This window comes from Tenrec ecaudatus, chromosome 13, assembly GCF_050624435.1.
Source record: "Tenrec ecaudatus isolate mTenEca1 chromosome 13, mTenEca1.hap1, whole genome shotgun sequence".
Taxonomy (NCBI): domain Eukaryota; kingdom Metazoa; phylum Chordata; class Mammalia; order Afrosoricida; family Tenrecidae; genus Tenrec; species Tenrec ecaudatus.
This window is the reverse complement of record NC_134542.1, coordinates 37653066-37725154: the sequence shown is the minus strand read 5'-3', so window position 1 is coordinate 37725154 and position 72089 is coordinate 37653066. Positions and strand designations below refer to the sequence as shown.

The 72089-nt window shown below is 44.4% G+C and overlaps 1 protein-coding gene and 2 pseudogenes across 3 annotated transcripts; all 3 read left to right on the top strand.

Moving 5' to 3' along the window:
* The first annotated feature begins 23497 nt into the window (after positions 1–23497).
* CASP10 (caspase 10) lies at positions 23498–65095 on the top strand. Of its 3 annotated transcripts, XM_075530003.1 has the most exons (11): positions 23498–23752; positions 24278–24377; positions 25788–26140; positions 29401–29494; positions 41035–41167; positions 49362–49456; positions 51312–51348; positions 53017–53108; positions 56519–56627; positions 57436–57943; positions 60747–65095. In XM_075530003.1, the coding sequence occupies exons 3-11, from the start codon at positions 25845–25847 to the stop codon at positions 60901–60903; spliced, it is 1521 nt and encodes a 506-aa protein (XP_075386118.1). In that variant the 5' UTR covers positions 23498–23752; positions 24278–24377; positions 25788–25844; the 3' UTR covers positions 60904–65095. The 3 variants fall into 3 exon arrangements, with proteins under 3 accessions (XP_075386118.1, XP_075386117.1, XP_075386119.1); XM_075530002.1 differs by lacking the exon at positions 23498–23752 and having other exon boundaries at positions 24204–24377; XM_075530004.1 differs by lacking the exons at positions 23498–23752; positions 24278–24377 and adding an exon at positions 25479–25530.
* Positions 46730–47817, top strand: LOC142424715 (mitochondrial import receptor subunit TOM70 pseudogene; annotated as a pseudogene).
* Positions 47857–48519, top strand: LOC142424640 (mitochondrial import receptor subunit TOM70 pseudogene; annotated as a pseudogene).
* Positions 65096–72089: the final 6994 nt, after the last annotated feature.

Here is a 72089-nt window from a genome sequence, read left to right as displayed (position 1 = left end):
CCAAAGGGGCTAACATGGTTAAAATTTGTGACTGGGCCCATGGACAAAAGGCGAGGTGACCAAGGCACACCCTAGTGGGGCCAAGTGAGGGAGGCCACATTACGTTGACCAGACCCCCCACTGGATGAAGATAAAATGTTGAGCCTCTGAATTGGTGCTTATTGGTGCTGACTTTAAGGATGGCCTGTGATGATTTGCCTTTGCTTATGGATGCAGGCTCACCAGGTTCCAATTGGAATGAAGATTCTTCACATCAAGGAACATCCTTATCTCCTCAGAGCACTAGGTTGATATAAGTGAACAGTATAAAAATTGGATACTCAAAATTGGGGGGATAAAGGTATAAGATAACTGGCTTACAAACTTTCATAGATGAAAATATAAAGTATTTTTGCTTGCTCACTTATAAAATATGTTTAAATAAAGCTGGTATGTTTCCAACTGTACATATTGTAGTTTCATCTTGCTAGAACTATTTTCCTCGTTTTGAAAATTGCATGTGGCTAAAAAGTTGTGTAAAGGTGTCGAGTTAATCCGACACCAACCCCTTCATTGGTCTAAGGACACTTGCAGGCAAAGATTCTTCATCATCATATTCTTATGTCCTTACAAACCTGACAGATTGCCCAGCACCAACGCCACAAATTCCTGAGGCAGGCACTGCCCCAGCCACCAGCATGCAGCCTCCTTGTGCACCTATTCCAACCCGCAGGTCCACGTCCACTGGTGTGGCAGTAACAATCTGTCAACTTGCAAAGGGGTGGAGTCTCGCCTGTCAATCAGGTCAAAGCCAATAATGCCTCTGTGTGAGCATGGCCTTCTCCTGAGGATTCTGGGCACTCCCGTCTTCCTCCATGGAGGTGGGACACACACACTCTGCTGACAAGCCACGCGGAGCTATGCTGATGTAGCCAGAGGCACGGATTTGGAGGAGAAACGTGGTTGTCTTGCACTTTTGGCCTTACCATCTGCTTGTCTACTTCGCTGTTTAACAACTAGGTATTGCAGGTTCTGCAGCCCACGGGTATCCCTGTACTCATCACCCAGAGTCATGGCTCGAAAGGCCTTTCCAGTATAATTAATGCATACATTCACAGATTAAAAGCCACCATTTTAAAATGTCAGAACAAATTTAAGTCCTTAGCTGAAGTAGCCTTACAGAATAATTTGGTTTTCCTTACACAAGATAAACTATGTCCTTCCCTTAAAGAAAAATGTTTTTATGCAAACAAAACTGGGATGTCATCCAAAGTGGTATAGGGGCTGTTAAACGTATGATATTAAAAACTCAATATACAGCCCCAACTCCAGAAGAAGTTGGTGATGAATCAATGCTTTGATTCCCAAAGAAAAACATCAGGGGATGAGCCAGACCAGCACCAGCCACTGCAAGGCCAGCTGCCTCCTGCCCCGCCCATCTCAGAAAGTCCCACTAGTGGACTGGTTTTAGAATGCACCCTTATGCTCATTAACTAGTATGTTATAATCAATGCTGCACTCTATCACGCTCACAAGTCTAAAAAATAATAAAGTCACTTTTGCTTTCAGCTTCTATCCACACTTGCTTAAGTCCTAAACAAATGACAAGTGAGTTTTTGCCTTTTAAAATGGACTGAAGTGTCCGCTCAGGAATGCAATCAAAGAATCACTTTTAGATTCTAGAGGTCCAGTTATAGCCAAATGAAGACTTCTAAGTTATCAAGACAGTATAGTGGCTGTCATTGATTTGAACCTGCAACACATAGAAGTTGAAAGAACAGGGTACTATCCCCTTGAATACCCTCCAAAAAGATTGAACTCCCCCCCAAAAAAGATTGAACTCCCATTTATAATTTCTTATTTTTGCATTATATATTTTTTTCTTTCAGTATATCCAGAATTATTTTCTCTCCCTTAATCTCATACATAAAGGCACTGAAGAAAACAACAGCATTTGTATAATATCCTCTAATACACAATTCTATGTTTAAAAATTCCCCAATTGTCCCCACAAGTCATTTAGAAATTGCTTTTCCCTAATTGGGCTTCAAGCACGGTTCATCCATCTCCTGTAGATTCTTTGCATCTGTAACAGTCACCCTCCAACGAGGTACACTTTCCATGACCCTGACTTTCAAAGTGCTTAGGTCAGTTAAGTTGGAGAATATGCCATATTCTAGATTTAACAAACATTTATGAAACTTACGGTACTATACAACAGAGTAAGTAACCTTTGGATAATATCAATGATAATACTGTTGTTGGGTGTCCCTGAGTTGGTTTCAGCTCATAGCAATCCTATGTACAACAGAAAGAAACACTGCCCGCTCGCCCAGGGGCTATGTTTGAACCCATTATTGCAACCACTGTCTCTGTCTCACGAGAGAAAGATGGGGCTTCCTAATCCCATAAAGAGTTACAGTCTTAGAAACCCACAGGGGCAGTTCTACCTTGTCCTATAGGGTCAATATGAATTGGCATCAACTCAATGGAAGTGAGGTGTTTTTTTTTTGTTTTGGTATAAATCTATCTGGTTGAGGATCTTATTTCCTGACCCTCTGAATTATAATACAAACCAAACCAAACCAAACCAAGTTCACTGCCATTGAGTTTTCCTCCTCTTAAGCTTTCTAGCTTTTTGACTTGTTCATAGAAAATGCCTTTTTTCTTTTTCTTTTTTATTGGGGGCTCGCCCCCCCCCCCTCACCGGGTCAGTGAAAAAACGATCAGAGTAGTATTATTTCACCAGCGGCCCGTATGACCGGCGGAACCCCGCCCGCCCCCCTCGCGGGGAAACGGACGGACGCCGGGGGGCCTCCCACTTATTCTACACCTCTCATGTCTCTTCACCATGCCAGACTAGAGTCAAGCTCAACAGGGTCTTCTTTCCCCGCTGATTCCGCCAAGCCCGTTCCCTTGGCTGTGATTTCGCTGGATAGTAGGTAGGGACAGTGGGAATCTCATTCATCCATTCATGCGCGTCACTAATTAGATGACGAGGCATTTGGCTACCTTAAGAAAGAGTCATAGTTACTCCCGCCGTTTACCCGTGCTTCATTGAATTTCTTCACTTTGCCATTCAGAGCACTGGGCAGAAATCACATCGCGTCAACACCCGCCGCGGGCCTTCACGGAAAATGCCTTTTTTCAACAACACAAACACCAGCTATACACATGGACTTCTCCAGATGGAATACACAGAATACAAATTGATCTGTGGGAATAAATGATGGAGAAACTCAACACGAGCAACTAAAACCCCAGGCCAGGGGCTGACTATGGAACAGAGCACCAATTGCTCATACGTAAGTTCATGTTGAAGCCGAAGAAAAAATTAAAAGAAGTCTATGAGAGCCATAATATGACCTTGAGTCTATCCCACCCAAATTTTGAGAACCTCTCAAGAACATATTTTCTGCACTGAACACCAATGACATCAAGAACATCTTTCATGAAGAAAACAAGTCATTAAAAAGGAAAGAAAGAAAAGATCAAAGTGGATATCATAAGAGACTCTGAAATTTGCTCGTAATAATTATAGGAAAGCTAAAGCAAAAGGAAGAAAGGATGAAATCAAAGAGCCGAATAGAAAGTTTCAGAGGACAGCTCGAGAAGACAAAGCCAAATAAAATGAAATGTGCGAAGACCTAGAGTTAAAAAAACAAAACAAAACAAAACCAAATAACGCACTTAGCATATATTAAGCTGCAAGAACTCAAGAAAAAAGTCAAGCCTTAAGTTGCAATACTGAAAGATTCTATGGGCAAAATAGTGAATGAAGCAGGGGGTATCAAAAGAAGATGGAAAGAACACATAGAGTCACTGTACCAAAAATAAGTCAGCACCCCACCATTTCCGGAGGTAGCATATGAGCAAGAATCCATGGTGCTGAAGGAGGAAGATCAAGCTGTACTGAAAACATTAGCCAAAGGCAAGGCTCCAGGAATTGATGTCATACAAAAGAAATGTTTCAATAAGTTGAAAGCACTCACTTGTCTATGCAAGGAAAACTGAAAGACAGCTACTTGGCCAAATGACTGGAAGAGATCTACATGTGCACCCATTCCAAAGAAAAGCAACCCCCCAGAAGCTCAAATTAGAGAACAATATCATTCATCTTACATGCAAGTAGAGTTTTGCTGAAAATGACCCCACAATGGTTGCAGCTGTACATTGAGAGGGGCTTCCAGAGGCTCAGACCAGATTCAGAAGAGGATGTAGAACAAGGGATATCCTTGCTGACGTCAAATGAACCTTGAGTGAAAGAAGAGATTACCAGAAAGATGTCTACTTGTGATTTATTTACGATACCAAGACATTCAACTCTGTGGATCATAATAAACTATGAATAACTTGGAGAAGAATCCAAGATATTCCAGAACATTTCATTGCGCTCATGCGGAACTTGTACATGGATCAGAGGCAGTTGTGCTTATACAACACGGGGACACTGCCTGGTGTAAAATCAGGAAAGGTGTGTGTCAGGGTTGTATCCTTTCACCACACTTATTCACTCTTAGGCTGAGCAAATCATCAGAGAAGTTGGATTATGAAGAAGAATGTGGTGTCAGGATTGGAGGAAGGCTTATTTCACAACTTTCAATGTTCAGATGATACAACCCTGTTTGCTGAAATTGAGGAATTGAGGCAGTTACTGATGAGGATAAAGATTGCAGCCTTCGGTAGAAATTTTGACTCACCGTAAAGAAGACCAAAATCATCACACTGCGTCAATAGGTAATGGCAAAAAAAATGGAGACAAGGTTGAAGTTGTCATGGACTCTGTCCTGCCGAGATCCACACTCAATGCTCATGACAGCAGAAGTCAAGAGATCAAAAGAGGCATTCCTTTGGGTAACTGCTGCAAAAGTAATAAGAATCAAGGGTGTTACTTTGAGGATTAAGGGCTGCCTGACCCAAACCGTGGTATTTCCTCAAATGCATGTGAAACTTAGACATTGCATAAAGAGGACAGATGAAGAATCAATGCATTTGAATCGTGGCACTAGAAAAAAATATTGAAAGTACATGGACTGCTAACAGGACAAACTGATGTGTCTTGGAAGAAGTACAGCGAAAGTGCTCTTAGCGACAGAGATGGCTAGACTTGGTCTTACATACTGTGGACATATGGTCAGAAGAGACCAGTCCCTTGAGGAGGACATTATGTTTGGTGAAGTAGAGGGGCAGCAAAGGAGGGGGAGGCCCTCAAGGAGATGATCATGCCTTGGCTGCAGCAATCGGCTCCGGCATAGGCACCCTTGTGAGGAGGGTGCGGACGGAGCAGGGTTTTGTTCTGTTGTGCACATGGTTGCTATGTGTTGGAATCGGCTTGATGGCACCTACGATGACAGCAACACAGACAACTTATGCCTTTGCATGTTGGACTTTGAATAAGGAAGACCAGAGGGAGAGTCAATGCATTTGAATTGTGGTGATCTAACTTCAAGCCTCAAGCCTGCATTCTAAATCTGCTTTTCTACTCGTGTGTCCAGTTTCAGCCAGTGGTGTCCCAGAACATCACTTTTGCCCTGGTCAACCCTCTCCTGGGTTTCTGTATACAATTACTTTCCAGGCCCCGCAGTTCCTGATTTAGATCTACAGCTTCCATTTGTCTCCATCATCACACTTGCTCTGCTTTCATTTCCTCTCCATTGAACTATGATAGTGACCTTCACCCCAGCCTCCTTTTTCACACACCAGGCAACCAGAAGAATCTCCCTAAACATAGGTTTGCCATCTCCCTTCTTAGAAAACTCCCGAACTCTCCAATGCAAACACAAGTAATTGCATCTCAACCCCAAATTAAAAATATTTCTCCATCTGTGTCGTTTGTATCTTCTTCCATGATTGCTTCCTAAAGCACTATTCACTAATCGCTGTTCCTAATGAAATAGCTCACTGTGCTTAACTCTGAGGCTTTGACCTTGGTCAATCTTTTTTTTAAACTTCTGTGACCTGCACCCCGCCTCCTAGGCGTCACATCTCCAGAATGTAAGCACAGGTCAAAGGCTGCCGCCTTTCATCCTCAGTGAAGCCAGTTGTCTCAACTGGAAGTATCACCTCCCTTCTTGAATTGAATGATCATTTCATATGACTTTCCACCGCCCCTTTACACTTTGCATCTCATGCCATAATGTTTGATGAGCAGGCGGGAGGTGAGGGCAAGATTCACACCACTGCTGTTTTTATGGCTCCCCAAGGCCTCGCACAACAAGCATCCTTTAAGTGAGAATTCATAGCAATCCCTCTGTGTTACAGAGCGGAATTGCTCCCTAGCGTGTTCTTGGCTGTAATCTTTATAGACATCGATCACTAGGCTTGTCTTGGGTGGCACTTCTGGGTGGGTTCCGATTACCAATGATTTGTGCCTCTCAGATCCCCATGAACTGGAATGGACTTGCTAGCAACAAGTTTGTTTGTTTGTTTGCTTGGGTGTGTGTTGACAGATTTAATAATTTAAGAATTTATCAGCTCAAAAATTTTAACTTATCAAAATTTCTAATATATTTGTGATCCTACTTTAGCAGTTTACTGAAATAATTTAAGCTACTGTTGATCATTTAGGTAATACAATGATCATTTTTATCTTCATAAATGATTTCTCACACAAGATTGTGACATATCCTAGATCTCCCTTTATTTTCTATCTTCTTTACTATATATATATATGTTTTTTACTGTGGTAAATACAGGGGTGAATCAAAAAGTATTGCTGCCAGGATTCCAGTCCATATGTGCACTGGTTCATCCCACACAAAATGTATTTAAAACATGTCTCTGCTATCAGTGGATGACTGCAGACAAACCCTCTCAGTCATACATGTGTCTTAGTCTGGTTACGGTTCCAAAAACAGGTCCAATCAAAAGACTGGCTTCTCAAATTGGTGAAGAAAACTGATGGTGCCCGGCTATCAGAAGATAGAACATCTAAGGTCTTAAAGGCTTGAAGTTAAACAAGCGGCCATCTAGCAGCAACAAGCTCACATGGAAGAAGCACACCAGCCTGTGTGATCACAAGGTGTCAACAGGATCAGGTAACAGGCACCAGAAGACCCCAAACAAACAAACAAATGGGGAAAAAACCCCAAACCATATTCTTTAGAATGAGGGGGGTCAGAGTAGAGACCCAAAGCCCATCTGTAGACAATGGGACATGCCCTCACAGAAGGGTCACAAGGAAGAAATGAGTCAACCAGGGCGAAGTATAGCACCGATGAAACAAACAGTACTCCTCTGGTTCCTTGAGGCTTCCCACCCCCCACTATCATGACCCCATTTCTGCCTTTCACTTCACGCTAGACCAGAGCATGTGCACAGGTACAGGTAAGAGATAAGAGCTCACGACACACGGAATCCAGGAACAAGAACGGGAGTAGCGAGATCAGAAGAGTAGGGGGAATGTGGGAGAGGAGGAGAGGAGGAGGGCACCAATTGCAATGATTGACACATAACCCACCCCCTCCCAGGGGGACGAACAGCAGAAACCATGGGGGAAGAGGGACAGTGGTTGGTGTGAGATATGCAAATAATAATTTATCAAGGGGTCACAAGGTAGGGGGGATGGAAAAAAGAGGAGCTGATACTAAGGGTTCAATAGAAAGTAAATGTTTAGAAAATAATGATGGCAACATATGTACAAATATGTTTGATACAATTGGTGTATGGATTGTTATAAGAGCTGTAAGAGGCCCCAATAAAATGATCTTTGAAAAAAAAAACCCAAAAAAATAGTGGCTTCTGAAGGAATCTGCCAGGACTTTAAATTCCAGGCGGAGAGGTCGGCTCAGAAGGTTAATGGAGACTGCTTTTTTTAATTTCAAAGGGAATAATCTTGATAGACTGCCTTGAAGGACATGGGATGATCACAGGGACTTATTTAAAGTTTTTTTAAAAGACTGAGAACTGCATTGGTGAAAAAATGACCAGGAAAGTTGTGCTGAAGAATCCCTTCCCCCTTACAACAGTGTACCTGCTCAGGTTTTGAGTGTGGCAAGCCTGAGCTATGTCTACGAGGGGTTTGCTGAGAAGTCTTACCCCATCTCCCCTACAACCCTGATCCTGCCCCTGAAGAGTCCTTTTTGTTCCCTAGAACTTAAAGAACATTGTAGGAATGTGATCGGAGTCTCCCGAGGATGCCAAAGCTGCCGTTTGGATGTGGTATAAATCAAAGAGTGAGAACTGGTTAGGGGAAGGGTTAGAGAGAGAAATGTTGTCTTCAAAAGTTTATAGACCTAGGTGGAAGATATGCCCCCAAAAATCTTCACACTTTGATATATTTGTTTAATAGGAGTCTATGATTTGTAGCAAGTGTAAATCGGTAACAACCACTTAACTCTTCATTGTTTTGGTATAATTTACATATCATAAAATTCACTCTTTTGACGGGTGCTCGTCAGTGGCTCCGGGAGCCCTGGTGGAGTGGTGGTTACACACCGGGCTGCTACTGCATGTTCAGCAGCTTAAAACCACGAGCCCCTCTGAGGGAGAAACACGGGGCTTTCCACTTCCTTCACCGAACTGCAACCGAGTCAGTCTCAGAAACGCAGAGGGGCAAGGCTAGCCTGCTGTACAGGGGGCACCACGAGTGGGAATGGGCGTGATGGTTGTGAGCTTGGTTTTCTGGGTCTATTCAGCGCTCTTAGCCTAATCATAAATGTAAGAATTTGTTTCTAGACTTTCAATTCTATGCACTTCATCTACCTGCTTGTTTTATGTTACAGCGTGCTTCCTTGACCAATGCACTTTCATCGGGAAGCTTTTTGTTCGAGCTAGTCTGTTTTCTTACATTTTTATGTGACTCTGCAGAGGATAAGGGTCTTATAGAAATGTACATGCATGTCAATTTCTGGAAAAGGGCTGCTGGAATTTTGCTCAGAATTTCATGAATATACAGATAAATTTGGGGAGGGCTTAGGTGCCATCTGACCCATAACAACCCTATGCAGCACAACACACTGCACAGTCCTGCCCTCACATTGCTTCTGCGCCTGAACCTTGCAGCAGCCACCATGCCAGCCCAGCTCTTGGTAAGGGCCTTCCTCGTTTTCACTGCCCTCTGCTTTAGTAAGCACGGCGTCCTTGTCCAGGGACGGGCCTCTCCTGACCATACGCCCAAAGATCATAAGACAGAGTCTCTCCATCCTTGCCTCTAAACAAGAGCCCACCGGCTGTACTTTAAGACAAACCCACGTGTCCTTTTGGCAGTCCATGGTACGTTCAACATTCTTCTCCAGCACCACAATTCAAATGCATCGATTCTTCTACAGTCTTCGTTATTCAGTGTTCAACTTTCACACGCATGTGATGCAACTGAAAACACAATGGATTGACTAAGTAAGTGCACCTTAATCCTAAAAGTAACACCCTCGTTTTTCAATACTCTGAAGAGATCTGTGCATCAGATTGAACGACTGCAACTCATCTTCGGATCTCTTGGCTGCTGCTTCCTTCCGGGGGCATTAGTTGTAGATCCAAGCAAAACAAGATCCTTGACAACTTCAGTTTTCTCTCCGTTTATCATGATGTTACCTCTTGGTCCAGTTGCGAGGATTTGGGTTTCCTTTAGATTGAGTTGTGATCCCTACTGAAGGCTATAATCCTTTATCTTCTCCAGCAAAGGCTTCAAGTCCTCCTCTCCTCACTTTCAGTAAGCAAATTGAAGGTTATTAACAAGCCTTCCTCCAATCCTGATGCCACATTCTTTTTCTCTGATGATTTGCTCAACATACAGATTGAACAGGTATGGTGGGAGGATGCCACCCTGATACATACCTTTCCTGATTTGGGGATTTAGGCCTTTTAATTGAACTCATTTTCTTGCATACATTGAGAGCAGTGATATTTCTTGTTACTTAACTTGCTGTAGACATTTACAGATGCAAATAGGCCTCCCAGAAGAATGAACACAACTGTCTTGGAAAAAATACAGCTAGATACTTCTGAGAGCTGAGGATGGCAAGAGTCGGTCTCCTTTAACTTTGGGCGTGTTCTCACTTGGCAGGGATCCACTCCGGAAGCAGGACGCGCCCTTGGGTGCAGTAGAGGACCAGTGAAAAAGAGGAAGAGTCTCAAGGAGATGGGTCCACACAATGGCTCCACAGCAGGTCCAAATACTGGAGTGACTGTGAGGGCGGTGTGGTGCAGGATCGGGTGTATTTTGTTCTGTTGCACACAGTGTCACCATGAGTCTAAATGAACCTGACGGCACTCTCAACAACTCGTTTAAAATAGTACCTTCTAGAAAAACTGTTAGTCACAGACTACAACAGATTATCGCCCTTCTTTTTGTCTCAGGGGAAAAAAACCCCAATTTTCAAATAAAAACCGCTTTTGGATTTATCTTTATTTTAAAAGAAGCATTAAAATGATTCTACTCAAATTTAAGGACATCCTTCTCTTTTTCTAGCCAAACTAATGTTAATTTGGGAAATACCGCCATCTTGTGGAATTTTGATGTTTTGCCACAAAGAAGAACCGAACCCTTTGTTCCAAACTCAGATGGGTAAGAAAATGGGCTAGAAGAGCTCTGGGACTCATCCTTTGGGAAAGCTTGGATTTAAAGTTCAGCGTGCTAATTCTGCTACCGCGAATCAAACTTGACATTTGCTAATTCTGCTTCCGGGAATTAACCCTAAAGACATAATTATGAATATGTGCAAAGATATATCTGAAAGACTATCCAGTGCAATGTTGTTCTCACTAATAAAAAATGGATACAAGTTAAAAATCCAATAATTGGAAATTGGTTAAATAAATTATGGTACATACATGGAAGGAGATATTATGTAGCATCTAGATATGTTTTCGAAGATTCCTTAGTGAAAAACTATATATGTGTCACTAAGTACGAAAAGCATATTGCACAGTATAAGCAAATTAAATATATTTAGACATGGAAAAAGTAAAAAGGTAAAAATGTTAACAGTAGTTCTAGAATTGTAAAGAACCGTGTGTTTCTCAATTTTAAAATTTGTTACATTTACTATTGGAAGACCCCACCTCCACCCCCTGCTTCCGTAATGAGTAAAGAGTGATGGTAAAGTAGACCAGAATATCCACTGCCATCGAGTCAGTCCTAGCAACCGTCCCATAGCAGTGCTACTAAGGTTTCTGAGACTTTGGGGGCAGATGGTCTCATCTTCCTCCTACAGAGTGGCTGTGGGTTTGAACTGATGACCTGGATGCCACCAAGCCATATCTTGTGTAGTGATTATAGTCATAGAACCAAATAGGTCATATACTTCTTATCTAATAACTATAGTAGAAGCCTTGGAGCATAGCGTGTTGGGCTGCTGACGGCAAAGGCAGCAGTTCAAAACCACCAGCCTCGCCATGGGAGAAAGAGGAGGCTTTCTATTCTCACGAAGATTTACAATCTCAGAAATCCACAGGGGCATTCTGTCCTACAGTTCACTTGAGTCAGAAATGACTCCATGGCAGTGAGATTTTTTGGTAGTTAGAATTTCCTGTCGGTTTAATATTTTGAGATCTTCTCTGGAACCCTTACCAGGAGAAACATTTCCCTTCACGGTCTGTCTTCACTCCGAGCCTGCATATCCAGCTCAGGTTCATTTAGCAGGCAGTCTGAAGTGTGTGGGTAAAGGAATGGAAAGTGGAGTTGGGAGCCACTTGGAAATTGCCGGGGTGTCAGAAGAACTGGCTTGCTTAGGGCAGGGAGGGTGTTTCACAGCACGGAGCCCTCATCACTTATGTGGGCTATTTACTTCATGAGTCTTCCTTCTGGAGAGTCCCCAGGTCAGACGGCGGAGCACTTGGACCAGAGCATGGGAACCAAGGACAACCAGCCTCCCCCCTCCACCTTGTCACCAGCAGGAAACTGAAGAGCAACAGGTGGCTCTTTCCTTGCATCCTCAGGGCTGCAGAGAGACCCTCCCTGCCACTTGTACCCAGGCTACGAAGGCTTTGACGGGCCCTTCTGATAGACTCATAGGGCAGTCATCTAGCAGGGAAAAGGTGGTAAACTAGAGGGTACCCCCAAAACCAGGAATCTCCCCCCCAAAGTTATGTACCATATATACTCGAGTATAAGCCGAGGCACCAAATTTTACCACAAAAAACTGGGGGGCTTTTTCAGCATTAAAAATGTGCTGATGCCCTCCCCCCCGAAAAATTTACTGCAGAGGAGAGCACTGAAGCTGCAGCTCTGGGAGATGGACATGTCTGATCAGAGCACACGGGAGCAAATGAAGGCGGAGGAAGAGAGAGGGAGCACATCCTGGCCCACCAAGCCCTCAGGATGATGTCCCTGCTCAGAGCAGCCAATGCACAGAGAGGACCATATGGCCGGCTCCACTATGAGACACGACATCCCTCACTAACCCGTAGCTCTACAGGGGACAGCATTGGAGACACAGTGTGGGAATTTTGCCTGATTTGATCCCATCATACGGAGGCAAAACACTAAGGACATGCAATAGAACAGCAAGGGGAGCAGAGCAATGAAGTCCTCAGGGAATAAAAAAAATAGACTTTGGGGCCAGAGTGTGGCACCCCATCAGACTCCACTGGAAAACACTCCTAGGGGTCAACAAACAGACCTTGAACTATTTATATGCTTTTCTTTATTTTTTGTCATTGGTTTTTATTGTTGTTTTCTTTTGTTGCTTTGTTTTGCTCTGTCTTGTTTTTGTGCATATTATTATCTCTGCAGGTCTATCTAGATAAAATAGGCTGGATGAACAATCTGGAGGAGAAAACAACAGGACCGATGGTTGGGGGGTAGGGGGGAGCATGGAAGAGAGGGAGGTAGGGGAAAGGAAGTGGGTGTTTATAAACCCAGGGACAAGGGAACAACAAGTGATCCAAAATCGGTGGTGAGGAGGGTCTAGTAGGCCTGGTAGGGCATGATCAAGGGCAATGTAACCGAGAGGAATTACTGAAACCCAAATGAAGGCTGAGCATGATAGTGGGACAAGAGGAAAGTAAAAGGAAATAGAGGAAAGAACTAGTAGGCAAAGGGCATTTATAGAGGTCTTAATATAGGCATATACATATGTAAATATATTTATATATAAGGATGGGGAAATAGATCTATGTGCATATATTTATAGGTTTAGTATTAAGGTCACAGATGGACATCGGGTCTCCACTCAAGTACTCCCGCAATGCAAAAATAGTTTGTTCTATTAAACTGGCATTCCATGATGGTGACGTTCGCAACACAATCGCTGAAGACAAAGTGGGAGCATAAGCAAATGTGGTGAAGAAAGTTGATGGAGCCTGGCTATCAAAAGATATAGCATCTGGGGACTTAAAGGCTTGAAGGTAAACAAGCGGCCATCTAGCTGAGAAGCAACAAAGCCCACATGGAAGAAGCACACCAGCTTGTGTGCTCATGAGGTGTTATGGGATCAGGTTAGCCATCAAAGAACAAAAAAATCATATCATTGTGAATGAGGGGGAGTGTGGAGTGGGGACCCAAAGCCCATCTGTAGAGAAGTGGACATCCCCTTACAGAAGGGAGACGAGCCAGTCAGGGCACAGTATAGCACCGATGAAACATACAACCTCCCTCCAGTTCTTTAATGCTCTTCCCCCCACCCCCAACACACACTATCATGATCCCAATTCTACCTTACAAATCTGGCTAGACCAGAGGAAGTACACTGCTACAGATCAGAGCTGGAAACACAGGGAATCTAGGACAGATTATCCCTTCAGGACCAGTGATGAGAGTGGCAATACTGGGAGGGTGGAGGGAAGATGGGGTAGAAAAGAGGAACCAGTCCAAAGGATCTACATATAACCCCCTCTCTGGGGGACAGACAATAGTAAAGTGGGTGAAGGGAGACATCAGACAGTGTAAGACATGAAAAATAATAATTTGTGAATTATCAAGTGTTCGTGAGGGAATGGGGTGGGGAGGGTGGGGGAAAATGAGGAGCTGATACCAAGGGCTCAAATAGAAAGCAAATGTTTTGAGAATGATGATGGCAACAAATGTACAAATGTGTTTGACACAGTGTATGTATGTATATATTGTGATGAGTTTCATGAGTCCCCAATAAAATGATTTTAAAACAAAACAAAACAAAAATGTGCTGAAAAACTTGGCTTATGCACTAGTATATACAGGATTTAATATTTTTTTAACAAAACAACCTTACCACCTTCAAAGGATTACCCCCAATAAAATGATTAAAAAAATTTTTTAAGAAAAAGACTTCCCATTTCATTTAATACATTTTCAAATCTGTGATTACGTTCTTGGAAACATTTTTCACACTCCTCTGTTTGGGTGGCTCCTCCCTCACTTTTTTCTACACCTCTTCTATCATCAAATCACTGTCCTTTCATATCCCTCTTCATTTGTGGAAACAAAAAGGAATTACATGTAGAAGGTCAGGTGAATAAGGTGCATGGGGCAAGAGAGGCCTGCTGTATTTTGCCAAAAACTGGCACACTGGGATGGCTGCATGAGCAGGTACATTCTTGTGGGGGCAAAACCAGTCCCCTGTCTGCCACAGATCCGGCCTCTTTTGTCACACACTGTTATGGTATGTTTTCAGAACCTCTAAACGGAAAGCTTGATTAAGAGTCTGACCTGAACAAACACAGGGACAAGGAAACAACATGGGACCCAAAATGGTAGTGAGGGGGGAGTGGCAGGCCTGGTGGGGAATGATCAAGGGTAAGGTTGCGTAGAGAAGAGGTACAGCTATAGCCCAGGTGGGGACGGAGCCTGGTAGTAGGGCAGGAGGAAAGTCAAGGGAGATGGAGGGAAGAGCTAGGAGTCAAGGGGCATTTATGGAGGTCTAGACAAAGACATGTACATGCAAATATATATATGAGGATGGGGAAATAGATCTATGTGTCTATATTTATAGGTTTAGTATTAAGGTGGCGGAAGGACCTTGGGCCTCTACTCAAGCACTCCCTCAATGCATGAATACTTTCTTTTATTAAATTGGCACTGTACGATGCTCACCCTCCCGACACAACTGCTGAAGCCAAAGCGGGTGAACAAGTAAATGTGATGAAGAAAGCTGCTGGTGCCCGGCTATCAAAAGAGATAGTGACTGGGGTCTTAAAGGCTTGAAGATAAACAAGCGGCCATCTAGCTCAGAAGCAACAAGGCCCACATGGAAGAACACACCAGCCTGTGTGATCGCGTGGTCCCGAAGGGATCAGTTACCAGGCATCAAAGAACAAAAAATCATATTATTGGCTGCACACCTCCATGATACGATCGCCAAAGACAAATGGGTACATAAGCAAATGTGGAGAAGAAAGCTGATGGTGCCCCGCTGTCGAAAGAGATAGTGTCTGGGGTCTTGAAGGCTTGAAGGTGAACAAGTGGCCATCTAGCTCAGAAGCAATAAAGCCCACATGGACAAAGCACACCAGCCTGTGCGATCATGAGGTGCCAAAGGGACCAGGCATAAGGCATCATGCAAAAAAAGAATGTGTGTGTGTATATATGTATATAGTGAATGAAGGGGGAAGTACAGAGTGGAGACCCAAGGCCCATTTGTCGGCCACTGGAGATCCCCTCACAGAGGGGTTTAGGAGAGGAGATGGGTCAGCCAGGGTACGGTGTAGTACCGATGAAGAACACAGCTTTCCCCCAGATCCTGGATGCTCTCTCCCACCAACTTCCATAATCCGAATTCTACCTTGCAGGACTGGATGGGCCAGAGGTTGTACACTGGTGCATGTGGGGGGTGGAGGCACAGGGAATCCAGGGTGGACGATACGTTCAGGACCAGGGGTGGGAGGGGCGATGCTGGGAGAGTGGAGGGTGAGTGGGTTGGAAAGGGGGAACTGATTGCAGGGATCCGCATGTGACCTCCTCCCTGGGAGATGGACGGCAGGGAAAGGGGGGGAGGGGAGACTCCAGATAGGGCAAGATATGACAAAATAATCTATAAATTATCAAGGGCTCATGAGGGAGGAGGAAGCGGGGAGGGAGGGAAAAAAAAGATGACCTGATGCAGAGGGCTTAAGTGGAAAGCAAATGCTTTGAGAGTGATTAGGGAAAGGGATGTGTGGATGTGCTTTATACAATTGATTTATGTATATGTATGGATTGTGATAAGAGTTGTATGAGCCCCTAATAAAATGTAAAAAAAAAAAAAAAAGAGTGTGACCTGGTGGAATGAACTGCAACTGCATGTGAGTTGACATTTTCATCCATTCAGGAAGTTGACTGATGTCCAGCACAAGGTATGTCATCATTCAACATTTCACCAGTTTTGAAATGAGAAAACCACTCCTACACTTGAGTGTTTCCCATAGCGCTGTCCTTGTAAGCTGTGTTCAACATCACAACAGTTTCGGTGGCATTTTTCCCAAGCAGGAAACCAAACACAGAGTTGCACGTTGTTCTCTTAAATCAGCCATCACAAAAACGAGGTTCCAGCAAAACTGCTTTTACAAAAAGTTCACTGTGACCAGAGAGAACCTTCCCAGTCTATGCCACTGGGTGCAAGAACTCACAGCAAGTTGCTTGATGACCCCTAGTGGGAAATAATGCATACTACAAGAGTTCCCTCTAGGGGAGGTTTTATTTTTTTTGGGGGGGGGGGTACCCCCCACGTAAGCAGTATTTCGTCTTTCTAGTCCTGTCAGCTCACCATCACCATGACCCTCAGTGTTGTCTTCCAAATGTTCCAAATGTGAGGAACCAACATCTACCTTGTGCCACGTCCCCACTGTAACTTGCCCCAAGCATCGTCTTAGTACCAGGTGTTCCAGAACAGAGTTTAGACTTGTCTCCCAGTGCCTTTATTCTCCTCCTTTTCCTTCAAAGCCTAGCTCCAATGTATGTACCTCCTCCTCCAAGAAGCCTTCCCAGGCACCCTGTGTAGATTCATCCAGTGCTCTGGATTCTGTGGCACTTAGGTGGAAGCCCTTGCCCCACCCCATGCCCCGCCCAAGCGCTGCAGACATTTTATTCAGCTACCTCATGCTATGGGCAGCAGAAGCTCTGGGCTGGAGCAAGAGCAGGAGGTATGGAGTTGGGCAGACCTGGGTTTGGGTGGTGAATTCCCACCTCTTCCTAACTTGGTCAGGGTGGCAGAATATTTGCATTCTCTGACGCTTGTTTCCTCATTGATAGAACGTAGATAGCAATACTGACCTTACAGAGTTGTATGAGCATTAACCAGAGAACAAGGGCTTACAAAGTGGAGGTCGTCAGTAAATATTGTCAACAGAAAATAATGTTTTTTTTTCATTTTGCCTTCCCATTGTGCTCAGCTCAGTGCTTGATAGAAATGAGAATCCTGATAGCAAGGGCTCAAGTAGAAAGAAAATATTTTGAGAATGATGATGGCAACAAAAGTATAAATATGCTTGACACAATGGATGGAAGTATAGAGTGTGATAAGAGTTTTACAAGCCCCCAATAAAATTTTTAAAAATATATAAAACTAAGGATTCATGGGGGTGGTAAAATGAGTGAGAGAGGGAATAATGAGGAGCTGATATCAAAGGGCTCAAGAAGAAAGATTATTTTTTTAAATTATTGATGCCAACATTTGTACATGTTTGCTTGATAATAATGGATGTATGAATTGTTATATGTAAGAGCCCCAATAAAATGATTTATTATTAAAAAAAAGAAATGAGGATGCACTTTCTACCAGGGTCAGTCAGTTGCCTCCCTAGGTGGTCCAAGGAATGAAATATAAATAAATATAATCATAAACATAAGTATAAATTGCAAGTTAATATAAGACCAAGGCTGAGTTTCTTTTTCTTTAAAAAAAATCATTTTATTGGGGGCTTGAACAACTTATCACCATCCATCCATCCATTGTGTCAAGCACATTTGTACATTTGTTGCCATCATCATTCTCAAAACACTTTCTTTCCACTTGAGCCTTTGGTATCCGCTCTTTTTTCCCCTTCCTTCCCCATCCTCCCTCCCACTCTCATCCTTGATAATTTATAAAGTTTTTTTTCATGTCTTACACTATCCAATGTCTCCCTTCACCTACTTTTCTGTTGTCCGTCCCCCAGGGAGTTGGTTATAGGTAGATCATTATGATAGGTTCCCCCTTTCTCCCTATTTTTCCCTTCTCCTCCTGGTATTGCTACTCTCATTATTGGTCCTAAGGTGTTTATCTGTCCTGGATTCCCTATATTTCCAGCTCTTATCTGTACCAGTGTACATCCTCTGGTCTAGCTGGATTTGTAAGGTAGAATTGGGATCATAATAGTGGGGGAAGGAAGCATTAGAGAACTAGAGGAAAGTTGTAAGTTTCATCAGTGCTATACTGCACTCTGACTGGCTCGTCTCCCTTCCGTAGGGGGGTGTTCAGCCTGTTTGTTAATAAATCTCGAGTTTCCCCCCTAAAGTAAAACATCTGAGATTCTGTACTTCCTTCCAGAGCTCTGCGCACTTGCATTAGCTTGATTATAGAGTAGACACCTGGAGCATGGGCTCAGAGGCCAAACTTTCTTACTTGAATCTTCGCTCTGTCACTAGGTAGCTGTGTCACTTGTAGCTGTGTGGCTTTGGACAAATGACTTAACCTCTCTGTGCCCCAGCTTCCACATTTTAAAGTAGGGATCATCGTAGTGGTAAGCCTTATAATAAGATTGTTGGAACAATTAAATAAGTAATGGGATGTGGTATAAGTATTATTATCAACAGAAGGCAATCCTTCCTGTTGAAGTGAACACTTGGGGAGGGCAGACTGCATGCACTTAGCTTGCTTTATTCTTTTCTTCTTCTTCAGCAAACCAATTTTGTTTACACAATACATATTTTGCCATTAGGTAAATAAAATTGTTTTACAAAGAAAATTAGTAAACAAAAGCACCCGACTGAACTGCACTCCGCATCATAGCAAAAACAGACAAGCACTGTCTTGCTATTTGAAAATGGTTTTCCCTGGAAAATTTTGCCTTACGTGACTTAACTACAACCTTATAAATCTCCACAGAAAATTAAAAACACCTATGAATAAATTGTAAATGCACTTTTTAACTTCTCCACACGAAGAGCGTTTATATTTTCACATAGGTAAACTTCAAACCCATCATTTTTGAATGTTGTAGCTAAATAGTGTACTTTAATAAGAATCCATAAAAACAAAAATAACTTAAGTATACATTATCACAAGGCTTGGATTTGTAGGCAAATTTTAAATAGTTATTCTTTAATTGTAAAAAACCTTAAAGATGCTTGCACGCAGTGCTATGTAGTGTAAACCTAAGTGGGCAATAATGCCAACTTAGAGGAGTGTTTATAGTTTGTAGCAATCTACATTCATTGATTTTTTATTTTAGAATAAGTATGTAGCAGTACAGATTTAAAATAAGCGAGCACAGCATTCTTGCAATAGTCAACATGTTCATAAAGTGTTGAGATGTTTCCATGGTGTAATTATCCCCACAGTCAGATGTTTTATTTTAGTTTTTCAGGCTTCTCTAATTTTTAATAATTCACATCAGACAGACCCAGCACAAATTAGGTAGGACAAAATGAGTCATCTTTTTATACCTTTGAAATTCCACGAAACATTCTGAAACAAAAAACTATACTTAAAAAAATCTCTTAATTCAGATGACAAGCATTAAATAAATTGTACACTAGAAGAACAAAAAACCTGTAACTACTCAGTGTATTTCACTGGAAAATATCAGATGGCAAAATATCAATTTAAAAGCAATAACCTCATCTCAGCCAACAAGGGTTATTTTTGTTAGAGTAAATCTAGCCTATTATTGTCTCACCAAGATTTGTCATTTCGTATACGAATCAGATGTGTGGCTTTATGCAGTAAAAAGCCATTTTCAAAGCAGCATTCTGTCATGTGAATACAATACACCGTATTCTTCTTGAGCCTAACTGAGGCAACTTCAGTTCTACCCTGGGGAATTTACATTCCAAAAACACGACACCAAATACAAATCTAAAAATTGCAGCTGTGTAAACTGAGACACGGTGGAGTGACTTTACATATGAAAGGAACAGCTGCATGAAAGGCACTTCAGGAAAATCCTCATCATCAACTAACATTTTTTGAAATTCAGTAATGCCAGTGTTCCAAAAGCACACAGGTAATGGGAACCGCTCATGTCGAATCATTTCAGAAATGTGGTAATAATTTACATTCAAGTGACTAATGTAAGTCTTTATGCCTTTTTGCTTTCAAGAATTTCATCTATACATATAAAAAGACCAAAGAAAAAGAGATTTGCATTGTATGACAGGGCGGTGAGATGTATTTTTAAAATACATATATACTAAGTATACACATGTATTTTAAATATACACATATTAAGTATGTGATCTTTGTGGAAAGTGATATAACATTCACTTAAGCAATCCCATTGGATCGGTGGGGCATACAAGCTAATGAAGTAAGACTCATAACATAGAAGACATACGCTCTCTCACGTTCCCTGTAGCACTGTTCTCAATGGCAAGGAGTCGGAAGCAGCCCAAATGCCCATGAGTAGAAGAATGGATGAAGAAACTTTGGTAATGCACCCAGTGGAATATTATGCATCGCTATAAAGACAATGATCAAATCACAAAACACCCAAAGGCATGGATGGGCCTGGAGAACATTGTGCTGAGTAAAATTAGTCAATTTAAAAAGTCAAATATTGTATGAGACTACTTCTATAAGGATAAAAACTAAGACAAAGACTTACGTATCAAAGAGAGCAGACTTGGGAGGTTCCCGAAGGAGGCATGGCAAGGGCAGAAAGATTAAGCAAAGGATTAGAAGGTATGAACTGGGGTGAAAGGGAAGATGGTGGTCGGTAAGAGAAAGAGAAATCAGGGGAGGAAGGAGTGGGATAGAACATGGAGTGAGGCCGATGAGTGGTTTGAACTGCTGAATGCAGACTTGATGGTCTGAGAAGTAAATCCCTTCACTTAATTCACAACAGCAATTCATTTAAAATAACCATCTATCATAAGGACCAAATCTCATACACCAGGTTCCCAATATGAGCTAGTGATATCAACACTATAAATAATCAACGCAATGCGAATCCACACATACACAAAGGAAGACTAGCACCCTAGTGAATAAGCATATTAACAAATGGGTCATCTGCATGACTTTGTTCTAGGATTTAGGTTCCTTGCAGGGTTCTGACTGGGCTATTTGGATTCTAGGACCTTGAAAGTAACATCCACCTACCAACAAAATTCAGAACTGCAAATTCAAATTCTTATGATTTGAGATTTTTTAAAAAGCAAACATCTTTTGCTGTCCATTTGTAAGAATTCAGTGTCTAGGTATAGAATTAAAAAACCTAGATGGACTAATAAGTTGCCCATTGGACAACAGAATGTGTCCCCTCAACTTCTCCCGCCCCCCAACTTCTCTTGGTATTTTCTAGCAGATCGGAATCACATTAGAAACTGATTACATCTTGTTCTAGGGAGGAGAGAAAAATTACAGCCAAAGAAAATATATGAGTGCCTATTTCTCACAAAGCATGTCATTCAAGGCTCTATCTGCCCTTCGAGGAACGCTTGCTCTGCTCAGGCACTTACACTTCTTGGCCACCCACTGAACAATTCTTCCATTAAAGTTGTTTCATGAGATGATGTCGTGTTCTAGTGTAGATGAGCCTTTCCTAAGGAACTTTAGCTGGTGTTCAGTAGCAAGAATCCTTCCTCTACATTGGTTTAGCATTTACTGTTGTTATTCAAATGTTTCTTTTTTTTTAACATTTTATTAGGGGCTCATACAACTCTTATCTCAACCCATACATATACATACATCAATTGTATAACGCACATCCGTACATTATTTGCCCTAATCATTTTCAAAGCATTTGCTATCCATTTAAGCCCTTTGCATCGGGTTCTCTTTTTTCCCCCCTCCCTCCCCTCTCCCCCTTCCCTCATGAACCCTTGATAATTTATAAATTGTTATTTTGTCATATCTTGCCCTATCGAAGTCTCCCTCCCCCCCTTCTCTTCCGTCCATCTCCCAGGGAGGAGGTCACATATGGATCCTTGTAATCAGTTACCCCTTTCCAACCCACTCACCCTCCACTCTCCCAGCATCGCCCCTCACACCCCATTCACATGTTTCTTATGAGTGCCAATTAGTTTTCATGTTTTGTTCAAGCACGAAATGAGTAGCTTTAAGGGACCATAAAACAGCGGTTCTAGACTACACTATAGTATAGTTTCTCCCCTTTACAAAGTATTCTTCATGAAATCTTAAATGGAAAACAACACGCAGAAATCTTAGTACTACAACTTCCCATCGAAACATTGTGTCACAGTGGAATACAACAGGTGGCCATGGCTGAATTCACAAATGTGGAAACACTGCCAGAGCCCACACTTGGTCTGCCCTGCATGACATGCAGCTCGCGGATGCTGTCAATGTAACAGCACCAGGGCACGGGCGGATACGTCTGCCATATTTGGTGGCTTGGTCTGAGGGGTGGCGTCGCTCTGAAAAGCACCTTTCGGGAACTTGGGAAATGCACAATAAAAGCGAAAGGAGGGCAATCACACACTTCAGAGTTACAAGGGGCGCCGAAGCGGCACCGTTTGCTCCCGGCGCCACACGCAGCTACCAGCCCGGTTCCCTCCTTCACGAAACAGAACAAACTGCTAGAGCGCCGTATCTGCAAGGTACCGGGCGACTCTGAGCAAAGAGCGCTGCAGAGTCACAGCAAACATCACGAGCAAGTACACTTGCCGCCATGAAGTGCGACAATAAGATACACAAAATGTAGCAGCCCAGGATCCCGATACACATTCCTGCACAATCTGATGTCATCCGGGGTCGACAGGCTTTTTCTGACCGCTGGCAGGAAAAAGCGGAGCCTACAGAGCACAGCATCGAGACCAGGGATAGGGAAAGGCAAAGAGCAAATTGCAAATCTTCTCGGCTCGCACCTGCTGAAGGCAGCACAGATCCAGCCCCGTCATACACTCTCCATGGAAAAAGAGAGAAGACACCTGGCAGATGACTGCAGGTGGTACTTACCGCCTCGTTGGAGAAAAGAAACAAGCCTGGAGGGCAGGTCGGCCCGGTAGCCGTCGCCGAGGGTCTCTCGGATGCGCCCGTGGGTGTAAGGGCCGGGCGCCGCGGACGCTGCCGCTGCCGCTGCTGCACTGGGAGCCGCCGGGTTGAGAGTCACGCGCGCCGCGGCCCCTCCCAGGCCCCGCCTCCCCGGGAGGCTTCCCAGCCCGGAGCCCCGCCCCCGGGAGGCTTCCCAGCCCGGAGCCCCGCCTCCCCAGGAGCCCGGAGCCCCTCTCCGCTGGAGGCTTAGCAGCCCCGAGCCTTTTCCGCCCGGGAGGCTTCCCAGCCCGGAGCCCCGCCTCCCCAGGAGCCCGGAGCCCCCCTCCCCGCCGGAGGCTTCGCAGCCTGGAGCCCCGCCCCCGGGAGGCTTCCCAGCCCGGAGCCCCGCCTCCCCAGGAGCCCGGAGCCCCCCTCCCCGCCCGAGGCTTCGCAGCCTGGAGCCCGGGGCCGCTCCCCCCCACGCCCCCCCACGGCGCGCAGTTGTGCAGGCCAGGCTCCGCCCGGCTCTGTCTACCGTAAATCAGGTCCTTTGGAATACTTTCATATTGGCTTCTAACTTAAACTCCTCTTTTGTTATTTTTGTTTTGTTATTTATACACGGATTTATCTTTTAAAATAAAGGGTTAAGATGAGCTTTGGGGGTTTTATTTGAAAGGTTAAGTGACGTTGGGGACAGAAGGTGGTGGAAAGTCTAGGACACTTAGTGACTTCCAGAGAGTTCGTTTCTAGAGAGGTTAAAGAGATCGATTGACACCGTGGCAGCCACAATGGGCACAGGGACCATGGTAAGTATGGCGCAGGACCGTGCCGTCTTCCTTCTGTTGTGCATACGCAGGATCTATGAGTTGCAACCGACCAGATGGCGGTTTGCTTTGCTGATGTCCAGAAGCACTATCCTATAGGAGTTCTAGTGAGCAGCTAACCACAAGGTCAGCGGTTCAAACTCACCAACAGAACGCTGAGGCTGTTTATTTCGGTAAGAATTTAAACAAGGGGCACTTCTACCTTGACCTATGGAGTCGTTCTGAGTGGGAATCCACCCTCGGCAGTGAGTGAGGCGTACTCCATCCTATAGAGGTGCTAGGAGTGGCTTTACCTGGGGAAATCCTGAGCGGAGAAAAAATGCGTTCATTTGCCTTTAGGGGCCACTGTTTGCCATGTTTTCTCTCACGGGCCGAGGGGAGGAGAAAGGACAGCTATGACATCAGCAGGAAATTAATATCCAGTTACATGAGACCCACATCCCGCGTTTCACTTATTCAGCCAGTAACAAGTCTCGAGTGCCCTTCCTGAGCAAATGCTCTTTCCAGGATCTTCCTGGGAACTTACAGGACACCGAGGACCAGGTCGGAATTCCAGTTTCCCCGAGTGCTATCTACCTCCAGACGATCACCGGGACTCGAGCAGAAGGTAGGAATGCCTTTCCTTTGTGGGTCTCGTGCCTCTGCCCTTTCTTGTACTGCACATGATAAAACTTGGGAAAACATGTCCGCGTCGCCATGGCATTCGCGGGAGCCATGGTATCTGCCAAACAAGAAGGAAAGTCAAAAGAAAAGCAAAATTAAGGGTGTCGCCAGCATGCCCCTCGCTGGACCAGCAGGTGTGAATCTGCACGCTGAGACATCGCGTGGCCGCTTTAGTAAAGCGACAGGACAGACTCTTCAGGAAAACAGAATTCTCCTTAGAACCGAGACTGCTCTTGTCTCCAAGAACCCGTCGTTTGACCTTGGGGATAAGTGAAGGGCAGGCCCCATGGATGATTTCTCAGTAAACAGCTGCCTCCCTCAACGTCGGAAGTGATACATGCTCTTGTATAGCATTCTAGAAATTCAGACAGGGTAGGAAAAAGAAGAAAAAAATGAGCCTACATCAGCTCCATGGCAATAGGCTTGGTTTCAGGGTTTAGTGACCTGACCTGGAGGGTCTTGGCAATGGAGCTTTTGGGTCTGGCATGTTCACCTTCCTTTTGGAAATAGTTTTCTGATACCTAAAAATAGCCAAGCCATGCCCAGTGAATCTACACCTCAAGTCCTTGGAAAATGAAGGAGCTCTGTGAAGGCAACGTGCCTCTACTTCAAACACATTTCAGTGTAGGGAAGACAGCAGGTAGGTGGAACCACTGACTGGAATTTGTACCTTCCTACCCTGAACCGTGTGTCCTGAAGCACTGCCCAGAGAGAGAATCAACTCCAGAGGCAGAGGGTTTGCTTTGCGGTTTGATTCTGGTTGGGCAACTTTGTCTATCAAGAAACGTCCCTTCCAGGGTCTGGGATCGGGGCTTGTTTCTGGTAGCGACAGCCCTGCTCAAAGTTAGTCATCTGAACTTAAGGATGTCACGAACAACGACCCTCATGACATGTCGTTGTCATTGGGTTGACAGATGTTCCAGAAGACTAAACTTCCATGTTGCCTTATTTCTAAAGTTCTCAACAGAAATCCAGGAGCGATTTCTGCCACTAGGCCTGTGAACTCGGGTGGGGCTGCCAAGCCTGAGTCATATCAGGCTCCTCCCTCCTTCTAGACTAGCTCCGATGGGGGACATTTTGATCTGAGAGAAATCAGGGTAAGTTGAGCTCCAATAAAAATTTCCCCCCACACCTCCTAAAGGGTAACATACAAACTTGTGTTGAGGTGGACATTACTAGGCTGCTGGTAGTTGAAGCAGCCTTATAAAAACTTTTTCTTTTTTTAGCACTTCCAGTAAAGTCTTATACTGGGTACAGAGGCTGCTGCCAGGGGTGAGGGAAGGGCCCGGAAGTTGGGATATATTCTGTTTCTTACTCTCTCCACTTTCTGCCCAACTCTTCTGTCTCTCCCAAGCTGGCCATGACATTTCGAAGTTAAGATCTGGACACCCGTTTGGAGGAAATTCACATCATGGATTTTCGCAAGAAGCTTCTGAGGATTGACACATCCCTGGGGACCAAAGAGGTGGAGGCTCTGAAGTTTCTCTGTCGAGACATGCTGCCCCACAAGAAGCTGGAGAAGGCCGGCTCGGCCCTGGAGATTTTTGAGCAGCTGCTGGAGGAGGAGCAGCTGACCGAGGAGGACCCTGTCCTCCTGATGGAGCTCCTCTACATCATTAGGCAGAAGTCGCTGCTGCAGCATCTCCAGTACCGCCCGAAGCAAGTGCAGGCCTCGCAGTCCACCCCGGGGAGGATCTCTCCTTTCAGGTACATGGGGGCTCTGTCATCAGGACAGGAGGGCGTTCCATCTCCCTTCCTGTTTCATACTGGAAACACCCAGCCTTCATTCAGGCCACCGTGTTTTGAAAGGAAACTGGGATTAAGATCTGATTGCCTACCACCTAGCTGCTTGGCAGTGTGTCCCTGGGAAATGCTTTGACTTCCTGTGCTAATGAGATGGGAGGTCGGGAGGGGAGTTCTGGGCCTGAAGGTTCTTCCCTTTGGAAGCTTTTCCGAAGTGTAACCATACAATTATTGTTGTTAACTCAGTTACTTTCGCTGCAGAGATGCAGCTCTCTGGAAGGTATTCGAGGCTTTCAGAAGCAGATTGTCAAGCTTGGCCCTCATAGGGCCGCTGGGTAGATTTGAGTCACCAACCTTTCAGCTATATCTGTTTGTAACATCGTTCCCTTTGTGAAGTTCCCCTAAGCCTAGCAGAATCTGCTGCTCTTCTTGTTTATCAGCCTCTCAAGTGAGAAAGGAGCCCTAGTGGCATAGTAGGTTAAGAAATGGGCTGTTAACCGCAAGATCAGCGGTTCAAATCCAGCAGCCGTCCCCTGGGAGAAAGACAGGCTTTCTACTTCCCTAAAGATTTACATGAGGTGCCCTGGTGCTTATGCGTTAGGCTGCAGCACACATGGTCTGCAGTTTGAAGCCACCAGCAGCCCCCTGGAGGAAGACTGAGCTTTCTTCTCCTGGAAACATTACAGTCGTGGAAAACCCACAGGGGGTCACTTTGGCAGTGAGTCTGCCTTTTTGGTTTTTACAGCCTTAATGGTAGAGTTTGAAGGCGCTCAGGAGAAGGGCAACGTAATTGATAAACAAATCAGTCGGTGGTTTCCATACACCAGCCTCTTCTTGAGAGACGCGGCAGTTGGTTTCGGTTTCGGTTTACAGACTTGGACACCAGATGGGGGCACCCTGTCCTTTAGTGTGGGGGACCAGCCTCCACACGGAAAGGGTCCAGGGGTGGTTGTGTAATTGAGGGGTAAATTAAACAGACAGACAAGGCAAAGCATGCAAGGGTTCACTTCCATCTCCACCATGGCTCCAGGAACCAGCTCCAAGCAGAGAGAGAGCTTGCAATGTATTCTCATGAGTTTGTATAATCTCGGGCAGGCAAGTGGAAAAAGAGTATACGTAACAAGAAGGGGTTGTATGAGAGGCAGAAGCGGGATGAACTAGGGATAAACACACAACAGGAAAGGGAGGCCCTAGAGGCCTACATGTGACAGGAAGGTACAGACATCACCAGATGGGTGGGTTCTAGAGTCAAGAGGGAAACCTAACCTGAGTGCTTCTGAGCTGGCCTGACTTTAGGGGTCTTTGTGCTCTTCTCCAGGGGAACAATCTGTGGTCCTCAACAGAAGGGAGTGGGTCCTACATAAGGTGGGACAGACAATAGGATCCGATTGCTTCGGATGGCAGACAACCTTCAGTCAGATAGCCTTCAAGCAGTTGACCTTCAAGGGGATAGTGAGCAACCATGTGTTTGAAAGCAGCACCTTGAAATTAGCATTATTCTGGGGTGACATTGAGGGGAATGACTTTCACTTAGAATGTGACTGGAAGGTATCTGCAACTTACTAACGTGAAGGTTCCCTCCACTGGAGCCCTGGCCTCCCAGACTCCTTACTGGACGGATGTTGAGAGTTTCCCCGCTCTCTTCCCCCTTCTGTTTCCCATACTTTAGGGTCACTATGAGTCAGAATCAACTTGATGGCAGTGGACAGGACACTGTTCATGGATTCTCCGAGTAGTGCAAAGTGTTAACATATTAATGATATGGTAGGCCTTTGGAGCCCACCCAGAGGAACCTCATACGAAAGGTCTGGCAACCTACTTAGGAAAAACCAGCGAGTGGAACCCTGTGATTTGCTCTTCACAGGTGGGGTCGCTAGGAGTCAACACTGACTTGATGGCAGGGAGTTTGCTTACGCTCTCGGTTCTTCCTTCATGGACTCGCTGATGTTGCCATATTCCTCCAGGAATTTTAAGAAGTTCATGCATATTTGAATGAAATGTGCAAAACAGAAAAGATGTGGCTGAGGGTGGGAGAGAGAGAGAGCATCCCTGTTTTATGAAAATAAAAATAAAGAAAGAAAAGATAGCATTCCTGTGATGTTCAGTTACAGATTTTTAAAAATACACTTTTGGGTGGAAGAAACTCCACCCCAAACCAAAAACCTGACTCCCTTCCATCAAGTCAATGTAAACTCTGAGCGATCTTAGGGGCAGAGTGGAACTGCTCCTTAGCCCTATAATGCCTGGATTTTTAATTTCAGGAATTTTTTTGGTTTTTATTCTTTACTTTCATAGTTATCAATATATACATTTAATTAAATGTTATGAAAACATCACACTTGGCATTATAGGGTTAGGGTGTTCGAGACTATACATCTTTGTGGGTGCAGATTGTCTCAACTCTCTCTCTCATGCTGCAGTTGCCGGTACTGACCTTGTGATTAGCAGCCCAGTGTTTAACCCACAGCACCCCCAATGAAGCAGAATATAGGCATTTTGCCCAAAGAGGTAAAATATAGGCACTAGGCTATGAGGGGGCAGACCTTGAGTAACACTGTTTTCTATTGCTCTCTGACGGAATGCCTGTGCCAGAGAAACTTGCAAGGAGGAGTATTGGAAGTGTAGTGTAGACATGGCTCTGAGGAGTAAAACACTACATGCTTGGAACCAGTTCCTAGAACCTGAGCTATACTTGGTCACCAATAGAAATAATGAATTCTGGAAACCATCATTTATTTCCATTCCACTCTCTGGAAGTTGGAATCGACTCAATGGTAATGGATAGCGGCCATCTGAAGCCCTTTTGCTGGCAGGTAGTGGTGTTTGTGCGTGACTGAAACGTTCCCTTCTCCTGATTGTCAGGCGGGCCCCTGCTTGTTCCAGTGGTGGGTTCGGATTGGGTCCTCCCTGTTGAATGTCTGTCCATAAAGTCAGCCTGAATTTAGACCATGGCATCAGAGGGAGGAAGGAACACAGTTTTAGGCCTGCCCAATGGGAGAGACAGTGGCACTTGACTTAGAACAGAAGGGCTGCCTCTGTGGTGTCTGGTATTATTTTAATTTAAAGAAGCCACGAGGAAGTTTATAGTTCTCACTTTTGGTTCTTTAAAGTGGGATTCCTCCATCAGTACTCACAGGGTTGGGTTTATAACAGGACTTGCTGCTTTTTCAGTGATGCTCTCTACAAGTGTGATCTTATATTTGTCATTTTGGGTGCATTCTTAGAAAACTGCTCTATGAATTGTCAGAAGACATGGACACACAGACCTTACGGAGCATGATCTTCCTCCTGTCAGACGTGTTTCCAAAGACTGAGATGGTGAGTGGGCCATACAGAGAGAAGGTTGGGTAGGCACTGCCTTCATGGGTCCTTCAGTGGGGACTGGGAGGGGGTTTCAGAAAGACTTATGAGTATTATTTTACCATTGCACACAGTATAGCTAGGAAAGCCAACTCTAGTTGAAAGATGGGCCAGGATTCCATCCCGGCTCTGCTGCTAATCTCATGCCCATGGTGCAAATGATTGGACCTTTCTCCACTGCCAAATTGTAGAGCACTGTTCTTCTTCCTTTTGGTTGGAAGGATTAAAGGAAATGATGTGCATAAAGCATTAGCACAGGACCTTTATTTGCACAGAGTAAGCACTCAGCCCTGAGTCTCTGAGTGGTGCAATGGTTAGCATGCTTGGTTGTTCTCTGAAAAGTTGGTGGGCGTAGTTCACCCAGAGACACCTGGGAAGAAAGTCCTGGCAATCTACTTCCTAAAGAAATCATCCATTAAAAACCCTATGGTAAGCAAACAAACAAACAAAAGATTAAAATCCTATGGAGCAATCACTTGATGGCAACTGGTTTATCCTGTCAGTCAAGGCTAACTGCTCTTGGGATCCTTGGTGTTTTGTGATACAGGCATGTGTGGGCCACAACAGGGAGATGAGGAAGAGTGAAAAATGGCAGTTAGAATTGTTTATTCATTGTCTACTTTAGCTGAGGTTTCTGAAGGAGTCCATTGTGTCCTTTTGGGTTGACTTTGCACTGTCTCCCTTTCAAAGTTTCTGTGGAAGTAAAATGAGACACATGTGCTATAGCATGTGTTGCATGAGTGTGATGAGGAATTTATAGACGGGTATCGGACATATGGGCTAATATTGAGCTTATGGATTTGATATGGACTGGGCTGGGATGTTTTCTTAATATACAATTACTCTTTTTTATAAAGTTCTTTCTTATGCACATATGAGTGTCTATGAATTTGTTTCTCTAGTCAACCCAGAAGTACACATTATGGTACCAGGAGTGGGGTACTAGAGAAACAAATCATGAAGATGGAGAATGGATACTTTAACTCCTGCCTCAAGGTAGTTCTTCTTTGGGTAATCAGAGGTCATATATGGCAATGCAGTTTACTGGGTTGTTGTCTGGAAAGAATATGACAATTTAAAATGTTGATTTTCTTGTTTCCTTGTTGTCTTGGTTATTCTTGTTCAAAATGGCAACAATGAATGTGATTAGTGTATATTTTGAGCTCAGGGGACAAAATCGCTCCTTGAATTTCTCAGAGATTATACTTCTTAATGAAAATGGCTGACAAGAGGTAAAAATGGCTAACAGGAAGCCAGGCTCTGGCTTGATTCAGTCAGATGTCTAAGGCCATATTTTGTATCAAGGGAATAGTTTAGATAAGGATTAAGATAGGTTAGATAAAGATTGAACTTGACTGTTTTGAGAATTGAGTTTAGAATCTTATCTGTTTGTTTATACTGATTTCTTCTGTTTATTATTGATATAATGATTGATAGAAATGATTATTGGGAAGTATGAAAATAGAGAGTTTGTAAACCTTGCCTTCAGTCTTAGAATTAAAATCTTTTTTTTACATTTTATTAGGGGCTCATACTACTCTTATCACAATCCATACATATACATACATCAATTGTATAAAGCACATCCGTACATTCTTTTCCCTAATCATTCTCAAAGCATCTGCTCTCCACCCAAGCCCTTTGCATCAAGTCCTCTTTTTTTCCCCCTCCCTCCCCGAAAATTAGAATCTTTAAATGGGTTTAGGACACACCTGCAAAGAAGGTTATGAAAAGATAAGCCCCACCCAGTGTCTTGAGTGCTCAGGACATTTGAAGGTGAAGAGACCTGCCTAGGGAGCTGTTGACAGGCTGAAGGGGAAAAAAAGGACCCTTTGTGTTTTTGCATTTTGAAGTATTGGTTTGTGCTAGAGGCTGGAAACAATCTGAAATCATGAAGAAACTCTCCTCTCTTGCACTGAACATTAAAGGGAACCTGTGGGCAGGCTGAAATGCTTGCTAGGTGACCACCTGGATCCAGTTGTGTGGAAGTGGAGAAATGCAGCAATAAAGAGATGGGTTGAATCTGGCCACTGACACTCATGGACTTGGTTCACCAGGAGAAGATGAGAACAGGTTGACTGGTCTGAAGTTCATGACCTAGCACAGGGGGTTAGGGTTGTTGAGAATTTGTGATGGGGCACATGGTCTAAAGCCAAGGCAGTCAGTGGGCACCCTGGTGAGGCTAAGTGAGGCAGCCCTCATCGAGCTGACCAGAACCTGACCAGATAAAGAGAAGATTTTTGAGCCTGTGAATTGATGCATATTGCTGCTGACTTTATGGACGGGCTGTCCTGATTTGACTTTGCTTAACGATGTGGACATACAAGATTCCAACTGCAATGAAGATTCTTCACATCAAAGATTATGATTGTCTTCTCAGAGCACTGGGTTGATGTAAGTGGACAGTATAGATATTGGATACCCAAATTGGGGCGGATAAAGGCATGAAGTGGTTGACTTACAAACTTTCATAGGTGGGGGAATATACTCATAGGATTATAGGATGAAGGTATAGGTGTTACTTAGCTGGAACTGTTAGGCATAGACTATTGTATTGTTCACTTATAGAATATTATGTTTAAATGAGGCTTTGGCACATATTGATTGTATGCATTTTAGTTTTATCCTATTAGGTACAGATATGATTTTGCAATTGTTTTGTTTAAAAATTATATATGGCTAAAGAGTTGTGTAAAAGTGTCAAGTTGGCAAGGGGTGGTTTGTGGCAGTAACATAATCTCCTGTCAACTTGTGAAGGGGTGGAGTCTAGCCTGTCAATTAGGTTGCAGCTTGATGACCTCACTTGGAAGTGTGAAAGAGATAAAGAGCCCACTGGAGGGCAGACACACTCTGTTTCGACTCTCTCTGCATTGTCTCTGCTTCATCTCTCTCTGCATCATCTTCCTGCTGACAAGACCCATGGAACTAAGCTAGATCTCTGGAGTTGGTGGAGCCATGTGGAGACCCACACCAGCACTCACATGTGTCCACAGCCACTGGATCCACAAGACTTTCCACCCACTGGCCTGTGAACTTCCTGCACTTGGCATCATTGCATGTGTTGTGTGAGTTTGAAGAGGAATTTACAGACTGGTATCGGACATATGGGCTAGTATTGGACTTGTGGACTTGATCTGGACTGGGATGTTTTCTTAATATACAATTATTCTTTTATATAAATCTCTTATACACACATGAGGGTCTATGAATTTTGGGAATGACACAATCAAGAGGACTGGCATTGCATCATTGTCAAAAAGAACATTTTGAGACCTATCTTGAAGTACAATGTGCCTGTGATAGGATAATATCTATCCAAATAGTGTTCAAATTTGTGCATCAACCACTAAAGCTGGTAATGAAGAAATTGAAGAACTCTTTCAATGTCTTTATTATGAAATGAATTAAGCATATAATCAGTATGTATTGATAATTATTGGTAACTGAAATTCAAAAGTTGGAAACAAAGGAAGAAACAGTAGTTGGAAAATATAGTCTTGATGATAGAAATGAAGCTGGAGATTACATGATACAAATTTTGCAAGATTGATTACTTGTTAAATTAAATATCTTTTTTCAAAAACACAAACAGTGACTATACACGTGGACCTCTCTATATGGAAGACACAGAATACACATTGAGCGCTTCTGTGGGAATAGATGATGGAGCAGCTCGATATCAGCAGCTAAACTCAGACGAGGAGCGAGGGTGCAACATAACACCAATGAAACACACAACATTCTTCTAGTTTTCTTTAATGCGTCACCACCCCCAACCCCACTATCATGACTCTAGTTCTATCTTGAAGATCTGGCTAGATAAGAGCATATGCACTAGTACAGATAAGTGCTCTCAACACACACAATCCAGGACAGTCAACCCCCTCAGGACCAATCATGAGAGTAACGCTACAATGAGGATAGGGGGAAGGTGGAGGGAGAAGGGAGAGCAAAGGGGGACCGATCACAATGATCAGGGACAAGTAACAGAAACGTGGGTGAAAGGAGACAGCAGATGGTGTAATATATGAAAATAAAAATAATTTATAAATTATCAAGAGTTCATGAGGGTGGGAGAGTGGGGAGGGTGAGAAAAAAGATGAGTTGATAAGAAGGGCTCAAGTAGAAAGAAAATGTTTTGGAAATGATGGCAACATAAGTACAAATGTGCTTGACACAATAGATGTGTGGACTGTTATAAGAATTGTAAGAGCCTCCAATAAAATGATTTATTAAACAAACAAACAAAATAAAACCCAGGCCAGGAGCTGTCTGTGGAAGACATTATTAATTGCTCATATGTAAGTTCAGGATGAAGTTGAAGAAACTTAAAATTTAAGTCCATGAGAGTCAAAATATGACCTTGAGTCTTTCCTACTGGAATTTTGAGAGCATCTCAAGGACAGATTTGCTGCATTGAACACTAATGACAAATGACCTGATGAGCCGTGGGATGACATCAAGAATCATTCCTAAAGAAAGCAAAAGGTCATTAGAAAGAAAAAACAAACAAACGAAGTGGATGTCAGAAGAGACTCTGAAATTTGTTCTTAATTGTAGAGTAGCTAAAACAAATAGAAGAAATGATAAAGTCAGAGAATTGAACAGAAAAGTTAAAAGGATAATTTGAGAAGACAAAGAAAAATATTATAACACAATATTCAAAGACCTAGAGTTAGAAAATAAAAAGAAACTCAGCATATCTTAAACTGAAAGAACTCAAGAAAAAAGCCAAGCCTTGAGTTGCAATATCGAAAGATTCTATGGGCAAAATATTGAATGATGTAAGAAATACCAAAAGAAGATGGAAAGAATACGCAGAGTCACTGTCCCGAAAAGAATGTTGACATTCTACCTCAGGAGAATGAGCATATGAGCAAGAACCAATGGTGCTAAAGGAAATCCAAGGTGCGCTGAAAGCATTAGCCAAAAACAAAGCTCCAGGCATTGATGGAACACCACGTGAAATGGTTCAACAAGCTGATGAAGTGCTGGAAGCCCTCACTCGTCTATGCCAGGAAATGGGAAAGACGGGTACTTGGCCATCTGACTGGAGGAGATCCATGTTTGTACCCATTTCAAAGAAAGGTGACCCAACAGAATGCTCAAACAATTTAATTGATATCACATGCAAGTAAAATTCTTGCTTAAGATCATCCAACAGTGGCTGCAGCTGTGCACTGACAGGGTTCAGGCCAGATTGAGAAACCAAAAACTCAGGTATAGAAAGTGATACAAAACAAACATATATCTTAATGAATTATAAAATTTGAAGAAAATACCGAGATGAAGACATTGCATTCTCTCAGCCACTCCAGAAAACTCCGGGTGCTCTACCCTAGGTCAGAGTGCCTTGTCGTCTTCTGGACGTGAGTGCTGGCCTGACTTTTGTAAGTATCAGTCGCCTGTGTTGTTTCCTCTGGTTCTGTTGCATAAATGAACCTTCTCTGGCCACACGCTTAGTCTACTTCTGTGTTCTTCCTTTTAGCTGGGGACTGAGTTTCTTCCTCGTTGTTTGCGCATGCACCTAGTCCTTGGCTTGAAGTTACTGTGGCCACAGGAACATCCGCGTGGTCGGTGAGGAGTCCCAGTGGTGCAATGAGTTAAGCATTGGGTCTAACTGAAAGGTCCACATTTAAGCCCACCAGCTGCTCAGTGGAAAGAGGAAACTCTACGGAGCAGTTTTGTGAGTTGGAATCAACTTTCCAGCAACTAACCATCACAAGAGCATGCCCAACGGTTCTCCCTCAGCCAAATTCGTTTTTAAATGATCATTCTCAAGAATCTATGTGATTGATATCTTTTTAATCATCTTTTCATGGGTTCAAGGCTGTTTGTGTTTTATTTCCACTAAACGGTTCTTTGTGCACTTTGCCCGTTTTCCGGCTGGGACCCAGCTTCCCACAGTGGTCTGGCTACCTGATCGGAGGCCTCCGTGCCGTCCACTTGTCTCTGTTCAATGTTTCAGGGGGAAGATTTAAAAAAACAAGACCAATTCAAAGAGCATCACTGCCATCGAGTCAATTCTGACTTATAGCCCCCCTGTAGAGTAGAACTACTCCTGGGGGCTTCTGAACCCCCTGTAGAGTAGAACTACTCCTGGGGGCTTCTGAACCCCCTGTAGAGTAGAACTACTCCTGGGGGCTTCTGAACCCCCTGTAGAGTAGAACTACTCCTGGGGGCTTCTGAACCTCTAACTCATTGGGGAGGCTTGTGTGTGGGGGGTGCATCCTCTTTCTTCCAAGAAGTGGCTGGAAGTTTTGAACTGCTGAACTGGTGGTTAGCAGAGCAATGTGTAGCCACTACGCCATCAGGGCTCCCAGTTCAGGGGAAAAAGAGACCCTAAATTCACATGTATTTCATAGAAACCCATTCATTAAACCTTAAACTGGGTAAAGACAAAACCAAAAAGACAAATCATCTGGGTGAAGGAGACCGTCAGCTTCGGCCATACTGGGTCCCTACCCACACGATTTTGCATGCTTTGCTTACAGTGGCGGAGAGACCACGGTGTTTCCCTGCGATCGGGGACTGTGGTATTGCCTGGTCACATGCAGGGAAAGGACACTTCCTTTTTGGATTCCAAAAGATCTGAGATTTACTCCAAAGGTAATCTCCTTCTTCCCATTGTTAGGGCTGTGGCTCCGATCACAACCCAGGCTGATTCTATTGGACTTTGTGACCAAGGCAGGCTTCTGAAGTGTGTACACTGCAGTCTCAAAGCAATGTAGACGAGTTTCTATAGGCTTAATGAGTTTGCATGAATTGAAATGGCCAGGTACTTGATCACAGAAATGAATGATACACCAGCTGTTGGAGGAGGACCCGGACCAGCGTCCCTTACGTACAAGCAGGCTTGCTGCCTACACACCCAACCCGAGATCAGAGACCTGTCAGGACGTCACTTCTCTGCAGGGTCATCGACAGAGACTCTTGGACAAAACAGGAGCCACACCCATACCTGCTAGCTCTCTGGCAGAGAAACCAAACAGAAAAGCTTTCAAGCACTTCCTGATAATATGTGGGGACTTCAGAAACGTTCTTGAGAAAATGAAAATAAAAAAGAATGGATTTTTTCCTACAAGCTTCTAAAAACTCCCTCATACAGGTCGGGGTGATGTTATTAAATTAGAGCAATGTAGTGTGTGTGTGTGTGTGTGTGTGATGTTATTAAATTAGAGCAATGTTGTGTGTGTGTGTGCGCGTGCGCGCGTGTGCACGCGCCATTTACTCAAAATTTAACGAAAACTTTACAAAGGAAAGTGGATTTCCAACCATAGTTTAGGAATCATGACTTCTTTCTTTTCTTCCTTATGGTAGTTTGCTGTGGAGACAGGAATTTCTTTTTACCAGAACAACAGAAAAAGACTTTCATAAAAACATTTCTATTTTAAGGTTCAGAGAGATCATTTTCATTCCAGTTTGGGAAATTCCCTTTGGCCCTTTGCCCACCTGACCAGCTCTGGGCGAATCTTCCTCCCTCCTTCCTCTCTCCTACAAGGTCCCCTGCCCAGGCTGTTGGTGGGCTGGGGCTGCCGGTGGGAGGCACCCACACTTCTTTTCCTTCTTGTTCGCCTACCTGTTCCAAGAATTTCTGCGGAACAGCTCCTGGTTTGGTCAGACAAGGAGAGAAATCAGTTAAGGCTCTATAGGCCCGCCTTGGCCTTTGTTGAAAGGCATTCTGGACTCCTGGTTTGGAGCGCTGGTGACACCGTGATGAAAGCACTCGCTTTATCAGAAGGTTGGGGGTTCTAAACCTCCAGACGCCCCCAGGGAGAAAGACAACGTTGAAAACAGGCTGGCACACTGTGAATCATCATTGGCTTATCAGCACTGGGTTTTGTTTGAACACATCAGCACACACCCAGTTACCTAGTTAAGAAAATATTTCTGGAAGGATACTAAATTTCTGGGAACAGTGGTGGCTTCTGGGGAAAGGAATTGGTAGATGAGAATCAGAGAGGAAGATTTATTCTTTATCTGATGCCTTTCAAATTTTGTATTATGCTATGAATTTTCCATTGAGTGAGGGGATGAATAAAATGAGAGAAAGGGAAACCTGCTTTGCGGTTTCAATTGGCAGTAGCCCCCAGTGACCTTACCACACTTCTGTAGCTCTAATACAGATTTTCAGTAAGCACAAACCGGTTTCTTACATAGATGAGCCAGGTCACCTGCGTAACAGAATAGTGACATTCTTCTCCCAGGCACTGTAGAAATGAAGTGTGAGAAGCCACTGGTTTCGACTGGAGACCCCACCTCTTGTTCCCCAGCTCATGATTCCACACAAGTGTTGAAACTCTGTTCCACATCTTCTCGCTTGAAGGACAAGCTCCTCGTAGGAAACAAAGGTGCTCTGTGAAGGTGGCACTGATCTAATATTTTCTAGGTGTGGGCACTTCTGAGCAAAGCGCCAGTTTAGTCACTGAATGTTCAGGCCCTGAGATAATCCTATCCCTATTTTTAAGGCACAAGGGACCCAAGAGGGCCTACTCAGAAGAATTATGATTTCTTTTAAAAAAAAACAATTTATTAGGGGCTCATACAACTCTTATCACAGTCCATACATATACATACATCAATTGTATAAAGCACATCTGTACATTCTTTGCCCTAATCATTTGAATTATGATTTCTAAGAGGAGAATTCCATTGCCCGTTCTATTGCCCACGCACAAGTACTTGCTAAACAAAATCTACAAGTCAGAACGTCTCCCTATTTCATGAACTTTTGCCACTATCCAGCAATAGCTTAAGCTACAAATTATTTTTCTTCAATACACTTACATCCAAATCCATCAGAAAACCCAATGGATCTCACGTTAGGTGTGTACCCCTCAGTTCCCCTGCCTCCATGAAGGACAGTGTGGCGTGACTTTGAAGACACCCCCTGGAGCAAGTTGTCTTTGGTCAAGTTCCTATTGTAGTGAAGGCTCAGCCAGTTAAAGCGTGTTTGGTACTTACAAAAGTACCTGGCGCATGGTAGGAATTCTGCAGATGAGTAGTTATTTTTTCTCCTTTTTATATACGCCTTGGGTTGGCTATCATGCCGCAGCCATTGAATTGGTGTTAGGTCCTGTTGAATTGATTCTGAACTGGAATGGCCCCACGTAACATGCACAACAAAAGAAAACACTACGTGGTCCTGTACCCTCTTCACAATCACTGCTGTGTTTGAGGCCATTGCTGAAGACAATGTTCCAATCCATCTTGTTGAGAGCCTTTCTCGTTTTTTGGTGACTTTACCAAGCATGATGCTTCTCCAAGGTCTGATCCCTATTGGCCACATGGCCAAGGTATATGAAGACTGAGTCTTACCATCCTCACCTCTCAGTAATATTATAGACACGTCTTTCATGATTTGTTTGTTCTTTGCGACTGTTCATTCCGTATTCCTCACCAATACTGTAATTCAGGGGCACTGGGGTTTCTTCCTTTTCCTTAGTCCCTTTCCAGCTTTCCAATGCACACGAGGCGGTGCAAAGGACTGTGGCTTGGGTCACGTGCACCTGAGTCCTCAAAGTGCCATCTTTGCTTTTTAACATTTTAGAGAGACCTGTTGCTGCAGATTTGCCCACTATGCCATCTGATTTCCTGACTGTTGCTTCCATGGTGATGCTCGTGTGAAACCTGCAAAGTGGGCTGTGAAGGAGGGAGTGGTTGAGGGGTAGCATCAGTTGGAGTAATTTTGACTCTTTCTTCATGTCTTTACTCACTTCCAATGAATCATCAAAGTTCACCAAATCATACTTCAGTAAAGACTTTCAAACCCAGTGCTTCTTTGACATTTCCACAGCTAGACAGGGGCTCGATCCTCTCTTCACCAGAGTTTTAAATCTCTACTGCATTTCTACCTTCAATCTACCCGCCAAATTACCATTTAAAAACAAATCTGTTCAGGCCATTGCTCTCCTATAGACTGAGAAGAAAGATTTCTAAAACTGATTGTGGTAATGACTACACAACTCTTCTTAATATCACTGAACTATTGGACTGTAGGGTGTGTGAGTTATGCACCAATAAATCTATTTTAATTAAAGAAAGTGAACACAAACTACATGCACATTAGTAGAAGAATTGATGCATAAACTGTGGTGCACACAAACAGTGAGATAACGAGGAAACTGTGAAGCACCTCTTGACATGGAAGGACATAGAGGACATTATGCTGAGTGACGTTAGGCAAATGCAAACTATCGTACGAGACCACGGTTATGGAAAAAACATCAAGGGAAGGGTTTTATACCAAAAGAAACAGACTTTGATGGTGACCAGCGTAGAAGGGGAAGGGAGGAACCATAGGCTAGGGTAGGGGTTCCCAACCTTGCTCATGCCATGACCCTTTAAGATAGTTCCTCATGTGGTGGTGACCCCCAACCATAAAATTATTTTCGTTGCTACTTCATAACTGTAAGTTTGCTATTGTTATGAATTGGGCAACCCCTGGGAAAGGGTTGTTCGACCTCCAAGGGGTCACGACCCACAGATTGAGAACCACTGGGCTAGCGGCAGCCAGTTGTTAACTTGGTGAAAGGGAAGCTCACATCCTATAGAGTGGGAGATAGAAGAAAGGGGAAAAACGAGGGTGGAAAACAGGGCAAGCTATTGGGAGGCGTGAGAAGTTGTTTATGTTGTTGAGTGCAAAAATGATGGTCTGATGTGTAAACTCCCACCTGATGCATACTACAAAGTTTGAGAGAGGAAATAAAAAAGAAACACAGGCAGAATGCTGAGTGATGATTATGGCAGATATTGGAGTGATGCAGCTACAAGCCAAGGAATGCCAGTTTGATGACCACTCCAGAAGCCAGGAAAAGGGAAGGAAGGATTCACTCTCCTGTTTTTGATGGACAGTGACCTTGTACCATCCTGATCTTGACTTTTAACTGGCAGAACAGTGAGAAAATACTATTGGGTTGTTTTGAGCCATCCAGTTTGTGAGACGTTGTTTTAGTAGCTGTGGGGAGCGAATAACACTGGAGGTAAACTTTGTTCAAAACACTTCCCATTCATTGGTGTTGGTGGGCCCCTCTTGCTGGCACCCTAGCTAATCTGTTACATTACATACAGCCATGAGTAGTCTAGCTCAATGGCTAATAAGACAGGTTTGGCATCAGAATTGCTGGCGTTGTGGTACTGACTCTGACAAGTCTTGGCTCTGTGACCTTGGACACATTAACGAGCCTCTCTGTACTCTTTTATTTCATCTTCAAAATGTGGATTGTGATCATCACATTTACTTGAGCATTGTTGTAAGGCCAATGTACAGAAAGCACTGTTCTGGGGCTATGGGACGTGCTCTGTACTTGGTGCTTGGTGAGTGTGGGATTGATGTGGAATGGGTAGAGATTTGGCAATGGTCCTTTCCTCCACACTTAAACAACTTGAGGTCAGATGCTAGAACCAGAACCTGGCACTGAGTGCCCACGCAGGTGATATGTATTCAAGGATGACTGACCAGCCAACAAGTAAATGTGACTCCATCGGTTTTCTTGCAGACCTCACTCAGTTTCCTGGCGCATCTAGAGAAACAAGATCTAGTACGTGAAGATGATCTGAAGGTACTGGAGGATCTCTGTGATAACGTGGCACCTTGGCTCAAGAAAAAGATAGAGAACTATACAAAGAAGAGTAAGTAGCTTATGCTTGCTTGTACCAGGCTTCTGCTTGTACCAGGGATTCTTAGCCACCTGGCTACACAGGATGCTACTCATCACTCTGGAATGACTCTCTTGGGACAGCCAGAAGTCGCTCTCCTTTGTTTGTTCAGCACATGCAGATTGAATGCGGACAGTTCCAGGCAGGGGCATAGGAACTGGGGATACTGCAGGGTGGGTACAGAACAAAGCTCCTGCTCTCTTGGAACGTATTTCCTAGTGGGGGAACATAGTTTTCATCAAATGTCTTCTAATTCCTAAATGAGCTTAAGAGTAGATAAGGGAGGGTGGGGTGGAAAGGGGGAACCAATTACAAGGATCTACATATAACCTCCTCCCTGGGGGATGGACAACAGAAAAGTGGGTGAAGGGAGACGTCAGACAGTGTAAGATATGACAAAATAATAATTGATAAATTATCAAGGGCTAATGAGGGAGGAGGGAGTGGGGAGGGAGGGGAAAATGAGGAGCTGATACCAAGGGCTCAAGTGGAAAGCAAATGTTTTGAGAATGATGATGGCAACAAATGGACAAATGTGCATGACACAATGGATGGATGTATGGATTGTGATGAGTTGTACGAGCCCCCAGTAAAATGATTAAAAAGAAGGAAAAAGGCAGGGGAGCAGAGGGGTTAGGTGTAGGTTGTTAGGCGTCTGGTTGCCAAGACCCCTTCCTCTTCCTCGCTTGCACTCAGCATGCTGAGCTCTCTCTTCCACACCGCACTCTGGTTCTGTGATGCAGTCTCTCGCACAAAGTATGGTGGTTGGCCGTGCTGAATTCACCCTAGTTCTGTCTGATAAATGTTCATCATTGTTAATATATTTTAAAATGGTGTACTTTTTGCATTACTAAGATATTAATATGAACTCTTGACAGTCCTAAGAGTTCGGGCCTAATTCTGTCTCTTGGAAGGAAGAACTAAAGGACTGATAAGGGTGGAGGTATGCAAATTTTAGACTTTAGACTTTCCTAATGGGTCATCCAAAGGCCAAGCATTAGTATCTCATTAGCACACCAGCTCTGTGTAAGGAACACCTGGTTGCTGGTCTACATTTTCTTGAACCTTATGATTTGTTTTCAATTTATTCTTGAAATAGTGTGTGTTAATTCTAAAAATAATTCAGCAAAAATTTAAATAATGAAAACAATATAGAATGCAGATGGTAAGTCTCTTCTTTCCTCACTAGCACCCTATTTTCCAGAGACAGCTGATGCTTACAGCACATTCATTGAAAAAAAAGTCATTATAATTCTAATTACTATTCCTATGGCTTTACCTATTCTGGATTTTATATAGAGACAATCACACAAAATAGGAAGAGGAAGTAAGCAAACAAAACAACAACAATGACTAATCAAACTAGAAAAAACTCAATAAAAAAGAAAACAAAATATTAAAACTGCAAACACCCATAAAAAGGCTCAAAAGGGAATCGAATGATAAGGTGTTACATTGTAACCTACCTGCCTCTGCCATAATCAACCTCACAGTGCTCGCTGTCTGACAGCAAACCTGGACTATGTGCAGAGGGGATTCGCTGGAAGCTGAACCTGTGTGTGGGTCCTGCAAACGGATTTTGGGCATGCCCTGTCATCCGTAGCCTTCTGTAACCCAAGTATTCAAATTTAAGCTTTGATACCATTCCCTCCTACGGATTTGGATTTTATTATTTAAATTCCTTGGATTACCCAGGCTGATGTGCTTAGGTGGCTGTTAATTTTAAGACCAGCCTTGATTATTCTTTCTGATAGCTGGGCACCATCTGGTTTCTTCATCACACTTTGTTATAGCACCCATATCTTCAGTAGTCTCTTTATGAGGACGAGTACTGAACAGGGTCATGCCAAAAGAACTTATTGTTTTTAGATTGGGGTTCAGATTAAGTGTGAACCCCAAATCTATCCATATATCTATGCTTTATATTTATATATAAATGCTCTTTTACTTTAGAGACATCATTATCATTTTATGATAGAGAACATTATAAATCATCCCTCTGGGGTATAAGGTAATTTTATTGATAGTGTCATTAATTTAGCCATTGGGGTAGAATTGAAAACAGGGTTGAGAAAAGGAGATTACACAAGTATTGGCTGGCTTCAGACTGAAGTATATGAAATGTTGACTTGTACAGATTAAACTCTTAAGTGGCTGGACACTTTACAAACATCGGGGGTTAGTGATAGGGCAAAACTTCTAATAACACTCATTCACAAAGGCACAACCATGCCAACCAGATTAGTACATGTCATAAGAAAGCAATGAAGGCATTCCATTGGTAGTCCTGGGCCACCGTTCAGTGGACATCCTCAAAGCTAGAGGTGCAAACCAAAGTTCTATATAAGTATTGTTAACTGTTATTTATTCATTTATCTCAATGGGAGGTTGTCCTCCTGGTTTCCCACCCCCAACAGAAATGTAATCACCTTCCTCAAGCCATACATGTGTCCCTCCCCCAACTTGACTTGAATTTCCAGTAAGTTTCACTTATCACTCCTGTAGAAGTGTCTGTTGGTTTGGGGTGATGTGTTAGTTTGGGTAGACTAAAGAAACAAATTCATAGACACTCATGTGTATAATAAAGGGCTTTACATACAAGAACAATTGCATATTAAGAAGGCAGCCCAGCCCAGTCCAGGCCAAGCCCATAAATCCAATATTAGCCCATATGTCCAGTACCAGTCTATAAATTCCTCTTCAGACTCACACAGCACATGCAATGATGCCGAATGCAGGAAGATCACAGGCCAGTGGGTGGAAAGTCTTGTGGATCTAGTGGCTGTAGTTAGAGGCAGCTCAGGGCTGCCAGGGGTCTCCACATGGCTCCTTCAGCTCCTTGGTTCTGACTGCCATCAACCTGTCTCCATGTGGCTTGTCAACAAGAATGTCTCTCATGACCTCCTCCCTGGGAGAGGGACGGCAGAGAAGGGGGGGAAGGGAGACTCCGGATAGGGCAAGATATGACAAAATAACGATGTATAAAGTACCAAGGGCACATGAGGGTGGGGGGAGCGGGGAGGGAGGGGAAAAAAAAAAGAGGACCCAATGCAAAAGGCTTAAGTGGAGAGCAAATGCTTTGAGAATGATTGGGGAAGGGAATGTATGGATGTGCTCTATACAATTGATGTATGTATATGTATGGATTGTGAGTCGTATGAGTCCCTAATAAAATGTAAAAAAAGAAAAGAGGAGAAAAAAAAAGAAAATGATTAGGGCAAAGAATGTACAGATGTGCTTTATACAATTGATGTATGTGTATGTATGGACTGTGATAAGAGTTGTATGGGCCCCTAATAAATTGTTTAAAAAAAAAAAAAAAGAATGTCTCTCTGGTAGTGAGTGAGCAGAGAAAGAGTGTGTCTCCTGCCTCCAAAGAGGAATACAGGAGTTCCCAGAATACTCAAGAGAAGGCCATGCCCACACAGAGGCCTCATTGGCTATGACCTGATTGACAGACTAGACTCCACCCCTTCACTCTTAATCATCAAACTGACACCAGATTATGTAACTACCACAGGTGACCTTAGCATAGTGTTGTATGGCAGTAACTCTCTCTTCCCCCATCTTGGAAAACTGACCTCAGCTGAGGTGAGGTCTTCTCTGTCAACGTTGTTTTTAAGATATGGATCTACAGAGGGTGCTATGATTCATGGGCATCAGGCAGGCTCTTTGCTTCATTGCTTAGGAGACCAGATAAGAAGATTATTTGACTTGATAGCAGAAGCCTGCTTGCGTCATGCTGTTTATCATAATAGTAGTGGACTTGTACAATATCTGTCCTTTTGTGATTGACTAACCTCACTCAACATAATGGTTTCCAGGTCCATCCATACTAGGAGCTGTTTCATGGTTTCATCACAATTTTTTAGGGATGCATAGTATTCCATTGTATGCATGTTCTGGAGTTTAATCTATTCTTCTACTGATGAACCTTTTGGCCATTTCCAGTTTCTTGCTATTGTAAACTGTGATGCAATGAACACGGGAAAGCATCCATCTGCTTGTGTTCTGTCTCTTATTTCTTTGGATTATATGCCCAGCAGAAGTATTGCTGGGTTGTATGTTATTTCTGTGCTTAGTTGTTTCAGGAAATGCCATATTGCTTTCCATAATGGTTGTACATATTGCAAGTCCAATAGCAGTGTATAATAATACCAATCTCTTGCATCCTCCCCAACATTTGTTGTTCTCTGTGTTTTGTTTTAAATGGGGTGATTGCTCCAGTTTTAAGGTGATATTTCATCAGTTTTGATTTGCATCTCCCAAATGGCTAGTGATCATGAGCACTTCCTTGTGTGTTTGTTACCCATTCGAGTGTAGACCTTTGTGAATTGTCTGTTCATGTCCTTTGCCCACCTTTTGATTGAATTATTTGCTTTGTCTTATTGAGGTTTTGCAGAATTCTATGGATTTTAGTAAGTAGTGTTTTATTTTGAATAGATCCCAGTCATCTCTTTTGTCTTCCCCTGCAGGTGCTTCCTTTATTATATTTGGTAGGCCATACCATGCAATAGGACCCTTAAGTTTGTCCCGAGTTTCTCATTGATGATCCTTATAGCTCTGGGTTTACATTTTGGTGTCAAATTCATCGTAGGTTCCGTTTGTGCACAGGGTGGGAAGTATGAACCCTGTTTCATTCTTTTAAGGATGAAAATCTAATCTTTCCAGCACTGTTAGTCCAAAAAGGTGGCTCTTTTCCATGTAATGTTCTTCAGTCCTTTGATGAATCAGTGTCCCGTAGATGGATACTTTTATTTCTAGGGTTTTATCCTGTTCCATCAGTTTATGCATCTGTCATTGTGCCAGGGCCAGATTGTTTGGACTACTGTGACTGCGTGGAATGTTTTAGGTCAGCCAGGGCAAGGCCTCCTCCTTTGTTGTTTTTGAGAAGTTCTTTGCTTGTCTTGGGCCTCTTCCCTGGAGAGCTTTCTTGAAGGTTCTCTCCTATGCCAAGGCAAGTTCTTTCTCTACTTTAGACAGGATAAGATACCCTCGTCACAGGCTATAACTTGGTTTTTTTCATCTGATACATTGACATGTCTTATGTATATAGCACAGATGTGTTTATTTCTAATGGTTACACAGAAGCTCATTTTGTAGATACCGCAACCTTATTCACTTTGAAAGACCTCTTTTGGACGTGCTTTCAGTGAAGGCTGACAGAGCACATTGGCCTTTTGTTCAGTTGTTCACACGCGTTCTAGCTGGTGCCACCAGTGGTCTGTGTCACAACATGCTTCCCGCTTTCTCCCCATGTCTTCCATGTGCATTTAGCCTTCTTCATCTGTTATCACCACGTTCTGTAATGGCCACTTTTCGATGTCCCCCCCCCTCTCTCTTTGCTATCACAACATGATTTCTGATTTTATTTATTGAAGTAATGCTGTTGGAATCTCTATTGGGCAACTATCTGGCACATAAACCACACTCAGTTTTGAAATAGCTAGTATGCACTTAATATTCTGTAAAGCACATAGAATTGAAAATAAACTAATATGTTTTTTTCTCTACTTGGACCTGGTACCTGAAGCCATGGACCCGGTTCATGAAGCCAAGAACCTGTTTGCTGAAGCCATGGACCTGGTTGAAGCCATGGTCCTGGTTGAAGCCATGGACCTGGCTCCTGAAGCCAAGGATCTGGTTCCTGAAGCCATGCAACTGGTTCCTGGAGGCAAGGACCTGGCTCCTGAAGCCAAAGCAGAGAATTCTCTTGATAGAGCCCAAGCTGCCAAGAACAGAGGCAACAAATATTTTAAAGCAGGAACATAAGAGCAAGCTATCCGATGTTCTATCGAGGCCACAGTGTGTGCCCTCCAGGGAATAGCGTTGACCTTGCCACATTTGATCAGAACAGAGCTGCTGCCTTTGAGCAGCTGCAAAAACGGAAAGAGCTGGCAGAAGATTGTATAAAGCTGTTTGACTTAATCCCAAATATGTGAACGTGCTCTTTAGACATGCAAAAGCCCATGAGAAACCAGGCAGTAAGAAGGAATGTTTAGGAGATGTGTCTGCTGTCTGTATATTAGCCAGGTTCCCGAATCAACAAAGCATGCTGCTAGCTGACAACGTTCTTAAACTTCTCGGCTAAGAGAAATACAAGCATCATGGACCTCTGATGCCATCTCCACAGTTTACCAAATCTTACATCAGTTTATCAAATCTTTCACGGCTGAGGTCATTTCTCAGCCGATGCTGAAAGGGGAGAAGTCTAATGAAGATAAAGACCAAGAAGGGGAGGCTTTAGCAGTGAAAGAACTCTGGATATTTAAAAGCCCAACAGTATATGGAAGGAGAACTATGATAAAATCATTAGTGAATGCTCAAAAGAAAAGGATATTCGAGGAAAATACATGGTAGAAGCATTGTTCCTCCGAGCCACCTTCTACCTGCTGATTGGCAACGCCAATGCCGCCAAGCCAGATTTCGATAAAGTCATCAGTTTGAAGGAAGCGAATGTAAAGCCATGGGCAAACGTGCTCATCAAGAGAGGCAGCATGAAGAAGACCCCATGCCAAGGGCTTAAGTGGAGAGCAAATGCTTTGAGAATGATGAGGGCAATGAATGTACAGATGTGCTTTACACAACTGATGTATGTATGGATTGTGATAAGAGTTGTATGAGCCCCTAATAAAACGTTTAAAAAAAAAGAGAGAGGCAGCATGTACCTGCAGCAGCAGGAGTCTTCGCTGTCTGCTCAGGATTGTACCCTGGCTGCGGACATTGATGATCAGAATGCTGATGCTGATCACCACCCAGGGCGGCGGAAAACACTGCTTGATCAGGTTGAAGAAGCAGCTGCAGACTTTGATGAATGTATTAGATTATGGTCTGAGTCTGCTCTGGATTGTCAAGCATACACAGGAAATAATGCCTCACAAATCCAGGCAGCTATGAAAGGGTTTGAAGAAGTCAGAAAGGAATTCCCAAGGTGTGCACTCCATGCCCAGGCATGAACAGATCAGCACCAGCTTGGTAAAGCTGAAGAGATGTACGATAGGTGTATTGACTCGGAACGGGATAATGCCACAACGTACATTCATACAGGGTTACTCAACTTCAGTGGAAGCAGGATCCGGATAGAGGTTTGGAGCGTATCAGCAAGTCTATTGAAATTGACAACAGATGTGATTTTGCCTATGAGACCACGGGAACTATTGAAGTACAAAGAGGAAACATGGAGAAAGCCATTGACGTGTTCAACAGAGCTGTCAACCTGCCACGTTGGAAATGGAGATGGCTCGTCGATTCACTTGGTGATGCTGCCCATCCATGCCCAGATAGAAGCTGCAAAGAAATACGGATTAAAGCCGCCAACATTATAAAACTGGGGAGGGGGAGAAATGGCGCTCTTTTTAGAAGTTCCCCTCCCTCCTCAATTGAGCCCTGCAGACACTGTCTGGAACTGTGTTGAATGGTGGAACTTAGTTATTCCGATACATTTCTGTTAGGTGTTGTGGGAGAGGCTGTTGACGGAGCGTGAGCTGCGGCTTTTCTTCCAGTGCAACAAAAGCTTAAAGCCCGCCACAGGGCATTTTGGTCAAGTTGCAAAGAGTAAATGAAAATAGGCTATGCAAACGAATACTTTGATTTGCTGATTTGGGGGTGGGTTATAATCTCGATAATTTTTGTCTGCTTACACCTGTACGTATATATGATATGTGACTATTTTGCAGTGTGTTGGTTTTAAATGAACATAGATGCTGTAAAGTTAAATAAATAAATAAATAAACTAAGAATTCAAGAGTAAAAAGAACAAGGGGAGTCACTCATAAAGGCGGGAAGGGTGGGGGGTGCACTGGAGTTGATCTCCATTGCATGGCTCACTTTGGGAGCGAATCAACCCTGGGGGGAGGGAAGGCTCTAAGATGGATGTGGTGGTGATATGTGTGAACGATTGAACTCTTCAATTCTATGATATGTATATTATGTGCCAATAAAACTGTTTAAAAATGAATAAAAATTGAGATCAAATACAATAACAATTTAAAAGCAATACATTCATTTTTGTTCTGTATATTGTGGTTCTCCAAAAGTAAATGTCATTAAAAATCTGTAGGTGCCTTGAAATAGTTTCTTTTGATGACTGTCTTTTGATGCATGGTTATCATGGATTATAACTAGTCAGGTGGTCATCTCTGGTTTCCTATCTGTGATTTTCTCCCAGGCTCCCAGGAAACGATCCCTCCTGAGACCTTGACCCTAGCAGTGGAAGAGCTGTCTTCCGTCGTAGGCACTATGCAAGTGTGCGAAGTTTCACAGGTAGGGTCCGTGGGATACTGGTAAGTGCCTGACACTAGTGGGGGTGGAAGGAAAGAGGGAGAGAAGGAATGAAGGAATTAATGAGAGAAAGAGGAAAACAGAAAGGCAGAAAGGAAGGAGTAACAAAGGCTGGATTTACAGTGTTTGCCAATTTCTATGGTGTAACTAATAGCACCATGACTGATTTAAAACTACCAAGATGACGTCAACCAGATTTTAAAATACCTGAAAATGTAACAATCGTCTCTCATGCATTCGTCTGAGCTGACTCCAATACACCACTTTGAAATGATTCTTCTGCTTTTACCTGTGGGGTACCACGAGGGCCAGGCTCACGGACAAGCAACCAGTGTGGTGGCCTAGGGCCCTGTGCCTCACTTAATGCTCTGTAGTCATCCATTTAAAATTCTTAATGACGTATGGGTAAAGGGCCCCCGTTTTTCTTGTACTGAGCTCTACAAAGTATGTAGCTGGTTCGCTCCAGAGAGCAAGAACTAGCGTCCCTGTGGTGCCCCATGATGGAAGGGTGGGATGGAGGCTAGGTTTAGGGAGGATTGATAGTCTGCTCCTTACAATGTGGTCAGGATCCTTGGGAGACACACGGCATTCTGCCCTGAAATCTGTACAGAAGATGGAGTGTGACCAGGCTGTGAGTCATTCATTCATGCCTTTCTGAGCCAAAGGCTTCGGGGTGTCAACAGAGGATGCAACATCCTCCAGGAAACAGACAGACCGATCTAAGGCGTCTCCCCGGCCTCTGCTTCTACTGATCTCATCAGCCAAGGGACCCTCAGCCTGGAGATGCGGCTTCTTCGCTTCTCTCAATCCCAGAGCCTTCACACAGCTGCTTTTGTAAGCCAGCTCGGCAAAACCAGAGCTGGATTTAGATTCGGAAGGAAGGGAAGCGTGGCTTGTGGAAATAAAAGCAGCCAGTCTTTTGAAAACTGAGACTGAACTTCCTTGCCCTGTGTTCCCTCGGAAGTGGAGGCTTCTGGTACTGTGCAGCCCTGGGAATGAGAGCTGCTCGGGCTGGTTTCAGTGAACGACAGGTGGGATCCAGCCTGGATGGCATTCCCTGTGGCTCAGATGATTTGGCATGGTCCACAGTGCTGCCAATCACACAGCCGCTGGTGGGGCCGCCTCCTTCACACCATTTTGGCTGTGTCCCTTTTGGAATTTTCTGCCGCAAGCTTAAGGGCAGGGACCAGGGTGGGGAGCATGCTAAAGACTTTGTATTAATTTTGTATTGTAATTGTGTAAGACATTTATGAAGCGCCTATCAATACAGATCATTCAGAGAAGTCTGGGCTGCATCTGGCTCCTGTTCCTCCCTGAATCCCCCCCCCACCCCCACCCCCGCCCCATGGCCAGGGATATTAGTGTTCTTTTGGTTAATTCTTCCATTGTTACACTTGAGAAAATGTATTGCAAATGAAGTAGCAGGGGAACACACCCTTCCTCACTGTGCTGCTTCCACTAACTCTGTCTCCTGGCCAGCCAGCCAAGAATGTGTAGAGAGTTTCTTCTTGGCCCCCCTTCTCCACCTTCTGAAGGAACCAGAATTTTTCATCTACTCCGTATTGGTGGAAATTGGGGTTCTTTCTAGTTTCTCTTTATGCCATTCCCTGCCACCATGAATAAATCCCTACCCTGGGCGTTCTGTGGAGTTGTCTTTTTTGATAGTGAGTCAGTGCACCCTCCTCTTCCAGAGGAGGGAGCTGAGGCTCTGTCTGTCTCCTGTCAATGGCCTGTCCTGTGGCGGGGAGTGACACATCCACCCTTCTCTGTGTCAAGTCGAGATTTTCACCTTCATCCTAACCGTGTGACAGTTCTGCATCTCCCATTTCTTCAACAGATGGAGCCTGGACAGAATGAGGCCGGAAGGACGAATGGTAGGTATTTCTAGTATACTCTGTACACCTTGGCTCCATCAGTATGCTAGGAGCAGGTGATTTGTTATGCACTAGACCATTTGATGCCCTTGGGAGAAGACTTAGAGGCTGGCAGGCCACTCATTTGTTAGCGCGTTTCAGGCTAAGTCTCTGGAGGCATGGATTATACTTTTCAGTGAGGAGCTGGAGAGAGAGAGAGAGAGAGAGAGAGAGAGAGAGAGAGAGAGGTTTCCACCAGGAAAGTGGCGAAGAGACCAGCTAGAGAATGCAGGCAGCCGCTTTCCCCATCCCCTTCCCGAGTAGGGAGTGTAGCTCCCCGCCCAGCAGCAGGGAAACGAGGGTGCCTCTTCTCTGAAGAGCTGGGCTCCCAATGAAAGAAGCAAGAGAGAGAGGCATTTGACAGCCACGTGGTTAGTGGCGGACTCCCTGCCCAAAAACCCTGACCCCAGGAAAACATTCCCGAATCTGTCTGGACTGCACGCATACAGAGGTGTTTGGCGGGGCCTTTCCGTGAGGTATCAGGTTGAATGAGAGCCCTTCTTTGCCCTCTTCCCCTCCACACCTTTCTTTGGAAGCTCAGGTTCCGATTCCAAGACACATCACTTTCCTAGGAAGCTCTGTAGGTTGCCTGATGTGATGCTGGTGAGAGATGACGTTGGCCCGTGTTGCACGCTGTTGTGTGCTAGGATTCTCTCGTTTGGGTCTCTCCAACATCTGGCGATAGGGACTACGGTCATTCCTATGTAACCATGAGGTACGTGGAGGCCCATGAGGTCTAGGACTCTGCTGAAGGTCACACAGCTAGGAATGAGCGAAGGTGGGATTTGGACCCAACAGTTTGACTCCAGAACCCACTCACCCCAAATCGGCTCTACCATTGTACACGTACCCAGACAATGCCCCTGCCCCACCAACGGTATATGGGCGTCTCCTTCGGCTTTATAACCCCGAGGTCCCAACGTGTACACCTGAGTTCCCTTGGAAACTTCTCTTCCTCCCAAGGTGAGGATGTGTTTACAGGTGCACAGTGCCTGGGGGTTCTCTGGTCTGAGGAACCCTGGACTTGCTCAGCCTGGGTTGGGCCCCGGCGACTGACTCACCCTTAGTTCATCATTAACTGAGGCCTCAGCGACAGACAGCAGCACGTGTCAACCTGGACTAACGACTTGCTGGGAGGGGGAAGGCTGCGGTTTCATTTTACTTTTCCCAGTGCTGTCCTGTGACAGCTAACCCCGGGTCCGTAGGCATGACCAAGAAACTAACTGCAGTGCCTTGCTTGGCTTGATTTTTGCCCAAATTCTTCTCTGGACCATTCTGTTTGCCTTTTTTGTTTCCTGCCTCTCGTGTTCCTGGTGTCTGCCCAGTTTCTGACTGTCTAGTGACAGATAAATTCTGATTCAGCATAACCGAACTTTCTTTCTGGGGAGCTGGAGCTGAGTGACGGGATCCTAATGCCTCAGCCCATTCCCTGCCAGCTTTGCTGTCTCCCACCCTGAAGGGTCAAAAGTGCCGTAAGCCATCAGGAAAGGCATGATCGCCGAATTTTCGCCTTAGTGCTTTAAGAGAAAAATAATTCTTCCAATTTCCACTCTATCAGACAAATATTAGTAAGGAAATCTGTGTGTCTGGGAAAAGGCACTTGAGAAATCGGAGTGCCTCTCTTTCTAGGTGCCAGGACTGTAAACGGTGCACCGAGGCCCATCTCCATGGAGATGCTGGGAGCATCTGCTGCCATCATAAACGCTGAGACCAGAACAAAGGTTTGGATCACCTGTTCATTTCCTTGGGCTGCCGCAGCAAGAGACCTTACCTGGGCTATTAGGAGAGAACTGTGTTGTCAACCATTCTGGAGGCTGGGAGTCTGAACGCAGGGCCTGCTCTGTCACCAGGGGATGCTCTTTTCTTCTCTCTTCCCCCTTTGGTACCAGGCGTCCCATCGCGGGTAGATGCATCTTCACATGGCAGTCTTCCCCATCTGTCTCTCTGTGTCGCTTCTCTTTTATGTGGACACCACTCATAGTGGATTAGGACCCACTGACTTCAGTAAAAACCATATACTCTCCCATAACATCTTCAAAGACCCTCATTCCAAACAGGGTCACTTTCACACGCACAATTCAGTCCTTCACAGATGCTTTCTTCAGATGTAGCCCTCAAGGACTTGGAGGCTCTGTGAGTGTCACTGTCCCACCTGCCCTTTTCCATGACTCTGTCTGTGCAGGGGATGCCACTGCCCTCGCAGCTGTTTCCTTTGTCAGCGGCTGAAGCCACTTCACTCTCTGTGTTTTCAGAGCATCATTTTAGTCACAGAGATGATTCCCTGAAGTCAACTCAGCTGATTTGTAATCTCAAATTGTTTCCAACAGCCTTGAAAAATAATTGCAAAGCATGTTGTTTTGTTGGTTTTGTCTTCCTTTGTTGTTTTGTTTGGATTAGCCTGCACGTCTATCTAGATAAGATAGTGAGATAATTTGGAGTCAAAAACAACGGCACCGGTGGTTCTGGGGAGACACGGGAGAAGGGGAGGTGGGAGAAAGGAAGAGGGGGTCAACCAACCCAGGGACAGGGGAACAACAAGTGAACTAAAATCAATGGAGAGAAGGGCATAGGATGCCTAGTGAGGCTTAATCAAGGACAATGTAACATCGAGGAATTACTACACCCGAATGAAGGAGGAGCATGATGGTGGAACAAGAGGGAAATGAAAGGAACTAGAGGAAAGAACCAGGAGGCAAAGGACATTTATAGAGGTCTAAATACAGGCATGTACATAGGTAAATGTATTTATATATAACGATAGGGAAATAGATCCATGTGCATATATTTATAGGTTTAGTATTAAGGTAGCAGATGGACATTGGGCCTCCACTCAAGTACTCCCTCAACACAAGAACACTTTGTTCTAATAATCTAGCATTCTTTCCGACATGATCACTGAAGACAAAATGGGTGCATAAGCAAATGTGAAGAAAGCTGATGATGCCTGGCTATCAAAATGTATAGTGTCTGGGGTCTAAAAGGCTTGAAGATAAACAATCAGCCATCTAGCTGAGAAGCAACAAAATCCACATGGAAGAAGCACACCAACCTGTGTGATCATGAGGTGTCTAAGACCCAGAACAAAATCATACCAATGTGAATGGGTCAGTGGGGCACGGAGAGGAGACCCAAAGCCCATCTGTAGACAAATGGACATCCCTTTACAGAAGGGTCACAAGGAAGAGATGAGCCAGCCAGGGTGTAGTATAGCACCGATGAAACATATAATTTTCTTATGATTCCTCGCCCCCCCCCCCACTATCATGACCTCAATTCTACCTTACAAATCAGACTAGACCAGAACATGTACACTGCTACAGATAAGCGCCAGGATAGATAAATCTCTCAGGACCAACAATAAGAAGAGATATTGGGAGGGGAAGGGGAAGGTTGGGGGAGAAAGGGAGAAATCGATCATAAGGATTGGCATATAACCCCCTCCCAGGGGCATGAACAACAGAAAAGTGGGTGAAGGGTGACAGAGGACGATGTAAGATATGAAAATAATAGTCTATAATTTATCAAGGGTTCGTGAGGGAGAGAGGGCAGGGGAGGGAGAGGGAAAATGAGGAGCCGATATCAAGGGCTCAAGTAGAAAGATACTGTTTTGAAAATGATAATGGCGACATATGTACAAATGTGCTTGGCATAATGGATGAATGTGTGGATTGTGATAGAGATGTAAGAGCCCCCAATGAAAGTATTCAATAATAAAAATAATTGCATATGTCTTAAAATTCGATGATGAGGTAGATTCCTTGGTGGCACAGTGGTCACGCTCTGGAAACGTTGACAATTAGATCTGCTCACCAACTTAAAGTGCTCACTTTAAAGTGCTAACCAACAATGGAAACTGCCAACCTCCAGCAGCTCCCCAGGAAGAAGGTGTGGCATTGAGATCGGAGCTCCATATCCAAAAGGGAAGTTCTGATCCAGTTTGGAGGGGATGGATGAGTTGGAATCAACTCCATGGTAATGGGTACTAGTGACTGTGTGAGTCCGGGTAGACTAGAGAAACAAATTCAGAGAGACACTCATGTGTATAAGAAAGAGATTTATGTACAAGAGCAATTGAACATTGAAAGAGCAGCCCAGCCCAGTCCAGATGAAGTGATAAGTCCGATATTAGCTCATATGTCTGATACCAATCTATAAAGTCCTCTTCAGACTCACGAAACACATTCAATGATGCCGAATGTAGAAGATCACAGGCTGGTGGGTAGACTCCTCCCCTACACTCTTAATCCTCAAATTGACAATTATATAACTACCACAGTGATGATTACATATTATTTTTAGATTCAAAAGTTACAAGAGAAGAGCCTCTGTTTTTAGTGGAATTGGGTCATTCCAGCATCTCTCGATCTAAAACCAACAAAGTCACCTACTATTGTTTTTCTCTTGTTTTGTAAAATCCTTAGGTACTTTCTTCACTCTGCTAGTCTGAAAAAGAAAACATTGAAATACAAGCCCCCAGTTGGCCAGTGGCGAAGCACATATTCTGCTTTTTACCTCTGGGGACCCCCGTTATTCAGTTATTTCATTTTATTTCATTTCATTTCATTCTGCATCTGGCATTCCACCTTCGCATCAATCGGTTAATTCCAAAGCAGGGCCTACATCTCCGGGATTGCCCATCTCTGGTCTTGGGCATGGCAGGAATCTCCAGGAGGAGCTCATGTGAACTGAGAGGATGGAAGTGATGGATTGTTTATGAAATAACCTCACCCTTTCTCCTGGGTCCTAGGGCTTAAAAAGTGCCGTTGAAATCATCTTCAGGGAATAGCTTAGCAGTAAAGTTGAGGACATGGAATGATCAGAATTGTTGGTCTCTCAATATGTGTGACTTTAGAAATAGCATGGCATATATGATAATTAGACAAAATTATCAAAACCTAGTTTTAAAAACTGGCATTAACAGGGAGCTCTATCTTGCTTTTGAAGCAGTTCATTAAAAACCTCTACCCCCCTAAAACAAGGATTCTCTCATATGTGGTTCCAGCTCTTTCTTTTTTAAGTGCTTTTTATTGTGAATCAGATGAAGGCTTCCAGAGAGATCATGGTTTTACATGCAACAATTCATACACATTCTGATTCAATTTGTCTCTTGGGTTCCACCTCACTTTTCCAGGAGGTCGAGATGTACAGGATGGATCGGAAACACAGAGGTTGCTGCGTCATTGTCAACAACCAAAAGTTTACCTCACTGCCAGATAGACCAGGGACTCAGAAGGATGCTGGTAAGAACATTGGCAACAGCTTGTCAAACGCCAGTTGGGGTTATAAATGTTTTTTTTCTTATTATTATCTTTATAGAAATCTTCTCTTTTATTTAGATGTTAGATAGGAGCAATATTATCTGCACCTCTTTTTAAAAAAGCCATTTTATTGGGGGCTCTTATGGCGCTTACAACAATCCATACATCAATTGTATCAAGCATGTTTGTACATTTGTTGCCATCATCATTTTCAAAACATTTTCTTGAGCCCTTTGTATCAGGTCCTCTTTTTTCCCTCCCTCCCCCACTCTCCCACTCTCATGAGCCCCTGATAAATTATTATTAATTTCATATCTCACATAGACTGCTGTCTCCCTTCACCCACATTTCTGTTGCTGTCCCCCTTGGTGGGAGAGGCTGCACCTCTTTTATAACAGTGGGGTGTCACCAGTCTGCTCCAGAATGGCTGTGTATGATGATGTGGTTTGGAGGTACGTGGCATTCTGGGTTGGGATGCAGAAATCCAGGCTTGACTCTGACTCTGCCCCTCATTAAGTTGATGACTGGGGACCAGTCACTGAGCCTTAGTGTCCTCACTTGTAAACTAGGAAGAAACTGACCTCTGCAGACTCTCGGGGTGGTTGCGTTAAGGGCCAATACAACGTGATTACAGCGTGGGTACTATAGAAAGGCTGGTTAGTTAGAAACATTCGTTGAGATTATGAAATTCAGAAGATTCAGAGCTCCAGGGTGTGGTATAATTTTTATCACAATGGACATGGTCTCATTCCGTCACTTCACCTCATTTCAATCCCCCCTTTCTTGACAGAGAGCCTGAGATTTGTGTTTCAGTGGCTTGGATTGGAAATCGAGGAATACAGTGATGTGACCAAAGGAGACCTCGAGGAGGCTCTTCAGAAAATGAAGACGCATCCGGGTCACGCTGATGGGGACTGCTTCGTGTGCTGTATCCTGACCCATGGGAAGTTCGGAGGGGTCTACTCTTCAGATGGGGCCCTCATTCCCATTCGCAAGATCATGTCTCACTTCACAGCCGAGCACTGCCCTTCTCTAGCTCACAAACCCAAACTCTTTTTCATCCAGGCCTGTCAAGGTGACGAGGTACAGCCTTCTGTATGCATCGAAGTAGATGCTCAGAATACAGAGCTTGTATCCTGTGCCCCCAGTGGGGTGAACCTGAAGGACAGTATTCCTGTTGAGGCGGATTTCCTGCTCGGCATGGCCACAGTCCCAGGCTACGTATCCTTTCGACACGTGAAGAATGGCAGCTGGTATATTCAGTCTCTGTGCAAGCATCTGAAGGACTTGGTCCCAAGGTTAGAGTTCTGAGTTGTTCCCCACATCTGTTCATCCATCCATCCATCCATCCACCCATCCACCCACCCATCTATCCATCCACTCACCCATCCACCTACCCACCCCTGCATCCCTCCCTCCTTCCCTCCCTCCCTCCTTCCCTCCCTCCCTCCTTTCCTCTCTCCTTTCATCCATCCACCCACCCACCTTTGCCTCCCTCCCTCCTTCTCTCCCTCCCTCTTTTCCTCTCTCCCTTCATCCATCCACCCACCCATCTATCCATCCATCCAGTCACCCCCCTCCCTCCCTCCATCCATCCACCCACCCATCCACCCACCCACCCGTGCCTCCCTCCCTCCTTCCCTCCCTCCCCCCTTTCCTCTCTTCCTTCATCCATCCACCCACCCATCTATCCATCCATCCAGTCACCCCCTCCCTCCCTCCCCCCCTCCCTCCATCTTGCGTTGACCATAAACATGTACCTGGGAAGGGAGATATAGTGAAAGGCAGTCCATGTCTTCCTGTGGCTCATAGCCTAGAGGGGCAAACAAATAAGATGGGTGGGTGGCCGATGCGCAATGTCAAGCATGGGCTTTCATGGAGCATGTAGCAGGAGATTCGATCAAGGGAGACTTCCTGACATGGGAAACAGACGTCGGGAGAAGGATGAACTGTGGGGAAGCAGCAGCGTGAACAAAGGCGGAGCCTTTTATTGACTTCTTCATCCATTCGCCACGCGATGTCAGTTCCTGAGCGTCCACTCTGTACCGTCTTCAGCTTCTCTAACGCTCTGTTCTGCTTGCTCGGGCAGTTCCCCTCTGCCTTCGCCGTTTACGTCTTCCTGGGCTCCCTGACAAAGGGGCCTCCCCTGAAGTTCTTCTCGGCCCTTCTTTAATCATTCCCTCTTCAGCCCCTCTTGGCAACTTCGGCTGTACTAACGGCCACTGGCACCTGCCTGGAAACACCTTCCAAATTGCCAGCTCTCAGCTGCCGCCTCGGAGCCCCGGGAGAACAGTGCTCCTGTTGCCTTCGACTTGCCTCCCCAACACCCGCGCCGTGACTGACAGTTAGTTGGGCTTGGTCATGCTTGCTGCCAGACCGTCACCTCATTCTGCAGGTCAGCCCAGCACATTACTCAATGCCGCCCCACCCACCTCTGTGACCTTTGTACTCCTTTCCGCCTCCCAGACTTCCGGTCCTCTTCTCAGTCTTCTCCAGGAGCTCTTCCTCCTGAACTCCCATTTCTGGTAACGGGCTTTTATGGGAATTCGGGAAGGAAGGTGTGAGTCACCTTTACGTTCTCCCTTTCGTTACAACCAGCGTCGTCAATGACAATTGTCGTGTAACTTCATGGCAATGCGACCCGTATTGCTGGCCTACCTTGTGCCTCGTGTTGACTGCACTGAGCGAGGCTCGGGGCCAGTTAGAGAGGTATGATCTTCTCTAGCTGAAGTTTATAATCCAGCAAGGGGAAGCGGGCGGATGTAAAATGGAAGCATATATTTAAATTAATAACTCCTGGTAGCCACACTTGTTGTGGGGCAGAGAGGCTCCTTGTAAAGGCTCCTTGGGGAGGTGGGACTGAGTGATGACAGGAGTGATGCCCCGGGACGGTCTGGGGACAAAGAAATAGCTCGTGTAAAGTGGGGTGCAGGGCCTGCGGACCCCGTGAAAAATCACAGTGATGATGATGACAAAGATAGCTATAACCGTAATCATGCTAAAACGTCGATTCATTGTATGTAGCAGCCAGTGTTCCAGGAACTTTACACGAATCACTCATTCAACCCCCGGAACAGTGTCTCTGAGATGGGAACTATTGTGGTCCTTCGTTTAGAGGTGAGGACACGCAGGCGCAGAGAAGGAAGCGATCTGCCCAAGACACAATGAGTGAATGGTGGAACCAGGATTCGAACTTGAGGGCTCTCTCTGGAGCGCATGGGTTGGTCCCAGTGATTTGCGTTCCCCACTTCCAGAACCTTCTGGTAAATATGACCCGTCCTCCAAGCGCAGGCCCAGGTGCCCCTTCCTCAGTGGAGGCTTCTTGTTTCTCTTCTGAACTCCTAACGGAGATTTCTTCCATGGTATTGCTCACGCCCGGCTGTGCATTGACCGTCACAATGTGTACATTCGATCCTTGGTAACTGTACCAAGCTGTATCCTAAGTGTTTTAGTTCATGAATTGTATCGTATTCATCTTTGTGACCCTCCCAATGGCAAGAATAGGGTAGACAATATTAATAGCAAGTTCTCTGTCTCTGTCTTTTCTGCCTATCTAGCTACCCACCTGTCTATTGGCTTGATGGAAGAGATGGAAAACAATTATAAGCCAATTTTCTTTATGGACAAAATGTCTTAAAATACAAGGTGTGATTATTTCTTTTTCTTTCTTATCCTTGTACTCGTCCAAGTCTCATAAATTTTTTTGAAATCATTTTATTGGGGGCTCGTACAAGAATTATCACAATCCGTACCTCCATGCATTGTGTCAAGCACATTTGTACATTTGTTGCCATCATCATTCTCAAAACATTTTCTTTCTACTTGAGCCCTTGGTATCAACTTCTCATTTTTTCTGGTCCTCTCCACCGCCCCCTCCTGTGATAATGTTTTTTTTAATCACCGAATGTAGCATGGGAAAAGGTGTTGTATGATTTAGTCTCTTCAGTGTCCGTTTCAAGAGAAGCCTTTTTGGCAGTGTTGGGGCACGAGAAAGACCCCAGGGAGACTCTCGTTTGGCATGTTAGAATGGGAAGGGGCCCCACGTTATAGGCATGCGGTGTCTGCCCCAGGGTTCAAAATATGCTTTTACTTTGTCTGTAGGCACGAAGACATCCTATCCATCCTCACTGCAGTCAACGATGATGTGAGCCGGCAAGCTGACCTCCACGGGAGACAGAAGCAGATGCCCCAGCCTGCCTTCACACTGCGCAAAAAACTAGTCTTCCCGGTGCCACAAGCAGCCCTTTCTTTACCGTAGAGTTGTCCTGGACTCTTAGACTGGAACGGAGGCTGTGCCTCCTAATCCCACTCAGCATAGTGAAGAAGGGCGGACTGACCTCGGCCTGCCACTCAACAGTCAAGTAATAGGAAATACTCTGTTTTCCAACACAGCCAGTTCTCCCCCACCGCTCTCTTTCTCTTTCTGGATATAGGACAACTTTCTTGATTGAAGCATTGAATTGTAGCAGCCCTGGCTTAAGTTGTAGGCTCTGGAGAAAAGCACTGTATGATTTCTTGCTTTGTTCATCTTTGGAATGAAACTTTGGACCAGGTAGATTCTAGGATTCTTTCTAGCCTGTAGGATCATTGGAAGTCAGAGCTGGCCCCATGGTAGTAGGTTTCTTTTTTTTTGGTCTACCTCTAACACGTACTGTAACTGGTTCTCTTTCCATCATAACCATCCATTGTGAGGGAGATGTTCAGAGAACAACATTTTTTTTCCTTTCCTGGGCTGCGTACAGGCTTGAATCTAGGAAGATGATGACTCAGAGCTAAAAGAAAAGCCACTCTGGGAATGGAGACTTTACAATCTGATGTCAGACTGTTGGTTATAACGTTTCCCTTGCTGGTGACAGAACATTCTGCTGTGTGGATTAAAGCCCAGAGGATAATTTACTCCCCTTTTCTGTTGAAAACTCAAGAGCCCTTTACTCAGGAGATACTGTGTCCGGACAAGACATTGTATTTTTCTTGACCGAGTGTTCTTGGGCTTGGGAGTTACACTGTGCAGACCTACAGCCAACCACCTACGCCTTGTCTCTAAAACACTTTGCTCCCCTGGCCCAAAGGCAGGAAAGAGGTGCTTCCCAGATGGACACTGTCACCTGGCTCCCTGCTCTCTTCTCTGACCCAAGGAATAACTGTCTGGCTCTGCCTTGGGGAGTGGGAAACTTTGATACTTTTTTGCATTAATCTTTTGAACATTTCATATACTTGACTTTCTTTAGTTTAATAACTGGAGATGTTTTTCCTTTTTCACTTCTGGAGCCATATTTTGAATTCTTAAAGGTTAGACCTGTGAGGGCAATGGGGATCCCTGTGGTGATGCAGGCCTGGGGAGGAGGAACACCTTGCTGCCGGTGCTCTGGCCGCTTTGTTTACAAGCATTCGTTTCCCACCAGGTGAACTGACAAGTCGTGAGACGTAACAGGTGCTATGAAGATCCATCCCCACAGAGATGCAAGGATGCCACGACTCTCGGATGTGCCTGCTTTTAAACCTACTTATGAGCCAGTCAAATTTGTCTTGAATTTCTTATGAGAAATTTTCCTGAGACCCCTTTTTGATGTCCCTAGTTTAAATAGAGCTTTCCTGAGTGAATGAGTCTAATACAGAGACCAGACTGATCTTCTAAAGCGGTTGCTCATACAAGTCAAGACTAAAGTTTTGGCCAGTGGGGTAGACGAGAATTTTCTTCCAGAATCACATGAAGTTCTTTGGCTTCTTTATCGACCAATGCACATGAAGGATGGCAGGAAGTAAGGAGAAGAGCAGACGGTCTGGAGACTGGAGTCTTCCTTTCTGTTTTCCTGCAATTTCCTTGCACGGAGGCACTAACTCAATGGACCCCATATTTTTTGGACCTTACCTGAAATGTAGAGAAAATATGATCTGTTGGGTGGATCAAGGTGAATATGTTGATATGTATCCCTGCAAACCTAAGGGGGTGTTAAGTGCATTTGAGGCAAATTGGGACATAGTAGACTCTTCTAGTATCAGCCAAGGATGTTTTCAGCGTTTGAATTTCTTTGGGTTTAATTCCAGGTGAATTTATTGTAGTACAGTCCCTAAAAACAAATAAACAACAAACAAACTCACTGCCCCCAAGTCAGTTCTGATCCATAGCAACCCTATACATAGAGAAGAACTGCCCCTGGGGGGGCGGGCGTTCTACAAATATAACTCTTTAGGGAAGTAGAAAATCTCATCTTTCTCCCATGGAGTGGCTGGTGGTTTCGAATGGCTGACCTTGCTAGCAGCCCCATGCACAACCACTACTCCATCAGGGTTCCAAGTGGGCAATGCAAGTGGTTGGCATGCTGATTGCTAACTGAAAGGTTGGAGGCTGAAATCTACCCAGAGGCTCCTTGGAAGAAAGGTGTGCTATCTATTTCTGGAAACTCTACCGTGGCACTCATGGGATTGCCATGAGTTTGAATCATCTTGCTGACAACTGTTTTGTTTTTAACTAATTAGAAACAAATCGACACTGGCAACATTAATGACGGCCTCTGAGTGAAGCGCTGCTAGCATCCCCCCTCCCCTGTTGTTCGTCAAGAAGGCCACCTCGCAGTTCTGAGTCCAGTTGAACTGTGGATGAGAATCTCCATCAGAAGTATTTGGGGCATGATGCAAAAGTCCCTCTGGTCTAGTTCATATTCCTTTTTTAGTGAGACATAATACTTGGGAAGATTCAGTTCTAGAACCAGGAAACTTAATGCAGGTTTCCCCCACCCTCAAGCTGCCTACAGGCAATTTCGGCACCACTGACCATTTATGGCTGCGAGTCAGAGAGGTCCGGACACCAATACATATCTCATCCTCGACTCATATTACTCCTGAAGCAGATGGGTGCACACTTGTTAGTGTGCCCTTACAGACCTGGAAAGCATTAGACCTGTTTGCACTGATGTGTGTGTGTGTGTAGTGAATTTAGAGTCTGGGAATAATCGGAGATGGTTTACTCATAGTTATTTGCAAGTGAATCATCATATCTTCAGAAGCAACCACCATTGGCTGCCCAGAAGTTATGAAACAAACGAGCAAATGAAGTTAGGTTTCCTTATAGTTTGCTTAGTTATGCCCAAATTACAAGAACTGAACCGCTGTGTTTTTTAAAGAAGTGTTTGATTGCTGCCCAGAAAATGAAATGCATACAAACATTTGATAAAGTATTATGCAAACATTACAGTTACTTAATACTGGCACTTCTGTTAAGGGTTGTTGGGTTGGTTCCAACTTATAGTACTCCTATGTAAACAGAACAAAATACTGCCAAGCTCTGACTATTAGTGTTTGTTAGTATTTGAGCTATCGGTCGCCACAGGACCTGACTTGCCTCTGCTTCAGGCACTCACCATGGTGATGGGCAGGTTTGATATAATGGGCTTCTCCTTAGCAATGCAGTAGATTCGGCCAATCTTCAGCAACAGGTACATGTGGGTACTGACCAATCAGGACAGACAAAGGCACAGAGGTGACTACAGTTGAATAGTAGCCTTTTGTCAACTATTGAGATCTCCGCTGAGGTAAATCAATTTAGAAAGCAATTCCTCATGCCATACACGATTCACAAGTTCTTCCAGGTCAGAAGTTTTCTGAGCCATGTAGTTAAGTTGTTGGCAACCTGGGTGTCTTGGACCCTGAGATGTTGTGGTCTTATTGTTAGGCTTTCTGTCAGGGTTGCTATGCATCAGAATCATCTCATGGGCAGTGAGTTGGGTGGACGAGTCTGTTTGTGAGGATGAGCCCCCCTACTCGAATTGCTGCGAATCCTTTATGGTGACAATCTCTGACACTAATGTGAGTGTACCTGGCTCTTCTGGATGACTGCTTCTGCTTTGAGCCATGCAACTTCAGTGCCCACATTCTGGGACCACAAAGAGTCATGAAAGTGACACTGAACTTTGAATTATACCGTGAATGTGTCAGTGGCCAGAAGGCCTCAGATTTATTGCCTGGTGCTAGTGATTCATCTTTTTGAAACCTGCTCCCATCCATTCTCTCCCCCTGACAGACTGACTCCATTGTCCTGCACTCAACTCAGCTCTCTCAGGGGAGGGAACTTACAACCACACATGGAGTCATGGATTTGGGAGCTTGAATGGACCCTAGTGATCTGTGGACCAGCTTGTCAAAGTCTCACAACTGTTGATAGAGGAGGAAGGAGCCTGTATCTCCTATTTGCAATTCTGCCCCTTACCACTGGTTCCATTGCCCCCTCACCCACAGCCTCCCTGCCCATTGGACTTAAACCTGCCTCCTTAGGATCACAGATGATCCAAAGCATACAAGTGTAACTACCTTCCAGTGAGGTATACATTGTTTGTGACAGGTATTTCATTTCTGCCCCTCCCCCCATTTTTGGTGGCTCTGGGTTTTGTTCAAAGTCTATACACTTTGTGATAAGAGTTGTATGAGCCCCCAATAAAATGATTAATTAAAAAGTCTATACATTCCTGTGAATGATGTGGTAAGAATGTAGGACACGTGCTTAGCTTTGAACAGAGACTAAACATCTGAAAACCATGCCTATTTGAGAAAGATAGTGGGGGCATGTGCAATTTACAGGAAGAAATACTTGGCAGTGCGACAACCATTCCCTAGCATAAGTGTTTCAAAAATGTGAATTTAAAAAGGTTTTTCTATAACATTTAAAAACGGATTCATTTTTACATTTTAAATTTAGAGTAGGCAATGTCTTTGCAATAATCAAAGATAAAACTGATAGAAAAGTATACAAGAAGAGACTTGCTTCTCTTTGTTCACTATGATGCCCAGTCCACCTCACTTCACCCCACAGATAAGGCCAGGATTTCTTACTGTATATGCAAATGTATGTTATATATACACCATATTTACATACTATACATTTTAAAATGGGTATTTTAAAATTTTTTCTAGATCATTTTATTGAAAGCTTGTACAGCTGTTGTCACAATCCATCCATCCATTGTGTCAGCAACATTAAACAGTTGTTTCTTGAAGCAAAGTTTCTACACTGAAACTCTTTTCCCACTTGATCTCCTTTTAAACGATTCTGTACAAGGCTGGGTCAATACTAGAACACTTCTAGGATGGCAGTCTCTATGGATAGACTGGGTACTCATAATAGTAGGTACTTACTTATCAATCAATAAAAATATTTTCCCTTTTGAGTAAATTTTCTTGATTTTACTTAATTTTCTCCCTGATTATATGGTAATGTGTGCTCATTGTGAACTCTGTGCAAAAATACATACACACAAAAATCACACACACAAGAGTGGACCCCAGAACCTCAAGTAATCATTTATAATTCCATTTCGATATACAGTTCTCCATTGTTTCACTCTGAATTTATCCCTGCCCTCCTCCACATTTCTGCATAAGTTTATCCTCTACTCCAGTGGTTTTCAAACTTCCTAATGGTGTGACCCTTTAATACAGTTCCTCATGTTGTGGTGACCCCAACCATGAAATTATTATCGTTGCTACTTCATAACTGTAATTTTGCAACTCTTACGAATTGTCATGTAAATATCTGATATGCAGGATGTGTTTTCATTGTTACAAATTGAACATAATTAAAGCATAGTGATTCATCACAAAACAATGTCATTATATATTGTGAAATATTTATTTCTAATGACAAATAAGTGTTTTGTCTTGAAGCATGGTGTAGCATGGGTAACAGTCTTCACGTGGGGGTGGGGGGTCAGGAGGAGTACTCGTAGGTTGGCGTATCTGCATGTGGGCGGACCTGCCTGGAGAGGGACAGAGGAGTGGTGTGACCATCGGAAATATTTGTTTTCTGATGGCCTTAGGCGACCCCTGGGAAAGGGTCATTCGACACCAAAGAGGTTGAAACCCACAGGTTGAGAACCACTGCTCTACTCTCTCCCATCAGGCATCCAACAAGCCTTGTCATTTTCAATATGCTACTTCCGTAAGCATCCCTCTCTCTTACAACCACTTCCTGTCATTCCATCTCCTTCCCCCTGGGATATTAGTCCCCAAACCTTTAGGGACTCTAGTTAGTCTATTGGCCTTATTGTCTTTCCACCATCATCATCTCTCCATCTCCTCATCCCCTCTTTACTTAGCTTCCAGTCCAGGTGGCATTGCTAACCTCGCTCTCTTGCACTTGCCTGTAGCACCCTTGCCTGGCCTTGGGTTGTAGTCACCTGAAAGGATCTAGACTCAGTCATCACATACTTCTACTGCTTCTGAGTCTGATCTGGAAGGCTGATGTGGTAGGAATAAAAGCACATAAGGTCACAGGCTAGTCTTGTTTAAAACTGATGACCACGAAACTCAAATAGGCAGTTTCCAGGACTTGCATGACATTTTCCTAGGTGGGTCTCCTCCTGTTCTCACTCTCTCTGGTCTCCTCAAGCCCGGGTAGTGCTGTCTGGTAAGCACAGTCCACCCCCTGCTCCATGGGAGAAGCCGGAGGCCTTATACGGTCCTTATGAGTTGGAATCAATTCCTCGGCATCAGGTTTTTTGTTTTGTTTGAGTCTTGTCTCCTCAGACCTTTGCCTCCTTTCTCTTCCTCACTTTCATTTGATTCCTATCTCCAACCACCACATGTACCGGTCAATTTGCGTCTCGACTTGGATCCCCTGGTTTCATGGTAGCAAAGGCCACAGAAAAACTTACATTTGGGTCTTGGTAAGAAGTATTGAAAGCCAATAGTGAACACATCAATTTGTCTTGGATGTAGTAAAACCAAAATGCTCCTTAGGCATGAGGAGGGTGAAACTTGATCTCATATGTTCTCTTCAAGCCTTTAGGAGGATGCCAGACTCTGGGACAGGACACCAGGCCTGGTAGAGGGTCATGGAAGGAATGGCCTGACCCAGTGGCTACAGGAACCTGCGGTGTCATGTTCTGTGGTGCATGTGGCCCCTGTGAGGTGGAGCAGCCTCAACACGGAACAGCCAGAGCCATGGGTGATGCAGCGGTTACGTGCTGAAAGGCTGAGGAAGCAGCCTCACTCCGAGGTGCTGTAGGAGGTCTCATGATCTACTCAAAAACCGATCGTGAGTTAGGTGAAGGTTTACAAAGCAGATGGCCAGTGTGACAATCTGTACACATTTTGTTCCAACTCCTCCATTGAAATTGCTTTATCATTTATTCGGTGTTTCCTATTTCCATTCCTCCCTTTTTGCTAACCCTTTGGACTCATCATTGAGGAAAGGCTGCCCTTTGGTTCTGAACTGGCTGGTGATTCTATGGAATGAATTCCACGCCAGCTCTGAAGGGTGAGAAGGGCCAGGAGTCCTGGGGTTCCTGCAGTCTCCACTGGACCAGTAAGGTCATCATACCGATATCTGGAAGGTTAGAGTCTTGATCGTCCCTGGGGCACAGTTACCCTCTGCACTTGCCGGATTGCTATGTGTTGAAACAGGTTTGAGGACAGTGTGTTTAGTCTGGGTAGACTAGAGAAGCAAATCCAAGGACACACATGTGTATAAGAAAGAGGTTTATATACAAGAGCAATTGAACATCGAGAAAACATCCCAACCCAGTCCAGATCAAGTCCACAAGTCTGATATTAGCCCATATGTCTGATACCAATCTATAAAGTCCTCTTCAGACTCACAAAACACATGCAATGACACCAAATGTGGAAGATCACAGGCCACTGGGTAGAAAGTCTTTGGATCCAGTGGCATTGGCAACATATCAGTGCTGGCAGGGGTTTCTCTTTGGCTTCTCCAGCACCCAGGGCTGCATCAGGGTGGGTACATGTATCTTGTCCACTGCTATGACTCCTAGGGTGGGAGCAGAGAGTCTCCCACCTCCAAGGAGGAAATACCAGAATTCCCAGAATCCTTAGGGGAAGGCTATGCTCACACAGAAGTCTCATTGGGTATGGTCTGATTGACAGGCTAGACTCCACCCCTACACACTTAATCCTTAAATTGACAATTATATAACTACCACAGACAGCTAGCAACAGCAGCAATCAGTGAGCCATCTGTGCTACTCTAACACCAATGTGTCCCCTTGTGCCAGGACAGCACCTCCCATTATTCAAGCACCTCACCCCAGCAGCCTCCTGCTTCTCAACTTGCTCCCTTTATCAAATCATCTTCCTCAGCATGAGAGCATGCTGCAATAACTCTTTCCTGACAAATAACCCCCACCCCACTATGTCTGTCTTCTGTCAAGTGCCCAGAAGTACATCCAGAGATGAAGATTCCTGCCCAGTAGTTGCTTTCAGGGGGAACCTGTAGGGTAAGGAAGTTCTGCGGGACAGAGAAGACAGGTAAGAAGAGTTATACATGTTGTCTTGGCCTGACCCTGTGAGGAATAAAAACTACACCTCAGAGTTGGCCCCAAATAGAGGCAAGGGGGCTGGTGTTCATATGCCTCTGCTCCCCTTCCTTGGCTTAGGGCTGCTCCAGGTGGGTATGCTTCAACTTGCCTGTACTTCCTGTAGTCCAAGGACAAGAGTGGGGAGGAAGGATGCTCAAGGGGAACCTGAGATGAGTGTGCTTCCCGGACAGCATCTGCTACATTTCTCTGGACCGCACATCTTCTCCTTTGCTACATATCCCCCTAACAATTGCAAGGCCTGGGGTAAGAGTAAAACGGAAGGGCCCACACACATGATGTATAAATAGAAAGACTCCAGCAAGCCATTTAATACAACAGGTTTTATTCTCTTACTGTAAGTAAAGAGGTCTTAAAGCACGTGCTGATGAAGATGAAAATTACTTACAGCCGGACCAATAAGCAACATCAAGATAAATGGAGAAAAGTCTGAACCCCTCAAGGATTTCATCTTACTTAGATCTGCCATCACTGGCCAGGGAAGCCCAAGACCCGTTGCCTTGAGCAGTATGCTGCATTCGGGATCTATGGCATGGGGCAATATACTGTAATTGGGACATATTGCACAGAGAAAATTTTGTTGTTGTTTCTTTTATTAAACAGTTTTATTAGCATTTCATTCATTTCATATGATTCAGTAATTCAATCATATCAAGAATCATCACCACATTTAATTCTAGAACCTTTTCCTTAAAAAATTATTTTATTAGGGGCTCATACAACTCTTATCACAATCCATGCATATATCAATTGTGTAAAGCACATTTGTGCATTCACTCCCTTCATCATTCTCAAACATTTGCGCTCCACTTAAGCTCCACACAGGGAAAATTTGCTGCAAAAAGTATTTAAAAAGCAAAAACGTCACTGAGGTTTGACGATGTTTTCCATTGCCCCCTGTGTTAGTTTGGGTAGACTAGAAAAACAGATTCATAGAGACTCATATGTGAATAAGAAAGAGATTTATATACAAGAGTAATTGAATAATATCCCACCCCAGTCTAGATCAAGTCCATAAGTCTGATATTAACCCATATGTCCTATATCAATCTATAAAGTCCTCTTCAGACTTATGAAACACATGTAATGATGCTGAATGCAGAAAGATCACAGACCAGTGGTTGGTAGTCTTCTGGATCCAGTTGCATTGCAAACATCTCAGTGCTGGCAGGGGTCTCTACATGACTTCTTTGGCTCCAGAGGTCTGGTTGCATCAGGGTAGGTCCATGTGACTTCTCCAGCTCTCAGGGTGTAGCGCCACGTGTCTTGTCAGTAAAGCATCTCTCAGGGAATGAGCAAGGAGGTAAAAACAGGAGTTTCAAGAGTTCTCAGGAGAAGTCTACACCCACACACAGGCCTCATTGGCTATGGCCAGATTGACAGCCTAGACTCCACCCCTTCACTCTTAATCCTCTCAAGTCCCAAATTGACACCAGATTATGTAACTACCACACCCCCAAAGCTTTGAAAACTGGACAACAAATAAGGAAGACCAAAGAGTAGATGCCTTTCATTATGCTGCTGGTGAAGAACATTACATCTACCATGGGCCGCCCAACCCCCCAACAATCCTGCTTTGGAAAAAGTACATCCAGAATGTTCCTTAGAAGTGTGGATGGAAAAAAAAAAGTGTGGATGGAGGGACTTCCGCTCACGTACTTTGGATGTGGAGAAAGGTATCAGTGAAAATGAGGAAGACTCTCCTAGAAATGGGCTGACACAATGGTGGCAACCATGGGCTCAAACACAGCAACGATCGGGAAAATGGTTCAGGACCAGAGGTTCCCTGTGAGTCAGACAGACTTAAAAACACCCCAGCACAACTACCTCTAACCCAGCAGTTCTCAACCTGTGGGTCGCGACCCTGTTGGGGGGTCGAATGACCCTTTCACAGGGGTCTCCTAAGAACATCAGAAAACAGATATTTCCGATGGTCTTAGGAACCGAGACACGGCTCCTCTATCCGTCTCCAGGTGGGTACACCCACATGCTGATACGAGTACCCAGATTGAAGACTGTTACCCACGCTACCCCATGCTTCAAGACAAATTTCATTTATTTGTCATTAGAAATAAGTATTTCATGGGGAAGGGGGAGAAAATGGAGACCAGATAAGACTCATTCCTCTGGAGCTCCTGCTGCCAGACCAGAAAATCGAGAGGTAAGGTGAAGGAAACGGGAAGGTGGAGTCCTGAAATTAGAACTAGGGTACCAGGGTTTCTCCTGAACCCCTTTTTGTGTGGGATGTCCACTCACAAAGCAAATCAAGAATGCTTTAAAGTGCTCTAGCCTTGGCAAGCCCATAGGCGCCACCTGTGCCCTTGCCGGGAATAGCGATTTCAGCAGGCAGACGCCCAAGAGGGGACAGAATCCCAGACACAAGGGGAACCTCACTCGAGAGCTCTCCGCGTGGTTGGCTGCCTTGAGTCCATGGCCAGGGGAGTGGTGGTGGGTAGCCATAATTTAGAGTAAAGGAAAAAATATTGTATTACCTTAGGAAGATCGCAGTGTGGGAGAAAATAAGCAGAAAGTTGGGAGTCCAGGGAGCAAATGTAGTTCCAATTGGCCGAGAAGGAAACAACCCCTATAATAAGCTGGATTTCCCCCTCTGGGGGCCAGCCTGACAGCCCCCAAATTGGAGCACATCACAAGCAAAAAAAAGGGGGTGAAATATATATTATTGGTTTAAAACTCAAACCCCAGTCTGGTTGCTCAGCTCCAAGGAGCACATGGGTGGAGTCCCTTAACATAAATCAGCATAAGAAGCAACCTAGCTAAGGAATGCCAGAACTCAGCTACGGGGCCTGGCGGCTTTTAGCATAACAAAGACCCGCTGTAGCAAGAGTCAGGTTTAAACAGCAAGGAGCTGCAGCCCAGTGACTGTGAGAGACAATTAATTACATTTGAGTATACTCTAGCTGGCCAGGGAGATAAAAAAACAAACAAACAAACAAAATCCTCAGGCTCAACGGGATTTCTTTTTAACTTTTTTGTCTCCTCTTTGCCTCTTTCTTGGTCTCTCACATTCTACTGCTAACCTCCAGACCACTCCCCTTAGCCTAGGGCATTTATGCCTGTGCCACACCCAGCTAGGTGAGCTCCCTGGGTAGCTAGATAG

Bases quoted from the DNA above. Each gene is read 5' to 3' on its own strand.
- CASP10 (XM_075530003.1), top strand. From the start codon at position 25,845: ATGGATTTTCGCAAGAAGCTTCTGAGGATTGACACATCCCTGGGGACC. The intron at 26,141-29,400 runs GTACATGGGGGC...GTGCATTCTTAG, and splicing joins GGGAGGATCTCTCCTTTCAG to AAAACTGCTCTATGAATTGT. The intron at 29,495-41,034 runs GTGAGTGGGCCA...GTTTTCTTGCAG, and splicing joins TGTTTCCAAAGACTGAGATG to ACCTCACTCAGTTTCCTGGC.